Genomic DNA, 65,000 nt, shown 5'->3' on the forward strand with positions numbered 1-65,000 from the left:
TCCGTCTCCTTTCATGCTGTTCCGAAGGCTGAACTCCAGACTAATAGTGTTCCAGAACTCCTTGAAGTGAACACGGACACTTTAGTTTTGTATTTTTTTGAAGACTGCATGGAAGACAGTAACTCATTCCTCATTCAGAGTGGTTAGATTTGATGAACCATATCACAACCACAAATTTCATGAAATAGTAACAGAGGTAATGTCCTTCAGGAGTAATTGCTGAATTCTACATTATTATTGATACAAAGAAATACAGAGCTTGTGTGAGTAGCCTACTTCATGTCTATGTATGTGCATGTGTGGAGACAGCTGCATATATGCATTTCATGTTTGGTTAGGTCGCCACATTGTCTTTCTTCTCTACCAGCCAAGCCTCCGACGTTTTTCCCATTTCAGCGTTTGATTGTGGCCACGTCTGTAATATAGCATCTCTGGCGTTCCGTTCTGCTCCGATCGGTTTTCCATTTAATGACATGGCAAGGCCGGGCCAGCCCAACCCAGCACAAGGTAGGGTAGGGCAGGGCAGGGAACAATAGTGCTGGTGGTGGGGGTGGAGGGAGGGTGGGCTATTGGGAGATAACACCAAATGACAGGGTGGATTGAAGTTGAGATCAGATCAGATCAGATTTAACTCTCTGTCTCTCGCTTGCTTGTTCTCTCCCTCTCTCTCTCTCTACACACACACACACACACACACATGCACACACAAACACACACACACACACACACACACACACACACACACACACACACAGACACACACACAGGAGATGAATGCAGGCAAAGCACAAGGAGGAGAGATCAGAATAAAAACCCATAAAATCAGAATGAGGGAGCAGAGAAAGGAAAGGACATTGTAAAACAAACACACAAACACACAAACACACAAACACAGGGGTCACTGAAAGGCAGACAGTGGGGAAATGATAAGCAACCAAATATGGAGCATAAATATGGAGAGACGCAAACTATAACACTAACATAAACACAAATACAACACACACACACACACACGCACACAGAGCCACACACCCTGCATAATTCTCAAACATGGATACATGATGTATGTATTCGTATGTAATATCCTGAAGCAACATACACGGAAATTATTACTTGTCTTATCATAGAGAAGTTACCAAACAGACACACTCTCTCTGTCTCTCTCTCTCTCTCTCAGACACAGACACACACACACACACACACACACACACACACACAACACACACACACCACACACACATTCTTTCTGTGTTCTCTCCTATGTGTGTGTGTGTTTGTGTGTGTGTGTATGAGAGAGAGGAAGAGGAAGAGAGAGAGAGCAAGAGAGGGAGAGAGAGCTGAAATGTAGCCTTTATTTCTTCATCCATAAATTCAATTTGAGGCAGAAGTAGGGTGATAAATTGCGCTGGCAGCAGTCTGTATGGTGTGTCCCACTGATTGCATTTTGCAGGGTTGGGGAAGAGCAGCCGATAAGACATGGGCCCATCAAATCCAGTCCTGTATCTCTCTCTCTCTCTGTCTCTTTCCCTCTCTCTCTCTGTGTGTGTGTGTGTGTGTGTGTGTGTGTGTGTGTGTGTGTGTGTGTTTGTGTAAAAGAGAGACAGAGCAAGATTATTTATGAGCAAATTTTGCATGTACACAAGTCAGTCTCTCTCTCTCTCTCTCTCTCTCTCTGTATGTGTGTGTATATGAGAAAGAATGTTCTTTATGGGTAAAAAGTGAGTAATCAGTAGTCAGAAGGTTGTGGGATCGATTCCCAGGTGCTAACATTGTGACATTGGGCAAGTCACTTTGAGCATCAAATAGACACATCATTTGATCACAGTATGCCAGTTTACAGTATATAATGACAACAGTTTGGCACTCAACACAAGGACACAAAAGATAAGACACATAGCCCTAAGATGTAAAACCAGAAGGATCATATAAGAAAGGGAATATAACAAAGAAAGATATAATAATTAAGACAATCAATAAAATACCATATAAGAAAGAGTAAATTATGTAAAAATATCATTGTTAAAATAAATTAATGATCAATACATATGAATAAGAAACCAATAAGATAACCTAAGGGCTCCCACAGGGATATGAAATTATACAGACTCTGTGATGTTTTGTAACCAGTAGGACTTTGGAATCAACTCTAAAAGAAATGGGGAGACAGCGTAGTGTAGCTAGAACAAGAGTAATATGTGTAATACTCCTTTCTTTGTGTTCAGTCTAGCAGTGGAGATCTGAATTAACTGTAGTCTGGAATAAATGGATGTTTTTGCAAGACCATTAAAAAAAAGTTGTGTTGAGGAGTCCAAACCATTGACTGTATGTAATGGTCCAAACTACTTCAGTACGTGAATGAGCTTTTCAGTATCCTGTTAGGTTAAAAATGGCTGCACTACTATTTGAAAATAGGCACTATTCTTTTGATCCAGCATACACAGTTACAACACAGCACATCACAACACAACACAACACAACACAGCACAACACAACACAGCACAGCACAACATAACACAACACAACACAAAACAACACAACACAACACAGCAGAGCACAACACAGCACAGCACAACACAACACAACACAACACAACACAACACAACAGAGCACAACACAGCACAGCACAACATAACACAACACAACACAACACAACACAGCAGAGCACAACACAGCACAGCACAACACAACACAACACAAAACAACACAACACAACACAACACAACACAACACAACACAACACAGCAAAGCGCAGCTCAACGCGGCACGGCACAGTATGGCACGGCACGGCACGCCATGGCACGGCACAACGCATCACGGCACAGTATGGCATGGCGCAGCACAACGCATCATGGCACAGCACAGCACAAAACAACACGGCACTGCACAGCATGGCACAGCACAACAAGGCATGACACAACACAACACAACACAACACAGCAGAGCAGAGCAGAGCGCAAAATCCCAGTGTGATAGTCTGTGACACCTTGTGATGTGCAGGCCTCTTTGCAGCTCTCCTCCAAACACGCCACACACCATCTTCAGGGGGATGTGTGTGTGTGTTTGTGTGTGTGTGTGTGTGTGTGTGTGGGTAAGTGGTGGGAAGGGTGACGGGGAGGGGGGGGGGGGTGATGGTTGGTAAGGTGTTTAAAGCATAACCTTGATGCAGCATAAGAGACATGATGAGATAGCAGCGGAAATCAAAACGACGGCATGAAAGAGAGGGGTGGGGATGTGTGGGGGGAGGGGGTGGAGGGGCGGCGTGGAGAAACAAGAAGAAACAAGCAGAACAAAGTGAAACAGAGGACGAACGATGCCAGAAAATGAAGGATGTTCAGTTGTCCTGAAACCACAGAGTACAAAGGGGGGAGGGAGGGGGGGGTGTAGCAGCAGCAATCGAGGACTGGAGAGAAGGCTTTAAAAGAGGATGCGCGAGAGAGATAGCTATGGGTGAGAACCCTGACAGAGAGAAAGAGGGCCTAGCAGGAGAAAGGGTGGAAGAGTGGAGCCAGAGACATGGTGATATCTCTCTGACAGAGACCAATCTCTTAATCTGTCGCCACCGATCACATACCGGCTCACTATTCTTTTATTTCCTCTTCTGCCTTTCATCTTTTTTTTTTTTTAAATCGCCAACCTCATACACGGCCCGAGAAAGACAATTCAAGTTTTCATCTTTCTGCAGCTGTCCCTCTCGCTTTTTTAGGTGTGTGAGAGAGAGTGTGTGTGTGTGTGTGTGTGTGTGTGTGTATGTGTGTCTGTGTGTGTGTGTGTGTGTGTGCGTGTGTGTGTCTCCTCTCTCGTTTTTCTCCTCTGTTCGTGTAGATTGAGATTCAGACGAGATTAAGTCCAGATGCATCTCAGCATCGGCTACAGGGGTGGACAGTAACTAAGTACGGTGTATAATGGTGTGTAATATCACTATGCTACATAGCAACATGGTGCATACAATTGATTTAGAATGTTGGTAGGAGGTGGGGGGCACTATAATTGTCCCGACTGTGGGACACCCGCAGTGTAAAGGAATTGTGTACTTTGTCCACCTCTGATCGGCTGCAATCAAAGCCTTTAATCACTTCAATTAGACCTATCATTAGCACAGTAGAAACAGAATACCCATGCTGGGCAGCTCTGCATTTGGTGGAGGAGAGCCATGCAAAGACCTGAGTCTCAATAATTCAGTAGCATGTATACTGCATGACTGTTTGTAGTTCTTCTTCCAGCCTCCGTACACCCCACAAGGATGTGTCAATGTTCTGTTACCATGGCCACCAGAGGGCTTCCTATGACACAGCGTTGACAAGGTGACCGCTTCCTGTCGTGAGGCACCGTGGGGCGTTGGGGGTGGGGAGATGGGGGGGGGGGGGGGATCAAAGCGCACAGTAATTGGAAATTGACGTGTCATACGCCTCACAGGGCAACAGAGGGGGAACGTGATCTCTCCTCCCTCCTCCTCAATACCCCTGTCACAAACTTTTAGTGCAACACACGGGAACAGAGATGAGATGTTTGTTTGTGTGTTTCTATGTGGGGAAGATGGGGGCGAGGGAGCTAGAGAGAGACAGAGAGAATGAGAGAGAGAATGAGATTAAAAAAGGGATTAAGTTATTTCCATACGTAAAGGCTGCCAGGGAATAATACAAAACAGTGTGGTGAGTAAACCTCACTCCCCAAAATCTCAAATGATCTGCTGCTAACAGACATGCTAGCAACAGACACTACCACCCATGGCTTTGATGGCAGGACGGTGCTGTGTGCTGGTTGCTCATATAGAGCCAATGAGAGGCATGATGTCAGTTTGTTTGCTGAAAACTAGCTTCTGGCACCATTGTTGTGGGTTGGAAAACATTCACAGGTAGGCCTACTGAGAGAAATTTGTTTCCTGCGGATGTAAAGGTGTAGAATTTCACAGAAGAAGACTTTTCTAGGTGTTAACCTCAGGTGACACTACTGTGGTAGAGTTATATTCCTCTGCAAGCGACTTACTTTGGATTGTCAAGGTCTCTGCTATAGCTCCTATTCTAGTCATATACGAAAACAAGTGTGAACTGGAAAACTGCTGAGTTGGCAGTTCCACAAGACAACTAGACAGCAGTAGCTGGGTGACACCAAAGACCTTTCAGGCAAGTCTCACCTCTCATCCGCCATCTTGGAAAACCCGTAAATCAGCCCCATAAGACCTGGTATCCTTGCCAAATTACTACAGAGGTTTTCAGTAACTCTATACACTGATTGCACTTACATTAATTTTAGGTTGCTTTCAATTTGCATGTTTTATTAATTAATACAATAATTGTAAGAGGAGTGAAGTTTAATGTTGAAGTGAAGTAGCTGATGTCTATTGATGCGTCTTGTTTTTTTGGTCTTATTTATAGCCATCACAGTCGCAACAGAGAGCTGAAGATGACAGAGCGTGACAAGCTCACACACTGTCAGTTTGCTGTTTCAGGAACAGCATGATCAGGGGCGGACCAGTCCTTGAATCGCCCGTTCGGTTCCGCATTAGAACCATGATAGAGTTATATTCCTCTGCAAGCAACTGCCAGAGACAGGAGACTCAAGCGTTTGAAACGCTGCCAAACAATAACACGGCTCCCTTGATGGTTGCAGCCGTGCTACAGATCAAAAGACCATCCTTATCCAGAAACACAAGACCATCTCAGAACAAACAGACGGAAGAGGCCGTGAAAGAAAAGAAAGAGATAACGAAAAAAGTGCATTTGACATCAAAAGTCCTGTTTGGCTTTACACTACAAAGAGAGGAGAGGAAAAAATGTCCCCTGCACTCAAAAAAAAAAGAAACAAAAAAAAAATCAATTCTGGGCCAAAATTACAGACAGTCTTGTAAAGATGAGGGGAAAAAAGATGACAAAAAATGGCTTAAAAAGAAGCTAGTGGCGAGAGGCGCACATACACACACACACACACACACACACACACACACACACACACGCTCCGGGACCCAAACCCAGGAACTGAAGCACCGGGAGCTGTAATTGGTAAGGGGGGCAGTCGGGAGGTGGTGGGGGGGTATGGGAGAGAGGGGTGGGGTTGGGGTGTCTGAATTGATCGCTGGTCTTCTGCTGAGAGCTGTGGGCTTTATATTCTGCCCTTGTACGTGGAATTCCTCTGCTCCCCTAAAAACTCAATTTCGGAGCCAGGTATGAGCTATTGATTTCCAGCGCAGCGATCATCTCGGCGGGGCCAGCGCGTCCCAGTCGACAGCGCCATGGCGGCCAGACTCCACAGGGATGGGGATTTGGCGAGGCTTAGAGTGGTGTGTGTGTGTGTGTGTGCAGTGTGCCTTTTAAACCCCAATACAGCAGGGCAAAACCCTCCGACACAAGGGGTGAGAGGAGCCGGGCGGAGGGCGAAGGGTGTACTGGCCGTGGAAAGCAGTGTAATTGCTTCAAGAGAAATCTCGGTGATTGCCACTGTGAGGAGGACTTATGGTTTTGTAATATGCTGTGAGGATTTCAAGTGTTCAACCCTTTGGCCCAAATCAGAGCAAGCTGAGGGGAGGTTGCCATAATGTTTGCTTATGTGCATTATGATGTAACACTGTATGACGAGGATTACAAAATGGCTTACCTTTGATTTGGCACAGGTGAAACGAAGGTGATAACTTGGTGTGAAGGACCTGAATGCTTCATTAGACAAAAGGCAGATACAAAGCTGGGGAAGTGTTATTGGAAATGTGTAATGTTTGCTAATTATATGTTTTGCTAGTAGAATGAGCTATAGGACTCTTCCTTTTTTAGAGGGTTGTTTAATCAGGGTTAGTCCCCTGGAACACCCTTCCCCTGGTTACCATGCATGAATGTGTGTCATCATGCACACAATGACATTTGTGCCTATAGACAACCATGGGTCAATGTGGACTAGATATGATAATGATACAAAAAATGATTAGAATATGATGAATGATTAAACCATTATTGCAAAGTTGAAACTTGTAACACAACCCCAATTCCTTAAGAAGGTGGCTTCAATCAGATGAGCTCCATCAAGGTGATTTGCCATCATTCAAGGAGGTAAATGTTTTACCCAGATTCTTTACCACCTACCATCTGGGTGTGCACACCTGGGTCTATATGTACCCAAATATCCATAACACTTGGGATAGTCAGAAATTGCTGACTCGGCCATTTGTTAACAGTGGCAGTCCAGAGCTGAATGATTCTTTGGTAAATGTTGCCCTGCCCCACCACCACCACCACTCATTAGGGCACTCCTGCTAATGCTACATGGATGTTTAAAAGTACAGTGTGTAGGAGTTCAAGTGCATTGACAAAAATGAATAGGCCTATAGTATACTATATGTTTTCATGAGTGTTACATCTATTAGAAATTGTGAATCTATTTTGGGTGAACACAATAATCACACAATTATGACTGCCATGACCCCCATGGTGTATTCCACTGAATCAAACTCAACAACCTGGCCAAAACTCAAAACAATCACAACTAGGCTACTATGCCTACAGCCTACAGAGCTGTATCTTTGCTGGAAAAAACGGATATAGCCTAATGGTCAAGCTGTTTCAATGTATGATTTTGCATGACTTGAGATGGTTAGACCAGCTTTATGGTAGACCAACTTAAGGTACAGCTTGGTAAGAGGGTCACACCAGGATGTCCAGCTGGTGTCTCGACCAGCGAGCTAAACAATCAAAGACCATCAAGACCTGGTATCAGCATTTGCTGTTTTTTTCCCCCTCAGCAGGTATGGTAGAGGCCTAGCCCACTCCTTTTTTCACAATGGGGAGGAATCGTTTAATTGATTGATAACCCCAAACTATGGGATAATGGCAAACGTTTTTTTTTCTCACCAAGCAATATACTTTTACATCTGCTGATTGATGTGGTTTAATAGGCTATTCTGTGTTGGGGAAAATTGCATGCATGTTGACTAGGCTAATAAACACTTGATTAAGCAGCAAGGGGAAAAACTGCAATGAATAATATTTGAGGCTAATGAAAGAAAGTGTGTGTGTGTGTGTATGTGTGTGAGTGTGTGTGGGCGGGGGAGGGAGTATTTTCTAATCTTTTAGCCAAGCGTGTCCGGTTGGCTTGATGCCCAGTTAATTGTGACTGATGAAGGTGGATTTAATTTGCGCTTGGTCACATTAATGTTGCCCCTTGCGCCCCCCTCCAAACGTGACCTCTAGCCTATTAGATCAAATTTGTATTTCTGAAATGGAGGCCTTTTCACCTCTGTCCCTCCACCTGAACGTTACGCAGTCCGAGCCGACCAGTTTCTCTTCAGGCTTTTTTTCAGGCCAGGCCATTGTCCAGAGAAAATTCGTTTCACTTAGAATGTTTAGAAAATGCCTATGCATTTAAATGAAATACCCACATCTGACGGCTATGCTGTTTATTTAGTAAGCGAGGCTGGTTATACTTACAGTTTCATGAAAGAAAAGTGAAAGCAAAGATCGGTCAAAGGAAATGCATGAAGTAATTTCATGACCGTGGCTCCCCCTAGTGGTTTCATTTAGCCTTGATTTGAGTGACTGAACAACTAGTTTTTATGCATAGGATAACCAAGGGTATTTATTTACACAGTATGTATTATTATAGCGTGTTATATGGCTAAATAGATCAGTCAATCCCATCAAATTAGTCTTCAATATTACCCAGCATGTCATTGGCTGATGTCTGTGCTGCTCTCTAATGGATGACGATTAAGAGGAAGGCCAGAGCACAGACTTCAGAGATCAAGCAGCTGGCTAAACCATGTCAACATCAGTAGGCAAATTAAATCACCACATAAACAGTTTGGTGTGATGCAGACTGTCTTCAATCAACACTCCATCAGTTACATTGAGACGATATACAGGTCACAGAGAATTACCTACACCAGGATTATGTTAAATGTCCAACAAAACATTTTCAATATTTGGAAAAACTTGGCTATCTATCATTTCTTTTACTACCAGTTGTTATAATGTGTTACTCGGTATGTAAAGCTAAATTTTTAGTCTGAAAATAGTAGGCCTAATGAAAGTGTCATGTGTGTTATCTAACGGATGAGGATAATCACTGGCTATAATGAGACCACCAGCCGTATGAGTGAGGACAAGATGGCCAAGGCTAACAAGTTCAATTTGCTTTTAAACTGATTTGCGCGACTCTTTTGCTCCTCCTCTGGTCAGACCTCCCAAATCACCACCCAGCGCTTCTACAGCCGTTCTCTGGTCCCTAAACCTGTAACTGTTCCTCCACCACCACAGTGACTCCTTCCAAATATCACAGCTGACTGGGTGAAAAGGCAACTAGACTGGAGACGGAACCCTTCCTAGCCACACGCTCAGATTAAGGATGTGTTTAAAGATTCCACAGAGCTGTGCAGCACAACCCTTGAGCACCTCCGCACTCGCTCAGGGCCTGCTGCTTTGCCTAGTTTGAGTGGCAGACATCATGCCTGGACCCTGTGCCTAAGAAGGGGCACCCCGAGGTCTTCACTGACTACGAGCCAGTACCGTTAACATCACACGTGATGAGGACCCTGGAGAGGTTAATCCTCTCACACCAGAAGACCAGTTTGCTAATCTGGAAAACATCAGAGTGGCAGGGTTGTGCACAATTTAAATTGCAATTCTGCTTCCTGTTTGCTACCTCAATTGAAATGCAAGTGAAATTCAAGAATTGAATTGGAATTTAAGAGCCATTTTAAATTCAATTCTGGAATTTTGCACAAGCCTGCAGAGTGGAAGATGTCATCATATACTGTACCTGCTCCACTAAGCTCACTTCCATCTTGACAGCAGGGAGCACCGTGAAACAGAATACAGAGATCCGAGAGATACGTTTGTTGAGTCGTGCAGCCCGAATCATCATCTGGAGCTAACCGTTAACAAGATGAAGGAGCTGGTAGTGGACAAAATCCCAGTTTGACCCAGTGGTAGGCTAATCTTCCCAAATGTGTTCCTGAGGGTCATTTTAAGGGCCTTAAAACTATTTAACTCTTCACTTCTGTACTGCAGTGATGTGGCTGATGACTTTTATTTGTTATACCTTTACTTTTTTATGTTTGCATGTGTTTATATACAGGACTGTACTGTTATGAAATCCCTTTATTATCTGCAGATCTATTAAAATGTATTAATGAAAACAAACATGGAAACAATCCCCTCGGGATCTTTTGCTGTTAGATTATGATGTCACTCAGTTGCTGGGTGAACAAGGTGTCACAAGACTTTTAACAGCTTAAGAGGCGATCTTATTAGTGCCTGATTTAAAGCAAGGTAAATCACTCCGGTGAGGATTGAGAACAAAAACAAACTATTAAGATACTGTACTTTAAAAAGTAAAGCCTACTATGGAAATCAGGGAATTAAATTATCGTAAAATATACCGTTTGTCCCTTTTCTCTATTTTTCTGTCGAAATATGTCTCACAGAACTGTGCATAGCCCCTTAATCCTATTTGACCACCATGATGACCACCTCGTAGGTGGTGGTAGTGTAGTGGTTAAGGAGCTGGGCTAGCGTGCAGTAGCCTGAAAGTTGTCGGTTCAAATCCCAGCTTCCACCGTTGAGCAAGGCACTTAACCCCAAGTTGCTCCGGGGACAATGTGATCCCTTGTAATATAGCTGACATATGTAAGTCACTTTGGTCAAGAAGTGTCTGCTTAATGTAATGATGACTGTCATGACATGGCAATGCTGACCAGATACAAACCCAAAGCCCCAGTCACTCACACGAAACCAGGGATGATTAAAATACTTTTCTTTACATATATTCTTAATGTGCATTTATTTGCAAAACACAATTTACATTAATAATGTTAAAATTAAATAAAAGTCACAATCAATCAAAAGCACACAAAGAGCTTTTCCGATTATAACATGTAGGAGGCTGTCTGATTTCATTTGACTGGGAAAGACAACCAGAGAGAGGAGAATGGATAAACATAGGTGGCGATTGGTATCTGATGATAATGCATGAGTATGTGTGTGTGTGTCTGTGTGTGTGTGTGTAGACTATTGACTGAATGCATGTGTGTGTGTGTGTGTGTGTGTGTGTGTGTGTGTGTGTGTGTGTGTTGACCGTGACCTCCAAGGCAAAATGGCTGTGATCGTCCTCTTCTCCCAGAAATGATATCGACCAGTGGTATGATTTCAGCATGTCTGTGATGAAAAAAAGCATCAGGCTCCTGTGCAGTAGGGGGTGCTGTTAGAGACTCCAGCCCTCTAGCGTTTAGAAGTCAGGCCTGTCCTTCTTCAGCTTGGAGTAGTCCATGTTCACTGTGAACATCTGTGAACACACAGATTCAGCATCCATGGTAAGCTTAGGGGTATTACTGAACATCTCTACCAAGATAATCACCTCATCTCCAACAACTGTGATCTTACTCTAATCCTATTTGCTAACACAGCCTTCCATACCATGATTTCAAGTGCCCTCTTGTCTGTTGGTGCTATGTAAGATATCGTGTTATAATGAGGCTGCATTCAACCTATTTGAATCTGATCTGTTAGCTTAACTTTGAGTATCACAGTTTTAAATAATTAAGCCTATGAAATACCACAAATAATTTTGCAGTATTCTGATTGTGTTTCCCATTCAAAGCCTTGCTTCAGAGCCTGTTGTTGCTTGATATGCATGTTACTGTGCATGTGTAGTATTTATCATCCAAATGAATAACAGTAGATGTAAGTGCATTACAAACACCTCCATTCCACCAAAACGAACAGACACTGGTGATGTACTGCCATAATACACTTTTTTTTAGAATTCCAAACTCTTACTAACAGACATGACAGGTGCACTGATATTTACTTTGTACTGGTGGTTCGGCTCCACTTTGTTCCAGGGCTCTGGATTGTTCGTACGGTCCCACCTGTGGTGCAAATATCAGACAACACTCAGCCAACACTACCAGTACAGTAGACCAAAGCTATACAGATCTTTTAGACAGAAACAAGCACATCCATATCAAATTTGGAGTAGCCTAGTGTGTGTGGTTCTGCTTACGAGCACTCGGGGTTCTTCAATGCCAGGCGACCTAGGTACATCATGGACATGGCGGCTCCTCCGCCAATGAAAACGAAGAGAGGGATCAACTGAGGAGGGAGCGAGAGAAGAACATTTGAGGGAACGACCCCTCCCGCACAAACCTGCCTCCTAAACTCACGTGCCACAAGTCAGTCAAATCTGAACCGTACATGTAGCCTACCCACTCCAACATATGCGTAAATGATGTTGGAGTCATTCCAAATAAGTCTATGTGAACAGCAAGTGCCTGGACACCATTTCAGTATCAAGCCCAAATCCATGGCTGTGTTAGGTGAATGAGCGGAGGCTCCAGCTCAAAACAATCAAAGTACAATGTTCTGCGCAGTGACCGCCTTTTGCGTCAGGGTGGACTAATAGATCTGACATTCCACTGATAGGAAAAAAGAATTCTACTGTTCTAGAATTATTTACCTGGACCATTCAATCACCTTGTTTGCTTTACTATTTCCCTAATCAGGACTTAAATTATTTATACCACAGCCTCTGGTGACCGTCATATTATGACAGGTGGCGTGTGTTTGCATTAGTCTACTCTGCTATATGGTAGCCTGTGATATAGACCGATCTGAAAAATGACATATCACACAGACTATTTCGAAAAGAATGGCCTAATTTACTCTTCGTCGCCCTTGGACCACGCGTAGCCTACGTTTCTATCCCATATTGTTATAGTTAACCATGTAGCATACAAGTTGCATGCCATGAGTGGACGGTGAATGGTGCAGCGTGTTAGATTAGTCTTGCCTTATGTACTGTAAGCGTCATGGTATGGCGACGTGCATATATGACCTATAAGGATGGCAGCTAAGCGATATGCTCGTACACGACGCCCATATGTGAACAGAATTCAGTTGTGTTATTTAATGTAGCATTTCATGAAAGCCAATAAATATTAGACCACGACTCAGTTGAAAACCAGAAATTAAAATAGGTCTACCGTTTCACCACCAGTCCATTTTCAGCTCGACTTATAGAAACATTGTTGCCGGTTCCACGAACAAGTGAAAGTAACCTATGATATATGTTGTGAAGGCTATAGGCAGGATATAATAATGATGGTAACATTAGGTATACATAGAGAAAATGTGATCGCCCTTATCAGGCAATTTAATCAGTAACTGGAGCTATCCAATTCATCTCATTTTCGATAACTGATTGTGATCTACCATCACAACGGGCCTCGAACTGCCTAAACGTGGAGTGTAGATCAGAAACGTTTAAAAAAATAATACCAAACAATTGCACTAATGGTATAGCCTACCATTTCGAACAGGACATACAGCTTCATTAATAGGCTACTAAGGATATAGGCAACATCCAATTTTGGATGTCAAGGTCAAAAACCTTGCATCAGGCCTAAACTGTCATTATGTACATACATATTTACATTTTCTTTATAGTAAGACGCATCGGGATATATACAAGGATCAATTAGGAACCAAAAATATTCTAGATAAAATTATTAAATAAGTCCTGTATCTACACATATACACCACTTTGACGTTGAAGGAGATGCGACCAATCCACTAGACGCTCGCTAGAGGGAAATTCTATACAATACCGGCACGTCTCAATGTCATTATAAGAGATGACATCCAACCATCTAAGAACCTCTTATTCGAGTGGCTTGCTTACTTACCGCCGGGTGGGATTTAAGTTGTTTCATAACCGTTGAGAGCATTTTTGCAACTAAGGTAATCCGTTCACAACTTAATGTTAGAGTATTGGTTTAAGAGAATTAATTAGCGCTCCGCTGGAGATGAGCGTCCTGCGCGGGTGTGCTCCTAGTCTGAGAACGGGAAATGAGTACGCGCGCAGCGATACCAGTATAATCCCGCCTACATCACTGACCACAACCAATGATAACGAACGACAGAAAGATGATAGTCATACTACAGTTCAGTACCTACATTAGATTACTGATGGGCGCTAAAATGACGTTGAAGTTCATTCCTGTCAACATAGTCATGACTAAATCACCGACATTCATCGTCAAAAGCGGGTGTGTGAGATGGCCTAAATGACAATGTCTTGAAAACATGCAATGAAAAAAATAACATTGAACAGATTCCTAAAAAGGTCTTTATCTTGTTCAAAACGAAACAAAACATATTTTTACAACAATGGAAGCAGTATCAACGAATCCATCCATGTGAATATTCCTTAAATCATAAGTGTCATCAGACCAGTTTGGAGAACATTTAAAAAACAATAGTACCAAAAAGTAAAGAAAGAAAACCCTAAGTGCATGTGACATTGGCGCATTCCATTCATTTTAACACAGCGTACTAGGATCATAGCTTATGCAGACAGTACAACAATCTCCTGTCTAAGTTTTTTTCTTTGTTTTTCAGATTTAACAACAACAAAAAAAAGTAAATTCAAGTAGAGTACAGGTTTGAACACAACACATTACCAACTAAAAAGTGCAAAACATCTCACAGACATCTATCTACCCTGTAGAGGAAAGAAAACAAAAACGCTCAACTCTAATCTTTGTAGAACAAAACAATCAGAAATGCATTGCATGTCCAAACATGAAATCAAAGACTACCCAGCGAGGTATACTACTGGCATGTATAGGAAAGGTTGTCAACATCCCTTTCAAAATCAATAAATACCATATTTAAATAAGGAAGATTGTAATATGATATGGTCTTAAACCAAGATATTAGTTTAAAAAAAACTTTGCACATTACTCAAAAGTGAGGTCTCTTGCGCCATTATAGCAAAAGCATACATTTTTTTGCAGCAAAATGCAATCATCATCATACCCTTTCAACACATGGCTGGTCTGCCAACTGTTGAGAACCAGCATCTTAAAGCTCTAACATCTTCAAGCTCTCCGAAAACAGCTGGGGGGGTGAGGTGGGTCTGACAAGTGGATAAGTCAGGGTTGCAGTCACAAACCCAGTGGTCATTGGTTAAAATATGGTGTTGACCATGTTGAACACCGTGTCTTTTTTTTGTGTTAAGGTAATGCTGCAATCATCATTCTCCACCCTCATTTGAACCTCAAACGCTTGGAGACCCGTCTTAAAGCATCGTCTCTCCTTCTCTGACAAAGGAATGCCTCACAACATGGAATGCTTAAATATCCTCAATGAAATTTGGTCGATTTTCTATGATTGTGATCTTTAAAACATATTTATTATAGTTTTGGTACTGTTAACACTTTGGCAGGAAAATGGTCTCTATGGAGATAGTAATATATGCTGCATAGCATTTCCTTTGTAAGACTCACACCCATCTTAACACGTCATTTCTTTGGGCAGATGTCAAAATACAGGCTGGCAGACACTCACTCATCTCACATCAGTGAACAGCTCTAGGATCCAAGAGGACTAACAAAAAGAAAGAAAACCCACAAGAGTTTCAACGAAGGACAGGGATCAGGTTTCTCCTTTCATCATGAATTAATAGCACCCCCCCCTCACACACACAAACACACACACACATACGCCAGAGCTACGCTACCCATCGCAGTCTTGCTCCTGGCATCTCGCTCTCTTGGTAGTGGCAGCAGAGTCAGGAGTGGGCCTTCCTGTCCCTGTGCGTCCCGCCCGCTCAGATATAGGCGACACTGATAGGCTGTGAAACAGGAAGTCCATGGAGGATGGGAGGGGCTTGTGCAGACTGACTGGGCAAAAAGTGGAGCCTCTCCGTGGTGTGAAGTTGACCTTATCTGGGTCAGGGCAACAGGGAAGTGCACGGGATTGGGACTTGACTGAGAACCTACAGGACAAACAAAAAAAATGGACAATACAATTAAAACCAATTAGATGTAATTAAATGAAATTAAATAATAATAAAAAAAGCATGTACAGATAATGGAGATGATGGAGACATGTACCCAATGTTAAAAGTATACTATGCAGTTTCAGGTATTTTTGGCAACTCTAGAGCTCAACCCAAGATATATTTATATTTTACTTTGCCGTTGTAAATAGCCTACTTCTCATGGCTTGTTCCCCCTGTACACAATGGAAATACTTGTTCTGGAGGCAAAGAACAAAAGGCAAAAACTTCTCCAAAGAGCTACATCTACTGACAATCTACTATCTATATCTACTGACAATATACTATCTATATCTACTATCTACTGACAATATACTATCTATATCTACTATCTACTGACAATATACTATCTATATCTACTATCTACTGACAATATACTATCTATATCTACTGTTTTACGATTCGTACGAGATGTCTTCAGGTCGGCAATTCTTAAAGTTGCATTGCTGGTTCTCTCGGTAGCGACCTGCTATGGCTATGCTGTATGGCTATGCTGTATGGCTATGCTAGGAGAACGATTCCCCTATTACAAGTTCAATTACCAAATTGGCTTCGAAGAGGTTATATTAAGGTAAAAATCTTGAGACAAACCCAAAGAGACATAATACTGATATTACACATAAGAAATGTACACAATATTGGACATGTGAAACAATCCCATCTAACATTTTCGAAAACACAGGCAATGGAATAGAGTACTTTATAGAAAAGGAAAGGTTTTTATGCAAATTGATAAGCAGTTTGCCTCTCCGATGATTGAAGCAATTATTGAAAATTGATTGAAACTAACGTGGTGTTAACCGCTGTCGACATGGTGCAATGCTTTCTGAATGCAATCATCAGTCAGAGTCTCATAGCCTACTTGCCGATTTTTTCTCAAGTGTGTAAATAAATTCCAAAAAAAAATTAAAAAGTGTCCGAAGCCACCCCAGATGACAGTAATAACGTTATGTAATCAGAACAGATTAGGCAAATTTACCGTTACGTTACAAACTTTATCTTTCATACTAGTACAAATTTTTCCCTTTAATACCCCAGAAAAACATTTAAAAGCCTCGACATGTTTCGATCTAGTGATGAAATTGATTTATTCTTGTTTTAAAAGAAAGAACACAGCTATGGAAAATGCCATCTTTGGTTTGGTTGTTTAGAACAGAAAATCTGGTTGCCAGGACAACGTGACGTTTTCACTTTAGTACTCTATTGGGTATTATGCAATACCTTCTCTGTCCAATAGATGGAGACTGCCATTTCAATATAGAGTTTGGGAACACACCACAGACATGATTACATTTCTCATGGCATTAGTCATCATTTAGCTGATGTTCTTAACCTTCCTGCTTGCTAAACTTAAGATGTGGTGCATACAGTTTGGGCTTTTGCCACATCAGATGGCCTTTATCTGTGTATGAAATTGTTGTTTTAGAAGTAAAGAAATAAAAAAAAATAGTTAAGGCAGTTAGGAAATCGCTTGGGGTGTTGAGGTTGTTTAGGCATGGTTAGGTTTACATGCATATGTGTCTTTGTGTAGCTCTGTGTATGCAACACATACCTTCATGCAAGGGTGTGTGTGTGTGTGTGTGTGTGTGTGTGTGTGTGTGTGTGCGCGCGTGCGTGTGTGTGTGTGTACACACTCACATGACTTCCTCACACACCGGGACCTTCTCACAACCCTCGGGTGGCTCCCTCTGGAAACACACACTCTTGTTGGGACGGGGGGAGGAGGAGAATATGGCCAAGGGCCCATCCTCCGCACACACAGGACCAAGACAGGGGGCAGAGGAGTCCCCGTCTACCCCAACCACCAGGCCTAAAGAGGGGGCAGAGTCATCCTGGTCGTTCCCACATAGAGTGACCCCAGTGGGGGCAGAGGCGTCCCTGTCGTCCAGACTCAGGGGGAGAGCAGAGAGCCCATCCTCCCCACACACCTCTGGGGGTGGAAAGGAAAGAGAGGAAGAGGAAAGCATCACAAAAGTGCAAAAGCTTTTTTTTTTCAATATTAGAAAACATTCTATATGAAATGTTGATATACACAAAATCTGCCCAATCTATGGTTTAAACAAGTGAAATGCCTGTACAGTAGGGCATGTGCACACACTCGCATGCACACATCACAACATTGTATAGGCTACCCCAGTGGAAAAACCTGACCACTAAACACTAGCATCACAAAAGTGCAAAAGCTTTTTTTTTTCAATATTAGAAAACATTCTATATGAAATGTTGATATACACAAAGTCCAAAAAAAGAAAGTTAAAAAAATAAATAAAAAAAAAGAGGTTAACAGCTTAGAGTTTAGCCAATGTGGGTTTCAATGACATGTTTTCTTCAAAATCTGCCCAATCTATGGTTTAAACAAGTGAAATGCCTGTACAGTAGGGCATGTGCACACACTCGCATGCACACATCACAACATTGTATAGGCTACCCCAGTGGAAAAACCTGACCACTAAACACTAGTTTACACTAGTTCTGCTCTTTTTATTTTTCTATGACCCAAATAGTTTTGTCCTTAGCTACGCTGGAAAGCATTTTGGTACTTCTGTTGTTTTTATACATATTTAAAATGTTAATTTATAAAAATAAATGTAACTTTGACTTGAGGTATGGGGCAACTTGTTGAGCCATGTTGGTGGGCAATCATACGGTCGATTCTAAGTGTTCTCAACATTGCTTGGCAACAACGTCCTGCAAGATTGCTCAAAATATTGACCCGTGTATAGGTGCTGGTGGATGGCCTCACCTCTGACAGGATCCAGGGTGCAGGTCACAGGAGATGAGGCCAAAGACAGATCAGGAGAGGAGGAGGAGGAAGACGAGGAGGAGAGTATGGACGTGGCGGGAGAAGAGGAAGGAGAGGGGGAGGAGAGGCAAGTCTGATGCTCGCCGCAGCAGTTGCAGTATGGGGGTACTGGACCTCTGCGTCCATTAGGGACCAGGAACTACACACACACACAGAAAATCAGACAAAACGAAGAGTGAGGTTTACATAGCAACTAAAAAAATTAACCAGATATTGCCTCACAGATCTCCTTTTCAAAATGAAAAAAATAAAATGTGGGGATGTTTTACATCAGAACGCATTTAGTGTGTCTGTGTGCTCTTACATCCAGGAGCTGCAGAAGTGTGTGTGTATGTCCTATTAAAGATACCCTAAGAGATTCTGGATGACATCATGTTTGTTGATATTTAAACCCAAACACCAAACAAAACAGCCCCCTCACCAAACTCCCCATTCCTTCCACCAATCTCCCGCTCTCCCCTTTCAGTGATTGGCTGGAATACTCATGTTATAGTTTGGTAAGACAGACTTGCTCCACTTTCCGCTTTGCTTCCCGTTCACAGAGCCAGGGCTGTGCACAAAGACTAGGGTTGTTTTCACAGCGTACTCACGGAATAGAGAACTAGTGGATCGTGAGAAATCGCTTAGAAACGCTTACGGTACCGTTAGGTCTGAGAGCTGCAGTAGTAAGTGGTGAGAGAGAGAGATGGTGTGTGTGTGTGTGTGTGAGAGAGCGAGCTGTCTTACATCTGGGAGTTGCTGTAGTTTGTGTCTGTTTCTATGTGTGTGTTCTTACATCTTGTAATAGTGAGTGCTGTTTAAAGATGGTCTCCAGCTCCTGGTCCAGTTTCTCCTCACTGTGTCTGAGACGAGTGTGGACTCCATTCAGAGGGATGGGAAGAGGCTGGCTCTGAACACACACACACACACACACACAGTTATGTACATATTACACTACAATCATCATACCTCATACCCATTCATGTGAGCCAGTAATCATATGAAGCACAAGTGAAACACACACACACACACACACACACACACACCCAACTAAATGTAACATAACGTAACATTAAAAGGGTTCCAAAGACGCATACACTCACTTTCCTCAAAATACTGATGTGTACTAGTGTTCTATGTGTGTATGTGGATGCATGCATGTTTGTTAACCAACATGCAAAAAATGAGACTTCACAGGTTCACCGTCTGCTTGGCAGGAGATGGGACACATGGTACTCATCCCCTGCAGCCTGAATTCCAGGCCTTCCCATCTGGCTCTCACCTCAAATACCCACTAGCTACAACCAACAGATACAAACACTCCTTCATAGTAGCAGAATAGCTGAGCCTAACCTCCACAGGGAAACATAGGGAACTTCCCCATCCCCATTTTACATCTGTGGGGCGCATCTGGCTTTCCTTGTGTAAGAGTGAACTTAGTGTGTACACCATGACCAAAAGTGTGTTCGTAATAAAAAAAATAAAAAAAACTTGACCAAAGTGAAGACACAGACTAGCCAGACAGTGTACAAACATCTAGATGAGAATTGAGTATTCAAGACTCATACTGAGTTAATTTCCTTTAGGTCAGTATTTATAAAATCCATATAGGCTAGATACAGAAATAAATACTGTACAAATCTATGTGTAGGGTGTGGGTGGGTGTTTTTTTGCCACACAGCTGACAGAAACTGGTATCTGAAAAAGGAGAAGCTTTGCCACTCTTCCTGTTGCTTCACTCTGCAACTCTCTTCACTTCCTCTCGTGTATGTGTATGAGTGTACATACGCTAGCATGTGATCTTTCCCCCTACACTTCATAGCCATCCACGTGTGTGTGTGTGTGTGTGGAAATGTGTGTGTCCAGAGAGAATAGAAACAGGTGAACAGCCTCATCTCTGAGACCGCACAGAACCAGCTGAAGAAGTCACATACTTTTAGCCAGAGTACTTCTGTTTAGGCCTGTGAGTAAACTGCTTTAAAAACATGTCAGAGTTGCCAGAAGCATTAAACCTATCGAAAAAAACTGTAGAAACTGAGAAAAAAACAGTTATGAAAGGTTATACAAATGAACCGTTTTTCGCCGTGGATTTACAGATTTACATGACCGGGACTGATGACACCGCTTGTGCTACTGAGACAGATGTGCTACAGGTGTGCCACTGATACTGATCCCCAACAGCAAAAGAAGTGTACCTTGGAGACACCGATCCGCTCAACTGAATGAGCATACGGCACGGACATGTCAGCCGAGGCATTCTCTGGCATTCACACTGAACTAGGTTACACTCACTGTGGAATGCAGCACTGTGCTAGGGTGCACTGTATTTAGAATAGTGTTGGGTACCTGGGTGATCCAGGGTGGGGAACTGGAGCCAGCCTGAGTGACCGCGTGGATCCTTCTCCTGTCCAGACTTCCCCCCAGGACCACAGCACACTGCTGCTGCTGGCGCTGCCTGAACCCCTGTAGAACAGAGGACAGCAAAGATATTCAGTAAGACATCAAGAGGGGAGGGTGCACAGGCACAGAGCATGAAAAGCTAAATTAAGGGTGAAGAACGAAAGAATATCAGAACGACATGCAGATTATGGCTACAAACATCCATTCTCTTTTGCTTCTCTTAGATTAGATTAGATTCCCTTAAAATCTTTGATACATTTCTGTATTAATACATGCTGATGCAATGCATTGGCCTTGTGGTCCTGACAAAACCACAGACAATTTACACATATTTCCGCCTCAGAAGAGGGTCAAAGGTAACAATTCAAAGGTCACCTCTTTGTGTGCTGCACTGCCCCATGATGCCGAGCGCTTATGGCTGCCTCCCCCTGGACTGCTCTGCTGGTTGTCCGCCCACGAGGCTGGAGTCTAGAGTGAGGAGTAGAACTAGAACCATGAGGGTCACACCGATCATCACAGACCATAGTAATCAAAATGTACACAAATCATGTAAACAACATCCTCATCACTGACCGGAGAAACAGACAGAGGCTGCATTGGGAATGTCTATCCCATCTCATTTACCTATCCACTTTCCCTTGACCTTGATGGAAAACATTGTGGGGTCAAGGAAAGAGGACAAGAAGCTTTCTTTAAGACTTAGGCATAGATAACATCTAAGTAAAGAAAATCCAACTCCATGTACACATGGTGCCGTAATTATAGGAAGGTGGGTATCATTGACCTTCATGTTGATCGATTGTTGCTACCTGGCAGAGGGAATTGTACGCGTTACATTCACTTTTCCTTTTGTAAAGAATACTCCAGTGTGCTATATCTAAAAGAAGATTTGAAAGGAAGCGTTGGAAACACCTTTCCTAACCATATAGAGAATCTGAACAGCTATTATCACCAAGTCTTTTTCTGGTCATTTCATTTTCGGACAGGAACCTTTCTGAGCAAAAAAAGACTTTCAGCCAGTCACTTGACAGACCATACCAACTGAGCAAACCAAACAGACAGCTCATCCATCATCCTGCAGACTAGACTAATCAGAAGACGAACATAAAGGCTGAGTTTGTGTCTGAATGCCAAGGAGATATTGTGTAATGTAATGTCACATGAAAGTAGCAAAGCATAGAGTTAGGTTTGAAAATGTTAGAGGATTCAAAGTGAAAACATCAGAGGGTGGGGAGGGCAGGTTTTTGTTTTTTTCTTGAAGGATGTAGCCTACCCACACCCTGGGTAAAGTGAGCAAAAAAACTGCCGTTTCAGCTGACTAGGGTGAGGTTAAGCCCTTTTTAAAATGATGGCTGTAATGTGCTCCTTGTGCTCCACTCATCTGTTTTCCCCTGTATCTCTCCTTTGCTTTTTCCTCTTTCCTCAACTCAGTTGGTTCTCCCTCTTCTTACACCCATCACACGGTTCCTGTGTCAAAACCACCCTATACTAAAAGGAAAAAAAACACACTCATGCAACCTGGTAAACTTGAGCACACATCCGTGCACAGGCACAGCCCAGCTTGCAGAACGCCCATTGAAGTACAGCTTGAGTCTTGAGTTTTGCAAATGCATACCCAGTCCAGTGGACACAGTAGTGCCTTTCAGGAAAGCGAGAAGTCGTCACATACAGTTGCAATGGCAAGCTTGTTTTGCATTTCAAATGAGCAAACCACTCTGGACCAGTGACTCAAACACGTTTAGTAGAACAGAGAGTGAGGACATGCAAATCATTAAATGATTGACTTTCAGCTCCAGCTACCTGATTCCCAAAGGCCTTGAGTCTGGCCTGAACCCCAGAGTGAAAAATGAGCATTGGGAGTTAAAGGTACAGCCTGTGGTTCTGCTGGAATGTTGCAGATGTTTGCATAAAGTGGTATACTGAACTTGTTATGGCTCCCTTACCTGAGTGGACTTGTCCTTCTTGTAGTGTGATCCTTCCCTGGGCCAGTGTCCATGTAGATATGGGCCCACAATGGCGTCCAGTGAATGGCTGTGTGGATTCTGTCCAGTTAGTGAGCACCACAACTGTTTCTCAGACACTGCAGAGAATTGACAAAGGTGCATAGGTGGACTTAGGATAGTGCAATAAATCATGTCAGTCATGCATCTACTAACTAACTTGACTGCAAGGATAAACTACAACCTATTTTGGCATACACCTGCACATTATTGCACAAAATCCGTTCCAAAAAAGAAATTATGTATGTTGAGACAATACTAGACACATTTTCCATTGCGGTTTCTGCCCACTATGAATCCACAACCGCGCTAACTATTTTCCAAGCTGCAATAACGTTACTCAGTCCATCCTGAGCTACACTGAAATGGCGAGGCTTTAATTTTATTGCAAGACCTTTCGTGGAGTCTCTTTAAAAGGAACATCATTTCCCATCAATACATTATTGTTAATACAGAAAATTAACACTGTAGTTACATACAAAACAAGCATTGGTGCAACGGGATGAAAAAGATAGCACAATGACATTGAACTTTTGTCTGTAGATTTAAGGGGTCACTTAGCTGATCCTGCTAAAACGGCGGGCAACATGTGGGTCATAACGATGCAATATTAAAAATGATCATTCATGCAAACAACTCATTTGGAAATCCAACAATTGCAAGAAAAAAACATATTGCATGTATAGCATCTCACGTTTGATGACCTATGCTTTCAATGACCAATCTCACAGAAATATTGATTTAAGTTAAGAGGAAAATGAGCTGAATGTAGGCTAATTTAACATTATAAGCAGATGGCTAAGTCCATAGTGCGGGGCACAATGACCTCTGTTTAGAGAAGAGCTAAAGAAGAGGTTGCAACATTGGTCAATGTGCATGTGCAAACTTTTACTTTACCTGGTTTGGCATCTCTCAGAGCCGGCTGGGGTTTGCTAATACTGTTGTTGTTAAGCTGGAAAGGGACAGTCGCCTTCATCGGCTGCATACCAGAGCTGCCCCGGGCGACCCCAACTCCGCCGCGGCTACACATCCCTCCCTCTCACGCATGGACCAACAACCGGAGCAAATCGCTGCTCTCTCGCTAACAAACTAACAAGTTAAGTTTGCAGGGCAGACGGTAACTTTTACAGACACGGCTAAACTTTAACTGTTACACAAAGTCTACTGACGAGCTCATTTCAGTCGTTTGCCTTTTTAGGTCAATTTAGTGCTTACTTTGGAGCACTACGTTAGCTAACGTTATAATACGTGCACTGGAGTTGCTACTCGAGAAGTTAGCAGTTGTTTTTCATAACTCCTTTCGAGCTTTCTAGAGGTCGACTAAATTAATTTGCGAACTGTACACAACGTCACTAACAAATAAAATACGAGCTATACCTTATTTGTTTATTTTTTGGAAAACAGTTCCTATTGTTTAGCTATCTACACTGCGTGTTATCTGAGTTCCTCTCCTCCGTATGAAACGCTACTCATCCAACTGCTGAATGATGAACCATCTGTACGGGATAATTAATCCAAAGTGGGTGGGGGTGTCTGTGAGAGAACGTTTTGATTGGTAGTTGACAGCGTCCATACTACGTTTATTGGATGAAGTAGGCCTACTATCAATCCAGCAATAGGCTACTGTATGAGTCGATTCGTTTACTAATTACGACACGTTACACTGCATTTTCATAAATCCCTGAAAGATAAATAGATAGCAGGTTTTTGAAATCAAATAATTAATTAATTCATTCATTCATTAATTCATTCATTCATTCATTCAACATGTACGTTTCACAAAAACATTTGTGGGCCTGGGCCATTTTGTAAATTTTTTTCTATTTACTTAGGCCCTATGCATTTCTACATTTATGCTCTTGTTGCTCTAGTGTTCCACCTCATCACACACATCTCAGAAAAATCTAAAACATAGCCTATTCTTAGACCCAGAGAGTATCATATCATATCAGTAGTTTTGGTTATCAAACTCCAAAAGGTCTTCATAATTAGCCTACCAGTGGTCCCCATGCTTAGGCCTACCAACAGAGGAATCTATTAAGTGGCATTTTGACCAAATGCACATGAACTAAATTGAACTACACACTAAAGCACACTAAAATTCCCCTCGGGATGAGTAAAGCATCTATCTATCTATCTATCTATCTATGAATTTGCGTGTAAGTACATATGTGACCAACATAGTGGTCAATCAGGTCATGACTCATGTACAAGAATATGTTGGAACCACAAAATAATTGGACCTCTGTGTGTGTGTGTGTGTGTGTGTGTTTGTGTGTGTGTGTGTGTGTGTGTGTGTGTGTGTGTTGCTGTTCTTCTGTGTGTGTATGTGTCAGTGCCTGTCTGTCTGTCTGTCTGCTGGGTGTCAGCCTTCTGAGGTGTACAGTATCTCGCAGTGGGCGGTATGCATTGTGGGAGATAACTGCTCCTAAGGGCTAGTGGTATGGGAGGGTTGAGTGTGTTGTGGGAAGCCAGGCATGTGGAGATAAAATTGTATGAATGAGTATGTGTGTGTGTGTGTGTGTGTGTGTGTGTGTGTGTATGTGTGTGTGTGTGCGAGAGAGAAAGAGACACAGAGAGAGAAAAAAGATAGAAAAGAGTGTGTGTGTATGCTTGTGTGGGCATATGTTTGTTGTATTTGCTAACTCTAAGAGACTCCACAGACACACACTGAGAGAGAGAGAGAGAGAGAGAGAGAGAGAGAGAGAGAGAGAGAGAGAGAGAGAGAGAGAGAGAGAGAGGTCACGTCCCCTAACAGCTGCAACATATGGGGTCTGGGCAGGCAGGCAGGCAGGGAGGGCGGGCCCCAGAGAAACCGAGAAGCAGGCCTTTCAGAGGCACACCCCTGATTTCAACACCCTCCTGTGATCTGGACGCCAACCTCCAGTCTTTTTCAAACACACAGCCCAATCTCTCTCAAATACACTGTACTCTTGTCTTTCTCCTGAAAGAGAAAGTACCAATACAATTGGAACGTACTGTATTACAGAATAGTTATAATAAATTAAATGTTTAAATGAAGTATGTATCAATACATATGAAAGTTTATATTGTTTTATTTGATCAATAATTTACACTGATCTATGTAAATTATTTTTGCATAGGTTTTGCATTTTGTTGTATTGCTTTGGCAACACTGTTACACTGTCATCCCAATAACACTTGTTTGAATTTGAAAAAGACTGAAGTAGATAGATAGATAGATAGATAGATAGATAGAAAAAAATAGAAAGGGGGGGGGGTGTGGTCACTGATAAGCAGATTACACTGGTTTCCTCTTTGACTCTCTGCTCTGGTCCTGTGCATGGCATTCTTAGCTAACCCCTATGTGTACCCAAGGAATTTATTCAGAGCCGTATGGCAAAAGAATGTCCTTTTTTACTCATCTGTTAAGCCACCGCTTCCATGTGACCATGTGTGTTTACACATTGCTTTTGAGGCCAAAGACTCTAATTAATGGATGATCCTGACCCGCTGACCCAAGACGCACAGCCTTTGTTTCACCTGAAAGGCTGCTTTAACTTGGGAACTTTGTTTGATGCTTGCATACACGCACGCACGCACGCACGCACGCGCGCACGCACGCACGCACGCACGCACGCACGCACTCACGCACACACACACACACACACACACACACACACACACACACACACACACACACACACACACACACACACACACACACACACACACACACACACACACACACACACACACACACACACACACACACACACACACATATAACACATGTTTGTATTCATGATCTAGGTTCAGTGAAAAAAATGAAAGGTAAAGTCTACAACATGCATGCTTCCCCAGTCTCACTTCATCTTACAGGCCATTATCTTTCTAATCAAATACCCGTTAGGGCAGTGCACAGAAAAGGGTGGACACCATTACACAAGGACCTAGCCTTACAAGATAATGGGTGTGTACACAGACACACACATACTGTACACATGCCAAAAACACCACCATACACACACACACGCCAAGACCACAATCATACATACACACACACATGCCAAAAACACCACCACGCATACTATCCCTTTCTCTCTCACTCACACACACCAACACACATTCATACTTACATAACCACAAGAAGAACACCCTCATACATGTGGAGGCACGTGCACACATACGCACATACACACACACAAACAAAACTACAGCAACAATCGATACATTGTCTAACAAAAGAGGCAGTTTTTATTGCATTCGATTTCAAAATGATAGATGTCTTTGTTGTCAATAGTGTATTAAATAGGTTGGCTATTGTGGCAAAGATAAAACATGTCATGATGTTTGGATAACCCCACACACGTACACAGCACATACAACACTCACACACAGTTTCATAACCTCTTATAGGGATAACTTTCTTAGCCAGGGTCCAAGCCAGCGGGTTCCAGGCCTAACCCATTCCTCACACCTCACTTCCTATCCAGCCTTAGTTGTGAGTCTGACCTGACATTTACCTTGCGTAAATATTCAATTACTTTAACAACACAGCCTCTAATTACCTAATTTCAACCATATCACCATCAGTGTTTGCATAATCTTGCCATGGTTTTGCTCTGTTCCCTCAGCTAGGCAACTACAAGCCTTGTCCTGCTTTTTTTATTTACCATCACAGACTGCGGAAGCAAGCACACTTACAGTACATGAATGGCCCGGCAGACACAACAAATGTTAAGAACACACATTGGCTTTGAGAAAGTTAGCAGAATGATTTTGGTCCATGATAGACACTGATAAAATCGTATGTGCATATAATATTTGTATAGGAATTAGTTGGCTAACGTTTGCTATTGTTTCTACCCACAAAGGGTTGAATCTCCACCACCATTTAAACAGTACATTTCTCCATGTTGAAGACTGGAGAGGAGAGGAGGAGGCTGTGAAGGGCAGTACTACAGCTAGTCCACTTGTTTTGCTGTTGTTTTCCGGTGGTTGACAACGTTGACACACAGACGTTCAGACATTTCTATGGCAGAGAAGCTGGTCTCTCCTCGGGAGACAGATTGGGTTTATTTGGAAAAGGATAGAAGGTTGCTATAGTTTCTACACTGAGTTCACATACCCAGGCCCTGGTCTCACAAATAGAGTCTCTGTTGAGAATGTCTGCATTAGGGGAGGTTTGTATTGGAGTGTGTGTGTGTGTGTGTGTGTGTCCTGTGACGTGTCTCTTGCCAGTTAAATGTCATCCTGTTGTTGGCCATGGTAGAGTGTGTGTGTCTGTGCCACCCTCGGTGAGATAACTTGCATGTCATCTGGAAAGTGTGTATGTGGTTGTCTAACTGTGGTGTGATGCCTGTATGATCTCTCTCTCTCTCTGTGTGTGTGTGTGTGTGTGTGTGTGTGTGTGTGTGTGTGTGTGTGTGTGTGTGTGTGTGTGTGTAGGTCATGTAGATGTAAATGTAGATAAAGGGATAGAACAGACTTATTGGCTGTTTCTGAGGCTCAACCAGGAGAATCCTTTGTGACAGCCTGCTCCCAGTCTTCAGCCAATCCCAATACACCTCAGTGCAAAAGTTCTACAGCACAGGTCTAGCAACGGTCTACAGGAAGAACCACTTTCCACTGGTGGAACCATGTGACGGCTGAGAGGAACACAGAGGCGTCCTGAAGAGCCGCCATCTTGGTCTATTTCTGACCTACGTGACATCATCTTTTCGAAAAATAAAACACACAAAAACTAAATCAAAAAACATAAACAATGTTCCAATAATTTTGTAATTTCTTCTGCAGTTCAGCCTCAATCCCAGAATCCTCTGTGGTCAGTCAGGGCTTGGTCACATGGTTTCTCCTGTGGCATGGCGTGGTGGTTGGGTGGATGGCTGCTTTGTGGCGCCCCCTAGCTGGGGGTGAGGGCAGGGCTGGGGTCAGCACTGATATTCACCAGGCACTCTGTCGACCTGAGGCTGGGCAGAGACTTACAGCTGGGCAGGGAGCCCATGGAGCCGCACAGACCCAACATGGACGTAGTGTAGTTCTTCTCTACAAGGAGGGAGAGAACAGGAGAGAGAGAAAGAGAAAGAAAGAAAGAGTGGCAGAGGGAAAGGGGGCAGTGTATGGAGGGATAGAGAGAAAGGGGAATGAACACAGGATGAAATATATAGATATAGATAGGGAATAGATAGGGAGAAAGTAGAGTGGAAGAAGAGGGTGACAGAAAGTGAGTGTTTAGTGAGGTTTAGTGGTTGTAGGAGTTGTCCATCAGTATAAAAGAACATGTGTACAACAATATGCTTTTGAGGGTGTGCATGTGTGCATGGTTGAGTCTAATGTGTGTGAGTGTGTGTGTGTGTGTGTGTGTGTGTGTGTGTGTGTCCACTCTTACCTGCTCTGGTACACCAGGCTTGTCCGTTGGGCTTGACCTCGGCTCTCAGAGGCTCTGAGTCCATACTGAGTGTTGCTGAGAGGGGCTCTGGACTGGGGAAGCTTCCTCTGCAGGGTGAGAGGCAAACAGCGGTCACTCAACACAAACACTGGACTGTACACACACACCTACCTACCCACGTCCAACCAGGCCCGTCACTGAACACACCAAGCTGGACTCCATACATACACACTCCATATATACATACACACATTCATTTATTTCTGACTGCCAAGTGTGCAGTCATTCAGCTATGGCACTTCTCATTGTGGCTGGTCCTAGTTCTGGCTCACATCTGGCCCTGATCTGGCCTGGCCTGGGTCTGGCATGGTTCCCAGGGTCTATCTGGTACGCGCAGTGCATGTGTGTGTCACAGTGGCCATGACACGAGTCTTTATCTGCAGCCACCCCCAACCTATCTCACACACACACCATGGCCTGCCTGCCAGCTACTCAGCTGAGGGACACTGGTCACTGGTGTGTGTGTATGTGTGTGTGTGTGTGTGTGTCTCACAGAGTATGTTTATGTGTGTTTGTATATACTATAATATGTTTTCTTGTATGTATATATTTTACACCCCAGCCAAATGTCTATGTGTGTGTGTAGTACATGTATGTGTCTGTTATTGTGTGTGCTTGTGTGTTTCTGCTATTGTGTGTATTTATGTGGGTGCCCGTGTGGTACCTGCTGCGGAAGAGTTTGTCACCAGTCGCATTGTTGAAGGGGCTTAGCGAGGTCCACTCGTTGACCAGGGGGACGGGCAGATCTTTAGACAACTGACGGGGGTCACAGGGTATAAGGCCAGTCCTGAGAAACACACACACACACACACACACACACACACACACACACACACACACACACACACACACACACACACACACACACACACACACACACACACACACACACACACACACACACACACACACACACACAAATACTATTTACAGAGAAGCAGGGTCAGATACAAATGAGATCTGCTGTACATATAAACACTAGTTCATCTGAAAACCTGAAACAGTATAACTCATAATATACTGTTGAACATCTTAAATCTGTTGTTTTTTGATCTAATTCTGATCTAGTTCTAATGAAACTTGACTGTTGATATGAAATCCTTTAACCACATAAAATGTGTGGGTATGTGTGTGTACGTGTGTGTGGGCTCACAGCTGTTCCTGGAGTTCCAGAACTATCCCCTCCAGTTCCCTCTTCTCTTGTTCACTCTGGTTCTGCACCTCCTCCAGCTGTGAGCTCAAGCGTTTGTTCTCCATCTCCAAGTTCTTCAGCTGGGAGTCGCGCAGACGAACCAGCTCCTCAAGGTATCCCTAGATACCCAAACACACACATTGCACAATACTTTGATTGGTCAGAATGTCTGAGTTGTAACTAGGCTACACGCAACTGAAATTGATTAAATAGACAGACAGACAGACAGACAGACAGACAGACAGACAGACAGACAGACAGACAGACAGACAGACAGACAGACAGACAGACAGACAGACAGACAGACAGATAGATAGATAGATAGATAGATAGATAGATAGCTGGACTAGATGGACTAGATGGACTAGATGGACTAGATGGACTAGATGGACTTTACAACAATGCTGGTGGTATTTTTGTTTTTGCTACAGAAGGAGCTCAATCCAGGCATATAAACATTGTTTTATACTCCAGAGCTGATCTCCAACCAACACACAGCAGCTCCAAGATCACTATAATGTGAGAACCACTAATCCGCTACCACAGAGCAAAAAATAAATAAATCAATTAAAATTCTGTCACTACCATCATCGGTCAGTGGGATCCATGCCAACTGTACAGTATTTCCATAGACTCCAGGACTATTCCACATTAAAATCCCTTAGCCATCTAACCATTCCCACCCTATGGCCATGTCCGCAATCACCTTCTGTGCGTAGACAATCTTGTAGCGTTGCTCCATCTTCCTGCACTTGGCGCTCCAGCTCTCCTCCTCGGTTATCAAGGGAACGTAAGGATGCTCCGGCGCACTTTCCTCACTGCTACTGCTGTCCACACTGCGCCGGTCCTCCTCATCGCTAAGGTAGTCATAGCTACGGGAGACACAGCATCACTAAGGGACGGCACAAGGGACGACACCACATACAGCGCCAATATGTCTAAAAATGGTATCACATCATAGCTCAGGTAGCCATAGCTACAGGACGCACAATGTCACTAACAGCTTCACACACACAACACCAATGATATGTGTCAGAGCTCCATCTTATTTATTAGATAATCCAATCACATATAGTATATGTATATTGTGTCTTGTTCCAATTGCCCTAGCTAAAGTCTAGATTCTGCCATGAGTATATGCTAAAGTCTAGACACTGCCATGAGTATATATGCTAAAGTCTAGATACTGCCATGAGTATATGCTAAAGTCTAGACACTGCCATGAGTATATATGCTATATTCGATCCAGGTCTGTTTCAGATGCTGGCACATTAGCTATGTGCACAACCGTAATGTAACAGTAATGGCAATGGTCCAGTACCTCTGTGTGAACTTCAGGTAGGGGGTGTAGTCAATGACCGCTTCAGATTTCCCATCCAGTGCCTCTCCCTTCAGACAGAAACTACAGGACAGGACATGGACAAACATCACAAGTTGCAGAGAAACGGCATAACCATCTTTTCTTTCTTTCTTTCTTTCTTTCAAACTTATTGCTTTTCTACCTCCCTGTGTGCACTGTCTTCTGATCTTCCCCTCAATACTTTTCTATTTTCTTTATCTGTCTGTTTCTCTTTCTTGTTTCTATCTCTCTTCCACCCTCTCCTTTATTTGGTGCTGTTTTATCCGTCTCTCCATTCCTCTCCTTTATTTGGTGCTGTTTTATCCGTCTCTCCATTCCTCTCCTTTATTTGGTGCTGTTTTATCCGTCTCTCCATTCCTCTCCTTTATTTGGTGCTGTTTTATCTGTCTCTCCATCCCTCTCCTTTATTTGGTGCTGTTTTATCTGTCTCTTCCACCCTCTCCTTTATTTGGTGCTGTTTTATCCGTCTCTCCATTCCTCTCCTCACCTGAAGTCGATGGCTCCGAGTCCAATGAGCATACCAGTCAACACAGAGGCTTCCTCCCTCAGCATAATGGCGCCGTCGTCATAAAACCTCCTGTAAACACACACATACACACACACACAAACACACATAAGCATAAAGCTAACCTATTTGTTGTAAAGGTTGTTGCCTGTAGTGTGTGTGGCATGTGTGTTCCAGGTGTGTGTAATGATAAAGCCAATATCTGTTTTATGTGTGTGTCTATAAAAATGTGTGAGCATGTTGGTTAAACTTTCCAGGCTGTGTGACAGGTGCATGTAGACATAATGTTAATCCATATTCAAGGTGCCTGGCAATGCAGCCTCTGTTTTATGTGTTTCCTCTGTGTATGTTTCCTCTGTGTGTGTGTGTATGTTTCCTCTGTGTGTGTGTGTGTGTGTGTGTGTGTGTGTGTGTGTGTGTGTGTGTGTGTGTGTGTGTGTGTGTGTGTGTAGTGCTCACTTGGTGGGAGTAGTAATAATGTTCGCCTGTGCTGCAGGTGAGTCTTACCTGGTGGTGCGGCTGTCCCTAAGAGCTGTGGCAATGTACTCCGACAGACGCTTCTCCATCAGAGCCACCCGTAACCATGCTCTACCCTGAGAGACGGGGGTGGGGGGTGGGGGGGGTGTAAAATGGTGAGAGAGAAAGAAGGGAGCGGAAGAGGAATGGGTTATGATCAAATAATCAAAGATTCCTAATTAATCCACTCTCTTGTAGAGAATACTTTTTGTTTTATGCAGATGTAATATGCTCATAGTCGGCATAAACTACATGGACAGCCTGTTCCCTCCACTGCCAAACAGCAAGCCCACCTCATTTCTGTTCTTGATTCTCAATCCTTGTTTCATGCGGCCTCGCCTTGTTTCATTCATGTTGTAATTAGAGGGAGTGTTTGTACATAAGAACGGAAAAGGGAAGGAAGCAGGGCTTGATGAGTAAGATAACTGTGAAGAATCTAGAGTTGCGAATTTTGTGATGTCATTGCCTTGCTTTTAAATTTCTTCTTATACAAACTTAAAGTGCTTCCACTCCAGATGATCTATTTGAATGTGACAAATCTGCATAAATGAGCTGGGTGCAAGAGACAGACAGAGTAATGCCTCCACTGCCAGAGAGACAGAGTAGTGAGTGTGGTGCTCCTTACCTTGGCCAGGGAGGAGCTGATGTTCTCCATGTTCTCGATGCTGCTGATGCAGCTGTTGGGGACTTTACCGCACGCCAGTCGGATGAAGTCCCAGAAGCTCCTCTGACCATCAAACCAGCTGCCAGAGCCTGGGGGGGGGACGAGGGAGAGAGAAGGAAAGAAACAACTTGATGATCAATGCTCCCTGAAAACTGGTTACCCCTAAACTAGTTAAATCACCACAGCAGCTGACATACAGCACACAGAGAACATTACACTAAGTGTGTTGGGAGTGGCCCTGGTGGTGGGGAACTGACTTTGACTGTGCACAGAGTGTTTTTCAGTGTACCTGGTAACATGTTTACCTTTGAAGCGATGGCTAAGAATGTGCTCCATAATGGCAGCAAAGTTGATGAACTCCTCAGATGAGTCATCAATGGGTTCCGCTGTATATTTCTCCAGTAGCGTCTTCACAGAAAACCTGTCCAATCAGTCATTTCACTCAATTACATTCCAATCAAGTAAACCAAGTTAAATCATAATACTAGGTATTGTCATTGTACAGTATAGGCTTGTGTTTTCTTTCAATCACCTAAAGAAATAACCTGCGACATTTCAAAGCCAGGCAGACTTACACATATGAACCTAGGATGGTGCTCTCCTTCTTTTCCTCCCTCCCTCCCTTCCTTCCTCCCACTTGTACTCTCTCTCTCTCTCTCCCCCCATCTTTCTCCACATCCTGTGATAATGCTGAGTTGTCATAATAAGTACTCCGTCAGGGGGATACCGTTGAGGCTCTGGGTTAAACCAATGACTGTAGGCCTATATTACAAAATGTTTCAATTAACCTCATCGCTGGAATTATGCGATAGGTTAGTGAATAAATGACTCAACAGATCTAGGCTACTACATTATGTTCATTTTGTAATCAGATAGGAGACTGTGAATGTGAGAGTGACTAAGAGGGTGGGGGAGACTGTGTGCATGTGTGTGTGTGTGTGTGTGTGTGTGTGTGTGTGTGTGCGTGTGTGTGTGTGTGTGTCTGTGTGTGTGAGTGTGAGAGAGAAAGAGAGAGAGTTGGAAAAAGTGTGTGGGGTGGGTGGAGTGAGGAAGTGAATAAGTGAGAGAGTGAACAAGTGATATAATGAGAGTGAATCAATGATTCATTATATAGTAGATGATGCCATGGTTTTTGGAAGTGTGTGTGTGTGTGTGTGTGTGTGTGTGTGTGTGTGTGTGTGTGTGTGTGTGTGTGTGTGCGTGTGTGTGCGCACGAGCGTGCGTGCATGCGTGTGTGTGTCAGAGAGACAGAATGCAAGAGAAATGAGGGAAAAAAAGTAAATTAACTGAAAAAGCAGCAGACAATGTGACCCAGCACCCAGCACTATATTTTCAAACTAAGCTGGGATCATACTGGGGATAAGACCATGTGTGTCACACCAGAGCAGAACCCATACCCACACAGCAACAGTGTGGTCACTGACTTCAGCAGCCATTGTTCTGCAGACAACAATATCTCCTTCAACGGCACCAAAGAGCACCCACATCTACTGGACAATAGGCCATCTATAGTTAGCTATCCACCAATCATATGACTTAGAGATGTAGCCTACCTACTGTAAACTAAGAGTGAACTTGTGACTTGATCAAAATCACACAGAGCATCATTTATTTAGAGGTAAGCCTTAGTTGTTATTGGTCTTAATAAACAAATAAAATTATTAAAAGTACATTTTCAGCTGTCACTGCCCAAGACTGAGACAGATAAAAATAGCTTGGATTTTTAAAAATATAAATAGATAGGCCTCTTGAATTAGTCTATCCAAGAGAGGAGACAGCATTGGTTTTCACCCATCACCTAATCTTATTCAGAATGAACCGTGCCTTCCTTACGCATTCAAAAGATCCTGGCTATTTCACTAGCTATTGTTAGCTTTCCACTTTTACCACTCTCTCATACAAGCTGACGTGAAGGCCTCCCCGGCTCCCTCGGGTACCAGACCGTATAAATAAGGCAGGACCAAGCTATCAATGTCCTTGCCTACGAAAAGGTTGTTGTCATGGCAACGCCACCATCCGGGAAGAGCAATAAATCAAACATCGCTAGACTTCCAGTGCCCGCAGTTGTCAAAATGACTATGCTCCATCGCAGTGCTTGAAATATTCCTGTTATGTAGGCTTAGGACTAATAAAGTCAGTTGTAGACCAGGCTAGAATGCTTGAGTCACATCACAAGTTTATGGAACTGCGTTTGCGCATCAGCCGATTAGGCTAATACCAGCCTAGGCCTAGCCTATTTCAAAGCTAGGCTACTCTAACGAAGCAACATGGGTCGAAATATGATGATGATGATTGTGGCCTGTTCAACCTTCCACCCTGCATCGCCCGACATCAATATGACGTCAGCTGATGTCCAGAAACGATTGCAAGACGGGCTTTGTTTTCAGTGGCTCTGGTGGCGACTGGTTCCTAATTGGCTTATTTCTGCATAGACCCCTAACCTACAGCATTATTTCTAACACAGAATATCGGATATTAAAGTAATCTAATATGGAATTGAAATTAGGACCCAGGCGGCAGCCAATGAATGTTTGGGGGTAGCCTAACAGCTGACCTCTAAACGCTCATTGTCGTTACACTAGGCCTTTCATACCTGCAAACGGTGATGAGATTTTTGCGCTCCACCGCCACGCTCCGTGAGCAGCCTTTCTTGGACGACAAGCCCATCGCCATCGCGGACTGCACACTCTGTTCCATACAGGGTTACGGCGGCACCGGCACCGACGACAGCGTTAGAAGCTACCGCTGCGCTTCCAGAGCCACGGACACCTCCCTGGCTACGCCATACAAACAGCAGCACTCTCCTTCGCACGCTCGCTCTTCCGTGGCGTCATCAAGGGGGAAGTAGGATGCTCAGCATACAATTAAAGGGATGCCCTCTTCTGCGGCAGCTGGCTTGTAGAGAGACACTGATTTAAACAGTTCTGTACCAAGGTTGGTCCCAAACAACAAAGCTCTCTGGCGTCTCTCTCCCCCCACGGAGCCCACCGTCACTCTCTCCCCGCCTCCTCTGACCTCATGGGTGATCTCAACACACATCACACCATATGTCTGACGAGTCAGCAAATGATATTTCATAATCAATATTGATGGCTTCCCCCCTTGCCTACACCTACTTGAGACCAACATTGCCTAATAGGCCTATATTCATCCATTGAGAGTGAACAAAAACGACTTAAATAAACCACTTCGTTATTGGAGTGGACGTATATTATGAAGACTGTCTAATTGTATTTTAGCTTAAATCTACAGTTCTGGCTAAAAGCAATATAGCCTACTGCTTGAGTCATGTTGACACAGCCAACTCATCTCTCCACTCAGCATGTACGGGAAATAACCACTAGAGGGAGCAGTAGCTCATGTAATTCCCACTCGGATAAATGCACTGAGCGGACTAAAATAGCGCTTGCACAAATGGCCATCCACTTACTACTGTAGACTTGCAAAAAAAAAAAAATTGTGTCATTACTGTATGTCTTTTAAAATGTAAACTGCTCATTATAATGTAAAGGGCATTCTGCATTCGTATTCACCATTTCCTGTACTATCTAGACCTAAACCAAAAAGTTATTGCCTGTTCTCAATCACATCAAAAACTGTAAAGGTTGTTCATTTTTTTTCTAGAAAATATAAGTTTTGTGGACTTGGCTGCTGCAAGGAGATTCTCTGCTGTTAAGGCCAGACTACTGGTGTTACCAAACAACCTTGTGGAACCTTATCACCATCCACACATAGGCCTAATGCAATCTACCTCTGACCATCACCTCAAATTAGTTGCCCATTTTGTACATTTTCTACACAGCATGCAGGTCACAAGCGTATTGATCTTTTTGCCCTTACTGTAAAAGAAATACAAAAGATGTGTCTATGTACAAGCATTCCCGAATACTGCCAGATAGGTTCAATTGCTCTAAGATGCGTTTTGTAATATACTCATTCTTGAACAAAAGATCTTGACTTCTATGATAAATTGACGTATAAACCCATACTTGCAAAAAGGTCAGTGATGAGTCACGAATTGGCAGGCCTATCTAAAAGAAAGCCTAAACAGCTGGCAAAGTTCTGCTCCATCTCAGCTTTGCTGTATGGCTCAGGTGATGTTTTCTGTACCCATGAGCTGCTCTCTCTCTCTCTCTCTCTATCTCTGTATGTGTGTGTGTGTGTGTGTGTGTGTGTGCACGCTCGCCTATAGCTTTCCTCTTGAGGTCAGCATGCGTGTGTCATGGGCAAACATCAGCCCGGGAGACAGAGAGCTGGAGGTGTGACTAGAACTTTTCCCCCTGCCGCCTTGGGACAAATGCTCCTATGCACACAGAGATCCAGCCTGATGGCGGCAGCTAAATTTAAATCACACTGGGAAAATCACAGCTTTTAACTGAGACGCAATCTCTGTCTTCCTCAGGGAGTGCTGACGTCCTCATGGACTGAATTTTAATAAGACATCAGTAATGAGCGCCCATATTATGAAACACTCACATCCAACAAAATATTAAGAGAGCTAAAACGAAAGGTGCCAAGAAGCATGTTATCACAGGTTTTTGGCTAAATAGCAAATGGAAATTAAATGTAGGCCTATGTGTAATGGTAGTCAGCTGATATGATAGCTGCACAGTAGGTATGATAAGTAAACCTCCCTCCACTCATCTCAAGAGATGTGCAAGTGAGAGATGCTAGCATCCATTGGTTTTAGCTCCCTTTAGCTCCCTAGTTCCCACAGTTGTCTCCCCATCAGATGGTGCTGCGAGCTGTGGGTTCGAGCCTGGGCAGGTGCAGGGCTGAACCGCCTGTTCGGTCAAACACAACACACCTACACACATTCAGCACTATACAGAAAGTAAATGTGGTTTAAAGATGTATTCTTCCCCAATCCCCAGGGGAGGAGTATGGTCAAATCTGGATTTGAACAGAAAGAATCTATTTGGATTTGGTGATGGATGGTACCTGTGTCTAGTTATCTAAGTGTGGGCTATTCTAGGCCCTGATATAGGAGTATAGATGTATGTGTGTGTGTGTGTGTGTGTGTGTGTACATGGGTATTAACAGGCATAGGAGGCACTAGTGTGTTGTTAGTCGGCGTGGGCACTGGTCAGACACTGGAGGTGACGATGCTGCTTTTAGGCAGGACCTGAGGACCTGCTGTGAAATTCCTGGTGATGGTGAGAGGACGGCTGAGCCAAAGAGAGCGAGGGAGGGGGGGAGAGGGTGAGCAAGAGAGAGAGGGAGGGAGGGAGGAAAAGGGTGAGCAAGAGGAATATATATAGAGTAAAGGAAAGAACAATAGAAAGAAAGATGGGGAATGAAATAAAGAGGGAGGGTAAGAGAAAAGGAGAGAGAAGTAAAGTAGAGAAAGGAGAGAGTGTGTGAGAGAGAAAAGAAAGGGGGTAGAGAGAGAGAGGCAGAAAGCAACAAAGACAGAGAGAAGAAATGGGAGATGGAAATAGAGGAAGAAAGTAAGAGAGAGAGAGAGGCAGATGGAGAGATTGCCATTCACTCTTGCATCCTCCCTTACGATTTCTACAATAGTAGTAGTGTATAATGCTTCTGATGTTCTGTAATACCTCTTTAATATCCTTACCCTATACACATGTGGCATGTCCCAAAATACTATAATACTTCTATAAGATTACCACATTTTGTCCTAAAATACCATACAGTTCCTATAGTTCTTTTTTGTAACAGCTATTATTTATAACACGGTCTTTTGGACCGTAGTAGAAAACGCTCAACATTAAATGAAAACAAAAGTGTTGTAGACATGTTGTGACTAAAACATCGTTTGCATGTTTTGCATAATTCAAACTGAGAAGGCACAGTAATCTCTACGCACAACAGTCTCAGAGGAAGAAAAAGAAAGAATAGAAGTTAAAAAGACAAAAAACTCCTTTCTCTTCTTTTCCACTGTCTCATCCTTGAGGAGTGGGGAGGTAAATATTTGCTGAGGGAGATTTAGAGGCGTGTGTGTGTCTGTGCATCTCCAAACGCCGATGTGAGACAGAGGGAAGACTGCACGAGAAGGAGACATGTACGCTTTCTGAAAAAGAGTGGCGTCGCAGAGAGAACCGAAAGAGCACAGGAATGTGAGTTAAAGGCACCGTCTGTGATTCTGGCAAAACCTGTTGATATTCGAGCTCAACAACCAATCAAATTACACTGCTCCATTCCATGCTCCTGAAGCTGTTGATTGGCTGAAATTGGTTGATGGTTCGGCCATTTGAACCACTATGTTTGCTTATCATTTTATTTACAGAAGCAGGAGTGTCTATTCAAATCCCAGAGTGCTTTAGTGCAGCCTATACGGAATGGACATCGAGAGGACCATGAAGAGAAATCACTGAATCTGTCTTATCTATTGGATTACAATTGCAGACTGAACCTTTAAAAGAAATAAGACACACAGATTTGGAGAGGGAAAAAGGTGGATGTGGTGGTGGCGGTTGGTTGGTGTGACCTGTAGACATCTTGCCATCCAAGTTCAGTTTATTGGCAATGCCTGTCAATGAGAAGTTTATGTGAATGTGAATGTTTAAACTCTTTTTAATTATTCACGTAGACATACACAATAGAGGGACGTACAGCCATCATCACCAACATGCCGAGCAAAAAAACAAATAGGCCTAAGCAAAATATGGAGAACATTACTGATACACAAAGACACCCATCTTGATGTATGTCAATGCCATCATAACTCATTAATTGTCACTAAATGACAAATTTTGTGATAGCATCAGACTAGTCTGGACCCTGCCCAAAGCCCAGGATATGCTTCTGCGGTGCAAATGACACGAATATCGCCAGCAGCACAGACCATACAGCCTTTCCGTGCTGCACCAAATTTCTGTTTACAGAATTTTCCATAGTGACTGTGTGCAATGCATGTACGTTTTCAAGCAGGGGCTCAGGAGTGCAGAGAAAACATGATCTATTTACGCTAAGAGAGCAGAGGACAGATTTTCATTTGAATGTTTGCTTCCTGAGATTAGAATTACAGGAGATTACCTCATAGAACAAGTTTTTTGTTTCGTTTCCTGCTTCAGTGAATCAGCTAATAAGATTATACTGTATTTCAAGACAGGCAAGTGAACTGGTAGCAAAGGGGCAGAGAAAACGAAAAAACTTATAGCAGGGACTGTGTTTGGGTGTTGCTTGTGCTGATGAAAGACACATCCATAACAACAAAAGGAGTATACTTTTGAAACACTGGTGCACACCACCGTATCCGCATAAGTGCCCAGGCCGTAGATCTGGCTCAGATCAGGGCTAAATCAGGGCCAGATGCAGGAGCCACAGCAGCCAGATCCTCAGATCCACAACAGTGATATTCTCTCTCCCTCTGTGAACGTCATCCCTGCAAACACAGACACCTCACTCCATCACCCTGTGCAAACACAGACACAGTGTATCTTCAAAGCCCTCGGCATGGCCGCGGAGCGAGCGCTAGATCAGACTCTGGTGGAGCCTGACTGTGGTGCGGTCAGCCAACTTCCTCACTCTGGATCAATCACGCCGCCCCATTCAAAGGGTGATTCCAGAGAGGGCAACAGACCAGACTCTCACTGATATAGAAGTTCCTCATGGGCTTCCTTGACATCTAATGTTCACTTTTAGAGCCTGCTTAGCATCATTTTCCAACAGGCAAGTCATTGAACCCTGCATGTTGAAAAATGGCGCTGAACCCGATACGCTGAATTGATGAGAAGGGGTAAGTTCCAATTTTTCCTTTGTGCTAGTTTACACAACCTATATTGGCCCCTGACCACAAGGAAGCCCTAAAGGTGTTCTGAGTAGGAGATAGACCCATTAGAGCATACACACACACAGACACACACTCTCACAAACATACACACACACACACACACATTCATATAACTCTGTGGATGGTCACGGAGGTGACAGGTGACACTGTCTGCTCACACACTCCAGATGCTCAGTGGATCTGTGAATACAGCAAGTGTGTGTGAAGTACGGTTTTAACACAGAGATGAGTGTGGGAACACAGAGAGGGTGACTGATGAGACCTGTCTGCCCACTTCAAGGGCACCTTTTGGAGGGTTGGGTTTTTTTGTGTGTGATGTGAAAAACTGTCCTCTCTTAACCTGTAAAACTTAGGGTAACATTTTGGTCAACAAATGGCCTTGACAGATTGAAATGCTCATTTCTTCTTACCCCGGTTCTATCTGAGAAGTGAAGTGTGTGTGTATGTGTCTGCAGGGCTGCCAACTTTTCAAAAAACCTTGGAGTGAGATTTGGTGGGGCCAACCAAACTTTTGCTGCGGACATTTTTGTTTGGCTCATTCATCATTATACCGTACAGTAAAAAAAACGTACATCAGTGGTTCTCAGGTGTAGGGACCAGGCATGGACGGATTATGAACTTTCGGGCCCCTGGGCCCACATGTATTAAGGGCTCCCCACATTGTCGCATATGTGGAAGGGGGGTTTGGAATTTTTTTCATTTGTTTGATGTGATTTCCTGTATTCTGGTGCATTTTGGTAGCTTAGAAATGTAGACACACCCTAGCAGCAGCAAATTACAAATTACATTTGCTTCCAGGGCTAGTCTAGCAACTCTCCGTTGGCTTGTGAGCTCGCTCCCAGAGTTAAATGAACATTGATATCAAAGGGATCTAGCCTACTACTAGGACCATGGGCGTCGGAGGCATTGTGAAAGTGGGTGGGACATTTCAGATGTTTGTATGTATGGTCCTCCCCCATAAACATTTTTTTGGACTAGATGCAATTTCCTGAATTCTGGTACATTTTAACAGGTTATTTAGATACTTCTATATAACAAAATAAAGCCAGCCTACGAAATTAATAAAAAGTAAATCATGCATAATTTAAAAATAACTCAATAGGCTACGCAATAACGTTTCCATTACAGCACCGCAGACGTTCAATGAACGCATGAAAGCGGATGGTTTGTTTGAAATCCCGACACTCTTTCAACTACATGGAACGTAATAGTGATCATCAAATACCTCCCCAGATTTCAGTGCCCATCAGTCCCAACATTTAACAATATAATCAAACAGTCCAAAAGTAAATTAAATATCAAACTAAACCGAAAATGTCATGCTTTTGAAGGCCTGCAGTATGCCGCTCAAAGAAACGCATGTCTCAAAATAAAACTCGCATAAGAAATAAAGGGCTGTCTCGAATACAATCCTGCCCCTAAAGGCCTGTACTTTGTCTTAAGACCCCGGCCATAATATGAGGATTTACAGTATCTAAGTAGACAAACTGGCTTCAGATATCCAACAGAGTGAATAGAGATTGTGCAGTCTTAGCTGTGGTTAGTGACGTGATGCTGTTAAAGCGATGGTTCGGAGTAATTTCACCCTAGGGTCCTTTGCACCATGACCCCGAACCAAACACCCTCCCAGAACCTGTTTTCCCTTGGTCGAACCCTGGTTGAGTAGCGCTGTCAGAAACGAATAAGTTTCTGCAGGCGTAATGGAACCAACTTTTATCTCATAAATTACCCCACTAATAATGCCCTGAATGGTACGAAACCTCTACAGTATGTTCTTTACTCATAAAACGAGGCATTGAAAAGTTTGTAGGTACACCAGGAGTTTATTTAAATAACACTTGCCTGATGGATGCTACTATCTGCTACTATACCTCTGCATCGACGTTACTTTCGTGATTTGGGAAAAGCCTGTAAAAGTCCTGGCAGGAAGCGATTACATCAACGTTTTTTGGTATATCCAGTTTTTAATATATATTTTTTTTCAAAGTGTTTACAACTTAGTTTTAACTAATAATTGTTGCAAACTGGTACTACGAACAAAATATTAGTGCATTCCTGGATCTACATCCTTATGCATGCTTCCTGCCAGGACTTTTACGGGCTTCAAAAGTGAGGGGGATGACTGATCTCTTCAACACTGCGGGGGATTTGGCACTTGTCACTGTGTGTGTGACAGAAGAGGAATGGGAGAATGCGTGTAACAAAACAAAAAAAGTTTATGAGCGATTTGCGAGCAAATGGGAGAATCCAATGAAAATGACAATGAAGCACTAAACAGATGCTGAAAACAGCACTGGTATTTCGCACGGCAAAAGTGGGGGGGTCCAAACTAACAATTTGAAAAAGTGGGTGGGTGTTTTGTAAGAATTTAAGAAATGTTTGTATATTTTAACTTTTAAATGCATCAATCAGGTGCACTTTCAAAATTAATTCAGAGGTCAGACTTGCTTATTTTTATGGAAATATTTGTGCTGTAGCTATTTTGCACTTCAGAATTATAACCATGCACACACAGGTGGAATAGTTATGGTGATATTGCAATAAGTTCACAACCACAAAAACATATGTTACATTTCACAGTTCAGAAATGTTCAAAAATTTCAGCACTCCATGAAATTATGCAGAAGTGGTCACCTGTGTTATTCAGCTAGTTTATTTAAGATTGGTCATTGTAATGGCCATAGCCTATAGCCTACATGCTATTCCTTTTTCAGGATGTATCTGCATGATGTGAATGTTTGCATATGGCTTATGTCAGGCTTTATATCAATATTTGTGTCTCGTTATTTGATTTTCTTCATATTTTTGCATTAATGTCACTAGGAAGCATGCCAATATAAATGTATTCACGTATCTGTAATGGGATTGGCTGGAACCTGACAATATAAGAACCATGATAGTGGGATAATCTATGGCTGAGCAATTTACAAAAATGTATGTAGGCCAGTGATGCCAGTAACGCGTTACTTAGTAACGCGTTAGTCTATTTTTACCACTTTTTTCAGTAATGAGTAATCTAACGCGCTACTATTTACAAACCAGTAATCAGATTAAAGTTACTTATCTAAGTTACTGTGCGTTACTATTTTTGTCATTTTCCTTAATAAAAAGATATATTCTTTGCTTTCTTCTTGTCTTGGGGATTAATGTCATGTAGGCTATGCTCACGTTTTCAGCATGAGGACAATTCACGTGCAGCGACACAAACGAAAACAACAATGGAGGGAGAGAGAGAGAGATGCACATTTCATCAGTCATTACTTTGAGTTTGTGTCAGCTAAACATGACAACATTAAGGTACATTGTACATTCTGTGCTGGCGACAAAGTGCTGTCTAGCTAGACATCCCAAGTCTCCCGAACTTTTGGGAGTCTCCCACATATTGATAGCGGCTTCCTGACGCCCGCAAATTACATAAAATCTCCCGGAACCTAGAGCGAACAAGAGCACGCAAGCCAGACCGGACTTCAAATCAAAGATAGAATCTTTGCTTCAAATCGCGTGTGCATAGCTTAATGCGCACACAAAGGAGAGGGAGAGAGAGAGGAGTGGTGCGTTTCTGACTGAAGCGCATCCAAGACAGAGAGCATCCTGGTCTGTTTTGCTAAATCAACCAATCCGTTTTCAGTGTAAGTGCTTATATCTCTTTTCTGCCAAACATAATTAATCAGTTCAGTCAGTGTATCTAGGAACAGAAGCGTCATGGTAGCGTCAGTGCCCCTCAAAAAGGAAGATTTAAGACCCATTTCACATCAGACTACACAAAAGTGCACCCAATTGTCTCAAAAGATTAAAACATAATGATAATCTTGCACACTGCACTGTTTGTAACAGCAACTTTAGCATTGCTCACGGTGGGTTAAATGATTGCAAAAGACTTGTTGAGGTGAGTTTAACAAGTGTAATTTCATTTGCATATTACTCAGGCCTATAGGCTACAAGATGGCTAGTTGCCAAGGCTACATGAAAAAAAATCTACATATTTTACTATAACAATTTCTATCAATAGGCCTTCCTTATTTGGTGTACTTAGACATTATTGAACAAACATCTGAATTTCAGTATCTAAGTAGGTTAGGTTGGGATGTCTGCTATACATTGCTGTTAAAATGCACTTCCAGTATAGTGAGTATTGGCAAAGCCGGTTATCATTTTTATGTTGAGGCGTTGGGGGTGTTGTCGGCAGCTGCTGAAAGTAACTAATAAAGTAACTTGTAATCTAACATAGTTACTTTTAAAATCAAGTAATCAGTAAAGTAACTAAGTTACTTTTTAAAGGAGTAATCAGTAATCAGTAATCAGATTACTTTTTCAAGGTAACTGTGGCAACACTGATGTAGGCCTACTGACAAATAGTTTACATTAGAATACATTATAATTTCGCCCCAATGAGGCTATGTAGAAATGTGTTGCAATTTCAAAACCGGATTACTCAGGAACCACTTATTGCACAGAGGCATGCTTTATATCCTCGTATTCGGTACGGTTTGCTGTTTATTGTGATATTGGGTTTGCCACGTGTTGTGTGAAGGGTTAGTGAAATATTAAACCGAGAGTAATGGGTGTGCACTGTGTGCAAAATGCAAATATGATTAGCCTAAATTGCACGTCGGTTCAATGTTAATTTTCTCGCGAACAATTTATCACAGCAACTCGCTAATATCATTGGAAAGCTTAGATTCCGCACGTTCACCTGATGTGTGATATGTATAGTTTAGTTGAACCTCATCTGCCAGGTATTTGACCTACCAGGTTGACACTTCAGCGTGAAAAATACTCAATAATACTCAAAGCATACCTGAAGCCGGGGAAATGCGGGGTGAATGCGCCTGGACGGCTTCTGAAGCATCGCAAATGAGATAAAATGTAGAAAATTCCACAGACAGAGGGTGCTCTTGAACCCTCTCACCGTCTCTGAAAGCATAACCGTGGCTCAACAGGTAGGCGGCGGACAGAGTACACACCTTCATTAGGCTACTTGAGTAAAAGTACAGATACCCTTTGCTAAATTTTACTAAAGTACAAGTAAAAGTACAACAGTCAGATGTCTACTTAAGTAAAAGTAGGCCTACTGAAGTACTTGTTTTTAAAAGTACTTGAGTATCAAGAGTAGCCTACAAGAGTACATTTTCTAAATATTGCATTACTACTGCCACAGTGCTTACATTTATGTACAGAAACATACATGGAGTTATGAAAAATGTTAATGTTAATACCTTGGAGAATGTAAAAGGAATTGAAAGTAAAATCAAGTCATTTATATCTTTTTACCATGTTGCCAGGGATGGGCAGTATTTCTAATAGGCCTACATGTATTTAAAATACGTATTTCAAATACAAAATACTATTTTGTAATTGAAACATTATGTGAAAACTATCATTAACTTGTTCAACCACAGGTTGGGACATTCCCGGGATGGACCTGCTGCGTCTTCATCGTCCATGGTTTCGTCTCTTATCTAAATCTAACCATGGAGTTGACTTTGGCGGAAAGCTGAAGGTGATCGCCTGCACAATCCAATCACGTTTGAGAGGGAAAGAACAAATTGAGGGTTTCCGAGATTTTTGCTTTTTCCTTTTTTTTAGAAGAAGTAACGGGTACTCACGGCTATGGATAGAAATGTAGTGGAGTAAAGAGTACAATATTTGCCTCTCAAATGTACTTGAGTAAAGTCATGAGTAGGCTACTCCCCAAAAATGATAGCCTACTCGAGTAAAGTAGCCTACAGATCCCTCAAAACTGTACTCAAGTACTGTACTCAAGTAAATACTCCGTTAGCCTACTGTCCGGCTCTGGATCTATAGATAGGCTAAACTAATTTTTCAGGCATCTGACCAACCGGGTTGACACTTAAGCGTGAGAAATCGGGGGGGTGGCGTGTGAGTGTGTGAAACTAATCAAATGCGTGTGTCTCACGGCCAATGCGTGAGAGTTGGCACCTATGTGTCTGTGTTTGTGTATGTGTGAGAGAGAGATGAGAAAGGGGGGAGGTGTAAGTATGGCTTAAAACATCTAAGTCAGTGGTCCCCAAACTACGGCCCTCGCCAACTCATTTTGGGTGTCCCCCCAAAACATGTCCGTGGTATATAGCATCTGGCCCGCACGGGAGTACGACATCGTCAAACTATAACCTCCGTAATTTCCCCATTCATTCTCTATGGCGAGTCTTAACAGTACACATGTAATACTCTTTTTGTCCACTGGTGGTTGTTTTGGCGCTGTTTCGCGTTTGCCATCGAAAACGGAATGAAATGTAGGCCTACTTGCAAACAATGTAAGAGGCCTATGCTGACTGCATCAGTGTTCAAAGTATTCTAAAAGTTTATCAATTATTTGTTAATAACTAACTAACTTCTATTCAAGTCATATTTCTGGGACTTTCTGGGATAATTACTTCTATTTTTTATTCACACGTTCAAATGTTCATACAGAGTTCAAAGTTCTCATCAGGTGAGTGAAAGTTAGAATGGTGGTCATTTCAGGTGTGTTTGCCAGCACTTCATAAAACTCTCATAGTTTGATAACTTTAAATTATTTGTAGGATATTGCTTGTTCACAACTTGAGCTATGTATGCAAAGAAACAGAGTCTTTTTATTTGTATTATTTCATTTGAGCTACATTTTACACTGATATGGCATGGTGGCAACATAAACACAGCTAGCAATGGTATTAAATTGCAGTGATGATTAAATGTAATGGAATATTCAACTAAGGTAGACTGCTGTTGTTCACAGGACTAAGCTATTTATGATTGATATACTCCGAGTCTCTGGCCCTCTCTTAGAGCCAGGCATAGTGAGCTGGCCCTCGGAAGAAAAAGTTTGGGGACCACTGATCTAAGTGAAAGCATGTGTCGTGTGTGTGTGTGTGTGTGTGTGTGTGTGTGTGTGTGTGTGTATGTGTGAACTCGTGCATGTCTGTGTGTATGTTCTTTTCACAACACATTGTTTGCTAAAGCCCAGTGTGCCAAGGTGGTGAGGTGGACACACACACACACACACACACACACACACACACACACACACATATATACTCACAAACACACACACACACACACACACACACACACACACGCTCACACACATGTTCACACACACACACACATACACACACACACACACACACACACACACATACACACACACACATACACACACACACACACACACACACTCACACACTCCTCTCATGCCCACCGTGCCCGCCTGTTTGCCCACGGCTGGCTGTGCCTTTCCGGTCTTCCCATTGCGGGAATGTTTGCTCTGACAGCTGGAGCAGAACAGGGCAGAAATTCCAAAGTTGAGGAAAAAGAAGAAGAAAGAAAGAAGAGAAGAACTCTGGCTGTCTGGGCTCAAAGAGTGAGAGACAGTGAAAAAGAGCACAAAAGGTTAGTAGACAGAGACAGAGATAGCCTGGCAGCCTGGCTAACACCAGTGCAGCACACACATACACACACACACACACGATTCGGAGACCAGAATGGACAAAGATAGTATAGTCGTGTAAATTGAAATGCGGCTACTCGCCCCATGACCAAAAAATCCCAATCTTATCTGCTTTCAGCCCCCTCAACCAGCACTGGCCTCAGCCAAGGCAACTGCTGGAACAACAACTCCCCCGGAAGAACAGTGCAGTGAGACGCTCTTGCGTTCCTTCCCCCACTTCCCACAGACACCTGCTGATTGTTGACCTGATCAAGGTCGTCTCCTGTTGCTTGCTGTGTTATCGCTATGACAATCCTGCGGACTGAGGCACCAAGATTGTGATGCCAGGCGAAGCGACTCTCCAGGCCTACACATACACAAACTCCTACATACATACATACATATACAGATATGCAATCCCCCCCCCCCCATCCCTCACCTTCGCCGATTTGTACTCCCGGTCTGACAAGGGGGTCTGTGACCAGCGCTGACATGGCTGCAGGACCGGATGGCTGCTTGCCTGTGCTGGGTTACCTCCACCTCCCACTCTCCTCCCCTGTTGCAAGTCGTGTGTTTTTCATGTGGTAAAGTGTACTGACCATGTGCTTATGTTGCTTTTTTTCCTGTTCTCACACTGTACTCTCCACAGGAGCATAGTCTGGGGGTTTGCTGTTTCTCCTCCCCTCTCCTCATGTTATGCTGTATTTTTCCTCAATCCTCTGTCTTCCTGTCCTGTCTACCCCCTTGTCATATTGTATGTTTGTGTATATGTAGGGACAGAGTGATGGCTAATTTCGCTGGTACTTGTGACTAAGTGACAATAAAGGGCTACTACTACACAACCAATCGTCAGTTGAGATATTCGCCTGGATGCTGGTTTGTCTGATTTCCCAGGGGCATTACCAATGGGTAAATTACATGTATGTTGGTACATTCAGCACAACCTTTCCCAAATCCTGTCAAAAGTAAAACAAATACAATCTTTCTTGTTGAGGAAGGCTTTAAGTGCCGTTGGTTTGTTCTTTTAATGAAAATACACTATCCAGGAAGTTCAATACTAACGCAACTAACAGCTATTGGTTGGAGAGGGAGAAGGTTCACCGGAGCACACAGAGTAAAATGTAAATGTAAATCATGTTTCTAGGCCAAGTATACTTGCATATACAAGGAATTTGGTCTCTGCATTTATCCCATCCGTGAACGAGTGAACAAGCACACACTAGGAGCAGTGTGAGCTGCCTTGCTACAGCAGTGCTTGGGGAGCAGTGAGGGGTTAGGTGCTTTGCTCAAGGGCACTTCATCTGTGGATGTGGGCATGAGAAAGCAGTGCTCAAGCACTTCGCCAACCCACATTTTTCCTACTGGTCAGGGATCGAACCGGCAACCCTTCGGTTACGAGCTTGAAGCCCTAACCAGTAGGCCATGGCTGCCATGGCTTTTACATGTATTTTATTGTAGTGCAAAGCAATAGACAAATGTTTCGACACTTCTGTGTCTTCGTCAGAGTCCAATAGTTCCATAATAGCTATTGGTTGCTTGTGAAAGTGCCTCAACCGTGCTCCTCTGTCTGTCAAGCTCAGCCATTATACAATCAATGGTTGTGACTGGCCCAGCAGATTTTCATCTGGGTGGAAATCTGTTTGAATGGAAGAGGGACCAGATGAATTCTCCAGAGCAAACAAGATGAGCTCTTAGATTCATCTGTTTCTCAAGCGACAAGTAGGACAGGGGATATGGGTCACCTGAGCTTGCAGTCTGGGAGACAGACACAAATGCCCTCATTTAAATTATAGGCTAAGTGCCAATCAAGTTCATCAACAAGCAAAGTGTCTCTTGCATTTGTTAAAGCAATTGTGTGGTGAATTGCTTTACTGCACTACACATACACGCCAGTCACCAGCTACAAGGGTAGCGATAGAGTTTCTCAGACATTTGTCATGGCAGAGCCAGCGAACAGAAGCAGAAAGCAAGTAAACTGTTGTCGGAGGAACAGGGAAAGAGGCAGACTGACGATTGAGGAGTTGTAAAATATATACTCTGAAGCTGTAGGGGGAGCTCTGCAGAGAAACTTGCGAGCAAAAAGAGCGAAGAAATTGCCAAAACTGCATAGTTTCTCTTTAATTAATGGTGCTATACTCACTTCTGTTGACGTTCAAACAAAACAGAGTTACTCCTACTCCCTCCCCCTCCTCCCGTGCAATTGAAACTCTCCTAAATGTGCATCTCGTCGGTCATTGGCTGGAACACTGTTTGTTATGTTTTGTGGTGCATGGTTGCACAAGTTTGTTTTTGTGGAGCCTGGGCTGTCTACAGAGGCAGCGTTTTTTTAATGGTGAGTACAGGGGACAGGCAGCTAGCGGATAGTAAGGTGTTTGCTGTATTAGCCTAAAAAACGTGTGACATCGCTTAGAGCACCTTTAAAAAAAGAAATATGAATATACTTCTGGATCTACAATGATGATCTAATTCAGTTTGCCAGTTCCAAGATCAGTTTTTAATGTTTTACCCTTAAATGGGTTAAAGAATCAAGATGTACAGTACGTGTATAGAGTATTAGAAATATGGAAGAATATTGTCTTGTTCTCATTGGTCTAAAAATATTGTTAGTTTTTGACACCTCTGTTTAAAAACAAATAGTCTGTTTAATGTTTCTTTACATGTAGACAAAAATCTTACCTATACCACATATTCCAGCACAAGACCTTTCTTTGATCTGCAAATAATGCCTTTATCAAAATTTGTCCTGAATGAAGATGACAGGTTGTCTATTATGTAGGTGTTATTCAAGCAGATAAAATCCGACTCTCAGAATCAGAATCACATAAATCACATAAATGCTATAAACATCAACACACACTATAAAAAAAACACCTTCACATGTTTTATTCATCTGAAGAACACTGCTTATTTATGGTCCAATAAATACACAACATGAAAGCATTTGAACTGGACAGCAGTTTACATTATCCTGTAAAGTTTGACTTTCATTAATAGAACAGTGTGACTCAGTTGATGAACTCTAAAACACTGTCATATCCTACCGTATACATCATACTACCACTGGTGTGAACTGTGCAACTACAAGCAACATGCAGACAAGTAAGATGTGTGAACAGTTTAACTGTGAAGTACAGTCAATAAGTGGGTTTACATGAACAGTTTTTTTATTCATGTAATCACTCAGATTAAACTATTCTGAATGAAAACTTTGTGTCACCTGTTTACATGGGATACATTCAATTCCGATCAGGTGGTTATAAGCGCTCTGGAATCTTTGATCGGAATAGCTGTTGCTGCTTTGCTTTTGCTTGAAAAGCTACAGGAGGCAACCCGATTGACTGTACACATTGCTGTTTAATTGGAATAAAGAATACAAATGGAATACCACCCCTTTCATTCCGATTAAGATTCAAATCAGATAGGCAGTTTCATTAAGATCACGGTGTTTATATGTGTCATTTTTATTTTGATTAAGCCGTTATTCTGATTACAATCAGATTAAAAGTGTCCATGTAAACCTATGAACCAACCCACCTACGTATTTGCCCATAGCAATCAGAGACTTGCCTATCAACTTCACTGAAAACAAGGGTCCATCAATGAGGGACATAAATTGAGAGAAGGAGAAAAGGTGGGAGAGGGACATAAATTGAGAGAAGGAGAAAAAACAGAAAAAAGGGTGAAAGGAAGAGAGGCGTTTGTCTTTATGATCACTGAGGGACTCTCTTCACTGTTAGAAATGGAGCTTTAATGTTGTTGACCTCACCAGCAGGAAATGAAAAAAACAACAACGACAACAACAGCAAAGCCTCTGCACACAACTACACACACACAACCCAGCTGTCCCCAGAGAGAAAGCCAACAGTAAATTGTGGTGGCCACCGATTTCCTGAACAGAGAATTGTTTTCCACATCAATAACCATCATTTATTTTAACTGTGCTGTCCCGGCAATAAAAAGACAAACCAACCGATCAATGCAAATGGCTAACACAATTGCTTCCTCTGAAACCTGCATCGACATAATCACTGTCTCTCAGGCTTGACTTGAAGCTTCTTTTTCTTCTGGTGCCTGGAAGGAAGGTAGGTGGAATACAAGTAGTAAGCTACAAGGCATGGACACATGGACGATGTTTGCACACACACCTCTCAACACAAGAGCAGTTTACACACACCCTGGAATTCTGTACAGACTGGGACTGCATATGTCCAACTCCATCAAGAGCTGAAGGCCGAGTCATCAGAGAGACTGGTGTGGCTAGACTGAGAATGGACTCCGTCAGAAGAGGAGGCCTTTGGAAGGCTTTTCAGTTTGATGAAGAGCTCACTGGCTCTAAACGTCACCCTCTAGAGAGAGGTCCAATATAGTCACAGTGTGCTGGATTTTGTTTTGTTTTCTTGTTTCTGAGCAACTGACAGAGATTTGAGGTTTGATTTGATTTTTTTTTAATCTTTAAAGGCTGCTAGGTTTTACAGTGAAGGCCAGAGAAATAGTCTGAAACATCATGATGGACATAGTTTTGTGTGATGAGGCTCCTAGGAGTCTGTGTCTGTTCAAAATCAAAGTATTTATACTGCTGGGCAGCTTCATGTGCAAAGCCACCACATGTATTAGTCGGGGAGTTGGGTGGGGTTGTTTCCATGGCTACACACTCTTCAGGCACTCATCTTTCCTTGTCCATTTCAGTCACAGAATGGTCTCCAGCTCCTTGATCGAGACCGAGCTTGACCGGTCCTCTTCCGCCAGAAGGAAGGGTTCAGGCTCTCCCTCCACCTTTCTCTCTGGCTCGCGTGACCTCTGACCCTCCTCCTTGCCAACACTAGGGGGCGCCAGGATACCCACCTGGACCGCCCGCCTCAGCACCAGCTCCTGCTGCGTCACCATGGGAACCATGGGCATCTCCGTGTCGCTGGGCACATAACCGGGAAGGTTGGTGAGGGTGTGGTGGAGGGAGGGGAGACGGGGTTGACCTTTACCCCCGACGCCAGACCCACCCATCAGCGGGAGGCCCTTGGTCCCACTCACGCTGAGGCAGACGCTCTGGGTGGTGGCGTGGGACATCATGCCGCCGTAGTAGCAGCTCCCACCACCTCCACTGCTGGTGACACGAGCTTTCTGCTTCAGGTCCAACGCCAGGCTTCGCCTTAACCATGCCTTCTTCACCTCCGCCTGCACCTGTGTAAACACACACACACATTTTAATACCTTTATTTGTTTTCACATTTTACAGTAGATTTCATTGAACACAAACAATCTTAGATACCAGCATTGTAAACCCAGTAGCCTATGCCTCTGGTCTCAGTTCATGGGTACAAAAAACAGCGCCTTCTCCAGATGTGGCGACTGCCAATTATCACAGAAATTGAGCAGAATTTTGCTAGAGCCTTTGTTCTTGTCTTAGAGAGACCAGCAATCCGCAACCCCCTGACTACTAGTCTGTGGACATTACCTAGGCTTCCAAATATATACACCAACAGCTTACATTTGTACCCAAACTGTACAACAATGTCTCTGAGTGGCTGATACTTTAAAAGCTTTGTAAGGTAGGCATCCTCTAGACTGTAGTCAAATGCACAGCCTACTTCAAGAATGGTTACTTCTCTGCTGTCCTCATCAACAACAACAACATCTGGCTTTTTTGCAGCAACATTTGAAAACACATTATTTCCACTATTACAGAGTTTGAACATGCAAGGTGAGACGCATACATTCTTGTAGATTTTGCATGGTGAAGCATATGGAATTATGTGTTCAACTAGTAAGTCAACAATTCTGTCATGTCTGGCAATGTACATTCCCTTATACACATAGCACACACACACACACACACACACACACACACACACACACACACAAAGTGCAAACAAATTCAGCTACATTTAAACAGAGATTTTCCATTTTTCATTAGTGCACTGTTCAGCTAACATCGCCATACAGAAATACACAGACACATAAGAAAAAGGCAGCAGACTTTACCTCGCCATTGCAGAAGCAGTAGATGAATGCCACAAAGAAGCCCTAAGAGAAAATAATGAATGATCATCATCAAAACATGGAATATTATGGAATTATTATTATGAAAAGCTAGTCACTGTATGAGCTCTAGGACCTCTCTATACTAGTCACTATATGAGCTCTATAGGACCTCTCTATATTAGTCACTATATGAGCTCTATAGGACCTCTCTATACTTGTTGCTATATTAGTCACTATATGAGCTCTATAGGACCTCTCTATACTAGTCACTATACGAGCTCTATAAGACCTATCTATACTAGTTGCTATATTAGTCACTATACGAGCTCTCTCTATACTAGTCACTATATGAGCTCTATAGGACCTCTCTATACTAGTCACTATATGAGCTCTATAGGACCTCTCTATATTAGTCACTATATGAGCTCTATAGGACCTCTCTATACTTGTTGCTATATTAGTCACTATACAAGCTCTCTCTATACTAGTCACTATATGAGCTCTATAGGACCTCTCTATACTAGTCACTATACGAGCTCTATAGGACCTCTCTATACTATATGAGCTCTATAGCAGTGGTTCTTAACTGGAACGGTCTTGGGACCCACATTTTTCCACTGTCATTAGGTCGCGACCCAATTTTTTTAGCGTTCAAGTCAATTTAAATGTAATTCTCAAATAACCATATATAACCATAACCATAACCAAATATATCCATAGTAGGCCTGTGTAATAATAACATTATTATTATTATTATTATTAGGCCTATTATCATCATAATTATATTATCATTGTTGTTATGATAACCATAATATAACCATATATAACCATAATAGGTCTGTGTAATAATAACATTATCATTATCATCATCATTATTATTATAATTATTATTATTATAGGCCTATTATCATTGTTGTTATTATTATTATTATAGGCCTAATTGTGTTTGCATTCTGGTTTGTTATGAATAACAAGTAGGCCTATGAATGCAGCAATTAACAAAAACATTGCGACATTGCAAAAACATTGCCTATATTCTCACGAAGGCCCTACGCATGACTACAATGAGGAGCACCTTTAGTGGGAGAGTTGGGGATGTTTCTTGCTAATTACTAGGGCTTCGAAATCTGGTAGGATGGTAGACAGAGCAACTCGTAGATCGTGTTCAGTGTCCAACCTGTTCCTGTTTTGATTTGAGTTGGACAAGAGTGGAGAAGCCACTTTCACAAAGATAGGTGGTGCTGAAGGGCAATAAGATTTTAATTGCCTGTCTCGCTAACGTGGAATACTCTGCTGTGACACTAGCCTAGAAATCTAGACGCACCCTAGCGGCGGCAAATTAATTTGCTCAGCCTGTACGTCTGGCATCGACACTGCACCAGAACTGACAAAGAGTGACTTTTCCGAATTTTGCTTTCATTGTCTGGTCACACGAAAGTTCGATCAGCTGGTTTTCTTCCTCGCTTGGCAGCGCAGCACTTTCAACGTCGGCTTCAAAGGGATCACGCTAGAGTTCTCAACGGGTCGGTTCGACCCAACAAACCCGACAGGATCCGCAGGTTCGGGCCGGGTTCGGGTCGAAAATATAAGCAAATGACTCGGGTCGGGTCGGACCTCGGGCTTAACCTTTTCTGCTCAGTGAATTTTTTTATTTTTATTAATCATCGCAGCTGTTCACCGTAAAGAAAGTCTGCTGCTGCGTGCAACGTGCATCATGGAGAGGGGCAGGGGCAGACGCTGCGTGCACGCCTTTAGCCTGGAGAAGAAGATGGAGTTGGTGAAAAGTAGGCTAAACTTGCCGCAGGTGAATTCACCGTCGCTACTACAGGAGTGGGGAAATCAGAGGTCTGGAAAGTGTTTGGAGTGGTGCTGGATTCTGATGAATTCTACAGGTTATTTGCAATGCTCAAAATGCAAGGTGCTGATGAAATATGTGACCCTGCAAGGCGAAACCAGTCGCTTTGGTAAAATGTACAAAATGAAGTTATTGTGCTCACGTGAACGGCAATAAACTAAGCTTTCCAACGATATGTAAATCGAGGGTAGGCCTATTGTAAAAGGTATCGCTAAGATAACCGCATCCAAAGTTGGCATGGTTCTTCCGTCACGATACGCCAGAAGAGAAAATCACCGTTTTAAGTAAATTGTCACGCTAATGTGTTGAATCTTCACCTAAATAAAGTCAGGGTTTAACAGTCAAAACGTAGCCTATGTTTTACGTCGGGCCGGGTTCGGGCAGATAATTCATGTTGATGTGTCGGGTTACATCGGGTCCGGGCTTTAAAAGCCACGGGCCGGGTCGGGTCGGGTTGTAATTTTCAGGCCCGTTGAGAACTCTAGATCACGCACCCATTCTTCCTCTCTGTTGTGCGCTCTCTCCGGGAAGTAGTAATTAAACCGCTTTTGCAGTTTGTTGAGGTGTGCAGAGATGGTGCTCTTCAGGGCATTTTTGTCCGTGACACTATCCAGCTGAAGTGCCTCTTGACAGGCGTTGGGGAACATGTCAAGCCTGTCTTTGATTACTCTGCTTTCCCACAATGCTAGCTTCCTTTTGAACGCACTGACTTTTTCGGACTGCTCGAACTTACTATGCCCCTTCCCTTGCAAAGACAAATTCAGTGTGTTCAGGTGCTCGAACACATCGGCAAGATACGCAACTTTGGCGAGCCATAGTTCGCTGTCAAACAGCTCAGCATAGGCTGAGTTGGTCTGAGAGAGGAATGCCGCTAGCTCTGCTTTAAGTTCGTAAAATCTGATCAAAACCTTTCCTCTCGACAGCCAGCGAATTTCCGTGTGGTACAGCACCTGTAGGTGCTCAGCACCCAAGTCCATGCAAAGTGTTTTGAAACACCGGCTATTCTTCCCACTGCGCTTTATGTAATTGACCACTTTAACCACATCCTTCAGTGTGCAATCAAGCTCTGGCACCATGTCTTTTGCTGCTAGGGCCTCCCGATGGAGAAAACAGTGGTTCCAGATTGCATTCGGTGCCCTCTCAAGTATTCTCTTCACCACTCCTGAATGTCTGCCTGTCATACAGTCTGCACCATCAGTCGTGATCCCAACGCAGTTGCCCCAGGTCAAACCCACGGAGCCCAAGTACAAATCCACTGAGTTGAAGATTTCATCTTCCGTTGTTGTGGTGGGCAGATCTCTGCTGCAGAGAAACTGTTCTTGCAAGTCTCCTTCCCAAACGTGTCTCACATAAACGAGCAGCACTGCATGATTGGCGATATCTGTGGATTCGTCTATTTGCAGTGCGAATTGGTTGCTTGTCTGGACACGACTTGTCACCTGTTATTTTATGTTCTCTGACATGTCTTCAATGCGCTTGAGAATGGTGTCATTGGACAGCGGTATTGTTTTTAACTTATTTGCGGTCGCTTCATCGACCATCTCCCTCACCATATCCACAGTTGCAGGTAAGATGAGGTCTGCTGCTATGGTGTGAGGTTTCTTGGCCTTCGCGATCCGGTGAGCTACGTGGTAAGATGTGCGGAGTGCCTGCACTTGTGTGGAGCATGTTGCCGTTAGCAGTCTCTGTGAAGCCCTCAGTTCTTGGCGCCGTCTTTGAAAGTACTCCACTGGTTAATCTTTGACCGTCGGGTGTTTTGTGTCCAGGTGCCGTTTCATTTTAGACGGCTTCATGCTCTCATGTGCGAGTGTCTCACCACATACCACACAGATGGGTTTCTGAACCATTTTGTCCTCGACACAACTAAATCCATATTTCAAATAGTCGGGATCGTACCTTCGTTTCGACATCTTGTTCATCCAAATGACTGCACGTTATCTCGCATAAACACTCCGACAGTATCTATGGCAACAGATGATATGGACCTGAAATCGTCTGTCAAAATAAGACTGGAAAATTGTGGGTCCCAAGACTGTTCCAGTTAAGAAACACTGCTCTATAGGACCTCTCTATATGAGCTCTATAGGACCTCTCTATACTAGTCACTATACAAGCTCTATAGGACCTCTCTATACTAGTCACTATATGAGCTCTATAGGACCTCTCTATACTAGTCACTATATGAGCTCTATAGCAGTGTTTTTCAACCACTGTGCTGGGGCACACTAGTGTGCCGTGAGAGATCATCAGGTGTGCCGCAGAAAATTACCCAAATGTCACTCACTGGTCCAGAAAAGCAACTGTTGCATCAAAGAATTTATAACCATATGCTCTCATTGATTGTATGATTGCACTATTTGTGGTATGCAGGCATTGTAGGGGCCCCCATATCCAGTATTCACAGAATCATCACATATCCAGTTCATAACAACAATTAAATTAGATATAGTCACCTACAAATGAAACAGAGGGCGCTTGTTTTATTGAGCAGGTCTTGCATAGAAGCCATAATAAGGCCATATCTGTGTATTATTTGAAAGTTTAGGCTATGGTATGTTTATTTTTTCTTCACACAGGATGTTAGTGTGCCGTGGGACAATTTAAGTAACAAAAGTGTGCCGTGGCACAAAAAAGGTTGAAAAACACTGCTCTATAGGACCTCTCTATACTAGTCGCTGTACGAATGACACATTATGAACACTACCCACCTGTGAGGAGTTGAAGAACATCTCGTAGTGCATCTGCACCTGCCACAGCACCCCCGTCACCTCCGTATAGGGCAGCGCCATGAACACCATGTAGTGCACCCCGAACAGCGGCATCAGCACTAGTGTTGACTTCAACAGCTTCCTGTGGGACAGGCATTTAATCAGTCAATCAATCAATCAATCATCAAACTATCAATATAATACTTAGTGCTTAACAATAACACACACCAATACAATATAAGAAAAGGAAGCACTGTATGAAGTCTAATGAGCCTAGTAGTGCGGCAGGTTAAGTCCATATTCCAGGACAATCGTTCACTTTGTGATACAAGCACCAAAATTGGCATGAATAATCACTAGAACCTACTTTTTGAGGAAAGCACATTAGCCACCTGAAAATCCCAACATGGCGGCCATTTTTCAAGATGGCCGCCACATCAAATGTAAGAAAAAAGTTTTTTGCTGTAGAACTTTAATGGCTGGGCGTATTTACATGATCTAGACATCAATTTGTATGTATTTTAACATGGCAAAATAAATGGTGCAAAGAAAGAAATCTACTTCAAGGCTAGTTTCCAAGATGGCGGCCAGAAATAGTTGGACTGCACTCGAAAATTGTTTATCGAAGCTCACTCTCGAATATCGTTGATCCTCTTTCTCACTCGAATATCATTTATTCTCTCTCTCGAATATCGATCAAGGCCATACTTCTTGTTGGGATCATACTTAAAGGACAATTCCGGCGCAAAATGAACCTAGGGGTTAATAACACATGTGTACCAAGTTCAGCCGTTCGCTGGGATTTGTTTTCATGCTAGTCGAATGTGACCAGTTTTATTGCAAACCGCTTATTAGCGTTTAACGCTAGCCTTCGGGGCACACGTACAGAGAAAGAAATCGCTATTTCTATACCACTAACAAGGCTCAAAATAGCCCCACACTTACACAGTAGCATAATGAGGGTCTCTACATGTAAACCGAAGCATTGAGAACTTTGTAAGTGTACAGGCAGTTTATTAAAAAGAAACACATTACCGTTGACGTCTGGTTCACATACAGGCAGGCGCCTTGGTTAAACAGAACTGGGATGTGAAGTGAATCTCGGGTGAAACGTTGTTGCAGAAGGACTGTGCAAAAGAGAAGCACTGAACGCAACAGGAGACATAAGAGATGGCAGGTTATTTGAACGAATTTGAAGACATCGAGGATGAACCCTTATTGGACGTCCTTATCTTTTCGAGTCAGAATACCAACGAAGAGCTGCGGGAGCTCCGTGACAGGGCTGAGAGAGAGAGCTAGAAGCTACCTGTAGTCAATACCACACACAGGCAGCGGCGATCCATACCAGAGGGACCAGATGGATCCACTAAGTAAGTACACTATACAAGTTATGTTACATCGGAGCTATTATTTCTGATAGGCCTATATTGAGCAAATTACGTTTGATTTTAGTTCACATCGCCTGCCTGTATATGTGAACCAGACGTGAACGGTAATGTGTTTCTTTTTAATAAACTGCCTGTACACTTACAAAGTTCTCAATGCTTCGGTTTACATGTAGAGACCCTCATCATTATGCTACTGTGTAAGTGTGGTGCTATTTTGAGCCTTGTTAGTGGTATAGTGTATAGTGATTTCTTTCTACTGTACGTGTGCCCCGAAGGCTATCGTTAAACGCTAATAAGCGGTTTGCAATAAAACTGGTCACATTCGACTAGCATGAAAACAAATCCCAGCGAACGGTCGAACTCGGTACACATGTGTTATTAACCCCTAGGTTCATTTTGCGCCGGAATTGTCCTTTAAGTTGGGAAGACTGGTGTGAGAAATGGCAGATGAAGAGTCCACAGTTTCAATTCTGGGAGCTTGTGATGTCAATGCAATTGGTGATGTTCTCTTTGATCAGGTCTTTCAGAGAAGCAAACTTCACTTTGTATTGTCAATCATTGTCTGCACTCATCCCCTTCTTCTTGAGTTCAGTTCAGTTAACTTTATTGTCCCAAAGGGAAACTTGTCTCGCAGTCAGGTACACATAAATAGCACAAGATACACAAAGACACAAGATGGGGTAAAAGACACAGGTTAATATAAGTTAAGAAGGTTAAGAAAGAAAATAAGAAAGAAAGAAACTGTCTTATCAATCTACGTTCCTGACAGATACTCATCAGAATCGTTTCTGTGCAATAAAGCAAAATTGTGCAAATTTAGCAGGCGTATTGTACTAGGAATAAAATATTTTTTTGTCCTATTGGACTTATAGAATGGGACTCTTAGTCTCCGGCCTGAGGGAAGAGCTTCAAATGAACAGTGAAGGGGATGATTTTTACAGTCCAGTATAGAACTTGCCTTCTGGATGACCTGCTTCTCATAAATGGTCAGCAAGGACAACTGTGGACAGCCAATCAACTTCCCAGCCACCTTCACAATGTGGCTAAGATTGTTTTTGTCCCTAAGACTGATGCCTCCATACCAGGCAATAAAAGAAAAAGTGAGAACAGATTCTATAAAAGATTTGTAAAATAAAGACAGCATAACCTTATCCACATTAAACAAATTAAGCTTCCTAAGGAAGTATAACTATTGTTGTCCCTTCTTGCAAATAGCCTCGGTATTTATATCAAATTTGAGCTTGTTGTCTAACATTGTACCGAGATATTTATACTGGTCAACCATCTCTATGCAGCTTCCATTTCCATCTTTGCAAACAATAATGTCAACTATGCTAGATGGCTTTCCATACACCTTAGAGACCTGGTCTCTTAACAAACACATCCTCAGTTGGCCAATGAATTTCAGCAAGGGAACTTTGTGGTCCACAAGACCCACAGAGTTTTCCGGATTGGCTTTTGATCAAGCCCATGAACAGGTCAATGCAACTGTCAAAGGTGATGGTGGTGCCATTAGAATAACTGAGAACCCATCAGCCCTAATGTGTGTCTGACAAAACCAAAGTACCACCTAACTGGAAAAGCTTCCTGCGAGACAATGACAACAAGACTGAACGTTTTGGGTTTCTAGCTTACCTAATTGTGACTTGGTGTCCAGACAATGTGGTGATTGTGACCAAAGAAGAAAATGTTCTTTGCATAAACCTGACAGCCTGGAAGGCCTAAGTCCTTGCAACCATGAAGAGGCTGACACTAGAATCTTTCTGCATGCCCTTCATGCAGTTGCGTGTAACCTGCAAAAGCCCAGGCTACTAGCTTGCATGCCAGCAGCACTGTTGAGGCGTCGGGGAGTGAGGTTTACCAACGTTCCACACACACAGCTAAGCTACATGCGCAACAGAAGAATCTGTGTTGATTAAGGCCTGTGAAACGGATATTCTTGCTATTGCACTCAGTGTTTTTGGGACTCTATGGGATGCAGGCTTAGAGGAGCTGTGGATTGAATTTGGTCATGGTAAGTCTGTCAGATGGCATGCTTTTTGTCCATGCCCTCACTGGTTGTGATGTGTTAGCCTTTCGTGGTAGAGGGAAGTGGACTGCCTGGCAATCCTGAGAAGTGTGCCCTGAAGTGTCTAATGTCTTTGAGAAGCTCAGTCAATACCCACCAGTAATGGATGATGTGGATCTTAGCACACTTGAAGTTTCTCATAGCAATGTACAACAAGAACAGCACTGCTGATGGAGTTGATGAAACAAGACTTGACCTGTTTGCACGGAAGCAGAGGTCCTTTGATGCCATTCCACCAACAAGGGCATCTCTCTCTTGCTAAGCATGTGAAGTGTGCAACCTATCAAGCTGTCTGTATCTGGGGCCAGGCAAGTATATATCAAATGAATATGTCCTGGGTTGGAGGAAAGAAGGTGACATTTGGCAAGTAGTGTGGATGACACTCCCACCAATTGGATAAATATATATATATATATTTAAACAAACACATGCATTTATGCATTTACTTAGTCCCCCTGCCCCCTCTGAAGTTCAGTTTAAACTAGTGATCATTTCCCGATCAAGCCCTGTCTCTCTTTCCTGCTAATTTCTTGTCAATCTGCACTATTATATTGAAATTATATTGATTAAACTGAAAAAAGAACATGCACATGCCCCTGCTGAAGTAACCGAACCAACATATGTTTTATTAACAAAAAACAATTTAATTATGCTAAAATTAGTACTAAAATGTGCTATTTTTCCCATTAATTGCGTCTATCTTCACAATTTAACACATTCTTTGACATTTTATCGTAGAATTGGAAAGTGTAGACCCTTTTACCTATATTTAAATATCAATATCATCAAAATGTGATTATCCAATCCCAATCCAAGTCAAAAACCAAGTATAATGGCTTTCAATGGTGGCCATCTTGGAAAATGGCGGCCATATTGGATTTTTTGCGTGGCTAATGTGCTTTTTGGATAAAGTGGGTCCCAAAGAATATTTGTGCTAAGTTTGATGTTTGTATCACAAAGTGAATGATGGTTTCACTAATCTGCCGCACTATCATTATCATGAAGCTGTGTATTCACTGGCCTTATAAATCAATCACTCCAGCAGGTTCTTATAGGAAGTAGTAATCTATTATAAAGCTTAATTGATTGATTGATCCAATGATTGACCCAGTCAATCAATAAGCCAGTCAATCAGTCACTTCAGCAAATTTACGTGAGCTGGAATCATTTATCTAAGAAGCTGTGTTACGTTCTGCCTTATAAATCAATAAGTCACTTCAACAACTTGCTAATTTATTATGAAACTGTGTTATGTCTGGCATCAATTCATCAGTCAATCAATTCAACAGCTTCCTGTGTAACATCATAAAGAACAATCACTAAATCTGAGAATGTGTGTTTTGATTTGCTATGGTACATAATATAACCGCCGCATGGTGAACACTGAAGAAGGCACACGCCGAAACGCGTATGTGCAAATAAAAGAGTATGTATGCATAGTGCGGCCTCTCTCCTATTTTTCTTGTATGTATAACTATCCAGGCCAGCACTCTTAAAGTTTAGAAATAGACAAATTGAGTGAAGCCTGCTCCTATCCTCACTGACATAATATAACCGCCGCATGGTGTGGCCATGTACTATCCGAAGAAAATAAAACACGCATCTCAACTTCTCTCCATCTCCTACTCCTGCAACTCCTTACAAGTCTTACATGCTCTTGGTGGTTCAATGATTGTTAGGTCTACATTTTTTTTATTTGAAAATACTCATTTTGTACAGTTATATGTAATCTAAAGCCACACTTGTGACTTGTGACACTGAAGAAAGATGGTTGTATAAGTAAAAGTACTAAGATGTTAAGGGTTACAGGAGTGAGTGAGTGAGTTTCCTGACTTGTACTGCTGTCGGGGGTCCAGTTTGCCCGTGTTCGTCTCCCACAGCTTAGAGGCCAGCACCCTGATGATGTTGAGGAACAGGAAGAAGTTCACCTGGGGGAGGGACCAATGGCACAAAGAAACAGAGCGAGAGAGATTAAAGCTGGTCAAATTACAATTTGTCTTTAATCTCTTTGTTGATTAATTTATAATTGGAAATGAAGAAAAAAGAGAGAGGTGTATGTGTGTAGATCTTACTAAAACAATCCATGCTAATTAGGCTTCTGTGACAGTCACTAATGAACTTACAACAATGGCGGCCAGAATGGGCACCTGATAGATCCACTTCAGGTTGCCTGCAC

General features: G+C 42.8%; 4 protein-coding genes across 6 annotated transcripts in view; all 4 read right to left on the bottom strand.

The window, feature by feature from the left end:
- Positions 1-10,741: 10,741 nt before the first annotated feature.
- On the bottom strand, positions 10,742-13,961 carry ndufa4b (NDUFA4 mitochondrial complex associated b). Its single transcript, XM_076298493.1, has 4 exons — positions 13,661-13,961; positions 11,980-12,068; positions 11,785-11,845; positions 10,742-11,259 (listed from the first exon to the last, which is right to left on the bottom strand). Exons 1-4 carry the CDS (start codon positions 13,700-13,702, stop codon positions 11,203-11,205), a joined length of 249 nt encoding a protein of 82 aa, XP_076154608.1. The 5' UTR covers positions 13,703-13,961; the 3' UTR covers positions 10,742-11,202.
- Positions 13,962-14,089: 128 nt separating this feature from the next.
- On the bottom strand, positions 14,090-24,461 carry LOC143138070 (protein FAM117A-like). Of its 2 annotated transcripts, XM_076298490.1 has the most exons (8): positions 23,899-24,461; positions 22,945-23,081; positions 21,377-21,469; positions 20,948-21,064; positions 19,398-19,511; positions 18,563-18,761; positions 17,458-17,749; positions 14,090-15,756 (listed from the first exon to the last, which is right to left on the bottom strand). In XM_076298490.1, the coding sequence occupies exons 1-8, from the start codon at positions 24,029-24,031 to the stop codon at positions 15,495-15,497; spliced, it is 1,347 nt and encodes a 448-aa protein (XP_076154605.1). In that variant the 5' UTR covers positions 24,032-24,461; the 3' UTR covers positions 14,090-15,494. The 2 variants fall into 2 exon arrangements, with proteins under 2 accessions (XP_076154605.1, XP_076154607.1); XM_076298492.1 differs by lacking the exon at positions 19,398-19,511.
- Positions 24,462-27,194: 2,733 nt separating this feature from the next.
- rundc3ab (RUN domain containing 3Ab) lies at positions 27,195-36,370 on the bottom strand. Its single transcript, XM_076299013.1, has 11 exons — positions 36,244-36,370; positions 33,956-34,071; positions 33,612-33,739; positions 32,978-33,063; positions 32,453-32,542; positions 31,927-32,007; positions 31,312-31,477; positions 30,567-30,724; positions 30,078-30,200; positions 29,354-29,460; positions 27,195-29,010 (listed from the first exon to the last, which is right to left on the bottom strand). The coding sequence occupies exons 1-11, from the start codon at positions 36,345-36,347 to the stop codon at positions 28,868-28,870; spliced, it is 1,302 nt and encodes a 433-aa protein (XP_076155128.1). The 5' UTR covers positions 36,348-36,370; the 3' UTR covers positions 27,195-28,867.
- Positions 36,371-51,703: 15,333 nt separating this feature from the next.
- pth3r (parathyroid hormone 3 receptor) overlaps positions 51,704-65,000 on the bottom strand; it is an 18,527-nt gene continuing 5,230 nt past the window's right edge. For both annotated transcript variants that reach the window (XM_076298494.1, XM_076298495.1), the window contains 5 exons: positions 64,948-65,000; positions 64,658-64,752; positions 59,369-59,510; positions 54,806-54,847; positions 51,704-54,004 (listed from right to left, as the gene is read on the bottom strand). The exon at positions 64,948-65,000 is cut by the window's right edge and continues 14 nt beyond it. In XM_076298494.1, coding sequence (XP_076154609.1) covers positions 53,516-54,004; positions 54,806-54,847; positions 59,369-59,510; positions 64,658-64,752; positions 64,948-65,000 — 821 coding nt within the window. In that variant the 3' untranslated portion in view covers positions 51,704-53,515. The remainder of the gene's footprint in view (positions 54,005-54,805; positions 54,848-59,368; positions 59,511-64,657; positions 64,753-64,947) is intronic.

The sequence above is a fragment of the Alosa pseudoharengus genome, unplaced genomic scaffold (assembly GCF_046254945.1).
Source record: "Alosa pseudoharengus isolate Yale_2024_CS ecotype anadromous, Long Island Sound unplaced genomic scaffold, YU_APseudo_1.1 YU_APseudo_1.1_scf_21, whole genome shotgun sequence".
Lineage (NCBI taxonomy): Eukaryota > Metazoa > Chordata > Actinopteri > Clupeiformes > Clupeidae > Alosa > Alosa pseudoharengus.

Bases quoted from the DNA above. Each gene is read 5' to 3' on its own strand.
- ndufa4b (XM_076298493.1), bottom strand. From the start codon at position 13,702: ATGCTCTCAACGGTTATGAAACAACTTAAATCCCACCCGGCG. The intron at 12,069-13,660 runs GTAAGTAAGCAA...CTCCCTCCTCAG, and splicing joins AACTTAAATCCCACCCGGCG to TTGATCCCTCTCTTCGTTTT. The intron at 11,846-11,979 runs GTAAGCAGAACC...TTTGCACCACAG, and splicing joins TTGAAGAACCCCGAGTGCTC to GTGGGACCGTACGAACAATC.
- LOC143138070 (XM_076298490.1), bottom strand. From the start codon at position 24,031: ATGTGTAGCCGCGGCGGAGTTGGGGTCGCCCGGGGCAGCTCTGGTATG. The intron at 17,750-18,562 runs GTGAGGCCATCC...TTCCACCCCCAG, and splicing joins CACCCTGGATCCTGTCAGAG to AGGTGTGTGGGGAGGATGGG. The intron at 15,757-17,457 runs GTGAGTGTGTAC...TTTGTCCTGTAG, and splicing joins CCGGTGTGTGAGGAAGTCAT to GTTCTCAGTCAAGTCCCAAT.
- rundc3ab (XM_076299013.1), bottom strand. From the start codon at position 36,347: ATGGAACAGAGTGTGCAGTCCGCGATGGCGATGGGCTTGTCGTCCAAG. The intron at 30,725-31,311 runs GTGATTGCGGAC...TTGGGTATCTAG, and splicing joins AGATTGTCTACGCACAGAAG to GGATACCTTGAGGAGCTGGT. The intron at 30,201-30,566 runs GTGAGCCCACAC...TGTGTTTCTCAG, and splicing joins CTGGAACTCCAGGAACAGCT to GACTGGCCTTATACCCTGTG.